This window comes from Schistocerca cancellata, chromosome 6 (genome assembly GCF_023864275.1).
Source record: "Schistocerca cancellata isolate TAMUIC-IGC-003103 chromosome 6, iqSchCanc2.1, whole genome shotgun sequence".
Lineage (NCBI taxonomy): Eukaryota > Metazoa > Arthropoda > Insecta > Orthoptera > Acrididae > Schistocerca > Schistocerca cancellata.
The window spans coordinates 717,437,400-717,509,488 of NC_064631.1; the positions used below are offsets into that span (position 1 = coordinate 717,437,400).

The following is a 72,089-nucleotide window of genomic DNA, read 5'->3' on the forward strand; positions in this document are numbered from 1 at the left end:
GTCGCTAATGCTGGAATTCAATATGGTGTTGGCCCACCCTTAGCCTTGATGACACCGTCCACTCTCGAAAGCATACGTTTAATCACGTGCTGGAAGGTTTCTTTGGGAATGGCAGCCCATTCTTCACGGAGTGCAGCACTGAGGAGAGGTATCGGTGTCCGTCGGTGAGGCCTGGCACGAAGTCGGCGTTCCAAATCATCCCAGAGGTGTTCTATAGGATCCAGGCCAGGACTCTGTGCAGGCCAGTCTATTACAGGGATGTTATTGTCGTGTAACCACTCCGCCACAGGCCGTGCAGTATGAACAGGTGCTCGATGGTGTTGAAAGATGCAATCGCCATCCCCGAATTGATCTTCTACAGTGGGAGGCAAGAAGGTGCTTAAGACATCAATGTAGGCCTGTGCTGTGATAGTGCCACGCAAAACAACAAGGGTGCAAGACTCCTCATGAAAAACACGACCACACCACAACACCACCGCCTTCAAATTTCACTGTTGGCACTACACACGCTGGCAGATGACGTTGTCCGGGCATTCGCCATACTCACACCCTGCCATCGCATCGCCACACTGTGTACCGTGATTCGTCACTCCACACAACGCTTTTCCACTTTTCAATCGTGCAATGTTTACGCTTCTTACACCAAGTGATGCTTCGTTTGGCATTTACCGGCGTGCTGTGTGTGGCTTATGATCAGCCGCTCGACCATGAAAACCAAGTTTTCTCACCTCCCGCCCATCTGTCATACTACTTGCAGTGGATCCTGATGCGGTTTGGAATTCCTGTGTGATTGTCTGGATAGATTTCTACCTGTTACACATTACGAACCTCTTCAACTGTCGGCGGTCTCTGTGAGTCAGCAGACGAGGTCGGCCTGTACGCTTTTGTGCTGTACGTGTCCCTTCACGTTTCCACTTCACTACCACATCGGAAACAGTGGACCTAATGGGTTTCCAGATACTTTTGATCACATAGTGTATGTTGTGGTGGCGGAGGGCACTCGTAGCAGAGAGTCGCTGGATGCATGGCTCAGCAGGCGTCTCCATTGGCTCCGCCGGATCCCACATAACCACTATCAGTGTCTAAGGGAAACTTGCTATTCTGTTACCAACCTTCCATTGTGGGGTGGTATGGATATGTGATACCGCAGGTAATAACTGGCTATAGAGAAACAGACACTAGAGATCATCTGGGAGTGATGGCATGCAGAAAACCAAAAACCAAGCGGCCAGGACAAAAAAAAGCTCGATAGCAGAAGTGGCAGTGCTGGCGATTTGTAATCAAAGTAGGATATGCAGGGTGTCCCAGGAGGAATGGTCAACATTCAGGTATATGACAGAAACCATCATTTGTAGCAAAACAATTCATATGGATTTATGCTCTATTCTGAGTGGTTTCTGTGGCATAATGCATTTAATGTACATTGTTATTTATTTTCCGTATTATTCAATACATTCTTAGGTTTACAGATGTACACATGTACGACAGTTAGTAAATATTACAACATGCATTTTACAAATTATCAATTGAAAATACGTATTCTTGACACATTCACCTCTAAGCATTTTCGTACATGTCACACTAAAGCGATGTACAGTTCACAATAAATGGTCGAATATCCTATGGACAACTTCAGTGCATTTGTGAAATCTTGGGAGAATATGTTGTGCTGCTTGTCTCATTGCCTTTGCAAGCTACCTAATGACGACAAAAGCGTCCGTAATGCGACCAGGCAATTCATCTCGCGTATTCACCTTCCGTCTGAAATCCTCAGAAGTTTTCCAACTCCACAAACAAAAATCTGATGGTGTAAGGTGTCGCGATTTTGTTGGCAAATTAATCGTACTACCACGACCATTCCAACAATTGCGATAAGTGCGACTGATACGTTCCCTTTCACGCGTCGTAAAATGTGGAGTAGCTCTGTTATGGTAGAAGAACATTGCTAGAAATGCATCCAGACATGTCTACGCTGCTCATCGACGCTCAATTCGAGCGGGACTCGCCACTGAAGGAAATGTACTCCAGTGAGTGTCATTACAGGCCGAAGACGTGACTAGTGAGGTGCCGGACAGCAGTGGGATACTTACGTTACTGTTGTCCCTCATGTACTTCTTTGGTTATCATATGCGACACCCTTACAGCACAGCAGTACGTTGATGATATTCTAGGACATGTTTTGTAGCCCTCCGTGGCAACTCATGCCGCGCTTACATTTCAGCAAGACAATGCCCGCCCGCACATAGCGGGAGTTTCTACTGCTTGTCTTCGCCATATCTCTCCACAACTGAGAAAATTTGGAGCACTATGCGCAGGTCCCTCCAACCACACCGCGATGCTAACGATCTAAGACGCCGGTAGGACAGAATTTGGCACGATATCCTTAGGAGGACGTCCGACATCTCTCTGAACCACTGAACAGCTGCTTGTGTAAAGGACAGGGTTGGACCAACGCGTTACTGTCCTGCTCAATTTAAAAAGCTCTTCTACATCTACATCTACATCTACATACACACGCCGCAATCCACCATACGGTTACGTGGCGGAGGGTACCTCGTACCACAACTAGCATCTTCTCTCCCTGTTCCACTCCCAAACAGAACGCGGGAAAAACGACTGCCTATATGCCTCTGTAGGAGCCCTAATCTCAATTATCTTATCTTTGTGGTCTTTCCGCGAAATGTAAGTTGGCGGCAGTAAAATTGTACTGCAGTCAGCCTCAAATGCTGGTTCTCTAAATTTCCTCAGTAGCGATTCACGAAAAGAACGCCTCCTTTCCTCTAGAGACTCCCACCCGAGTTCCCGAAACATTTCCGTAACACTCGCGTGATGATCAAACCTATCAGTAACAAATCTAGCAGCCCGCGTCTGAATTGTTTCTAGGTCCTCCCTCAATCCCACCTGATAGGGATCCCAAACGCTCAAGCAGTACTCAAGAATAGCTCGTATTAGTGTTTTATAAGCGGTCTCCTTTACAGATGAACCACATCTTCCCAAAATTCTACCACTGAACCGAAGACGACTATCCGCCTTCCCCACAACTGCCATTACGTGCTTGTCCCACTTCATATCGCTCTGCAATGTTACGCCCAAATATGTAATCTACGTCTTTGTGTCAAGCGCTACACTACTAATGGAGTATTCAAACATTACGGGATTCTTTTTCCTATTCATCTGCATTAATTTACATTTATCTATATTTAGAGTTAGCTGCCATTCTTTACGCCAATCACAAATCCTGTCCAAGTCATCTTGTATCCTCCTTTAGTCACTCAACGATCACACCTTCCCGTACACCACAGCATCATCAGCAAACAGCCGCACATTGCTGTTCACCCTATTCAAAAGATCATTTATGTAGATAGAAAACAACAGCGGACCTACCACACTTCCCTGGGGCAGTCCAGATGATACCCTCACCTCCGATGAACACTTTCTCTTGACTAAATTATCAAATTTTTCTGAGATTTAGCTGTTTCCAGAATGAGATTTTCACTCTGCAGCGGAGTGTGCGCTGATATGAAACTTCCTGGCAGATTAAAACTGTGTGCCCGACCGAGACTCGAACTCGGGACCTTTGCCTTTCGCGGGTAAGTGCTCTACCATCTGAGCTACCGAAGAACGACTCACGCCCGGTACTCACAGCTTCACTTCTGCCAGTATCTCGTCTCCTACCTTCCAGCGTGGGGATGTATCCAGAACGGACGGTGCGTGAGTTGTGCTTGGGTAGCTCAGATGGTAGAGCACTTACCCGCGAAAGGCAAAGGTCCCGAGTTCGAGTCTCGGTCGGGCACACAGTTTTAATCTGCCAGGAAGTTTCATATTTAGCTGTTTGTTTGTACATGTACATAATATTTACCAATTTCCGTCCCATTCAGATAATACCTTCATGTGCGTACATATGTGCATACGATAATTCCGCGATATTACAAACTTTCATGGATGATGAAGAAGTGTAAATACATCAATCTGAGGCAAGAGACCCTCGTCCGGAAATGATTGAGTCGAAAGTTTTAAGCGAAAACGTTCTGATACCTCTGTGAGTGGAAACAGACACACAAGCCAAATTCCTGCAACACATCCTATTTCTTATTCGTCAGCGCACGTTGTTCAAGCATAATGCAGCACCAGCTCAATTTTGGCTGAGGGTTCGCGAAGAACTGGATCAGAAATTCCCTGAAAAGTGGATAGGTAGAGGTGGTCCTGTTCAGTAGCCAGAACGTTCACCTGGTCGCACCCCACTTGATTTCTCCATGTGCAGCCATGTGAAAAGTCTTTCTGTACGAGACGTCTGACGACGCTGAACAGCATCTACTGGCAAGAATTCTCGTTGCGTGAGGCAGTGCTCACACGACACTGGGGATACTAGAACGGGTGTAACAGAGCTTTGTGCGACGATGCCACGCCTGAATTGACGCTGGGGCATACCATTATAGTCGACTGTCGTAAATTTAGTAGTTCGTGAAACTTGTCCAGATAAATGGATTTCATTATTACTGTGGAATTTTCGGTTTCCCTGGCACCGAATTACTTGCGCCGTTACCAACCCATCAACAGGGGAAATTGTCTCGGGTGTTGGGGAGTGTTCAGCGGGAATTCTGTACCTCATGAGCGGGATTCGGAAGTTGGGGACCTTAGTTTGAGTGCTGCGCGGGGTTAAGTCAGAACTTCTGTCGATTTTCGCTTATACGTATCTTTCGAGTCGGTCTTTTCCGGACTAGGGTCCCTTACCTCATAGTGATACGTTTATTTTTGAACCATCACCTCTCAAAAGTTTTTAACGCCATCGCGGAATTACACTGTATAGGCAAACAAACGCACTCACGCCAAATAACTTCAGTTTTCAGATGACGATGCCTTTACTGTATTCGATTAGAATGTAGGAAAACAGAATATACAATCTAGTTTGTAACTGACTTATGTGCTGCAATTCCACATCGAAGAACCTCAAAGCAAGCCAATAAAAATTTCCTGAATGGGAATAGAAGAATAGCGGGAACAGATAGCAGTTCTTAGGCTCGTTAAGGTCGGGTCGAATTTAAGGATGGGTGAAAGGATTGTTGCATCTAAGAAGCGTAAGAACACTACGTGCAGTAGTAGTGAAGTCATCAGAAGCAAATCAATGCAGGTAAAGAACACTTTCTCTACCGGTATCATTAATTATTAATGAATTAAGTTTATCAGCACAGAGGAAATTGTACGGGAGCGAAATATGGATATGGGACAGCTGGAGACGGAGGAATCGAAACGCGATGGTACAGAAACAGGAACAAAAATTAAGTGGAAAATGAAGTATCAAACGAAAAGTTGTAGAAAGAAGAAGTAGGGAAAGAAATTTGCAGAGAGGCTTCACAAGAAGGAAGAAAAGGTCAACTCGACTTCCATGACTATTTAATTGGAACCGGGAGTGATAGCTGAGACAAGAATCTGTACGGACACATATAAAATGTGAAACAGACATTGATCTAGGATACTGAGTGTAGCGGTAATATACACTACTGGCCATTAAAATTGCTACACCAAGAAGAAATGCAGATGATAAACGGGTACTCATTGGACAAATATATTATACCACAACTGACGTGCGATTACATTTTCACGCAGTATGGGTGCATAGATCCTGAGAAATCAGTACCCAGAACAACCACCTCTGGCCGTAATAACGGGCTTCATACGCCTGGGCATTGAGTCAAACAGAATTTGGATGGCGTGTACAGGTACAGCTACTCATGCAGCTTCAACACGATACCACAGTTCAGCAAGAGTAGTGACTGGCGTATTGTGACGAGCCAGTTGCTCGGCCACCATTGACCAGACGTTTTCAATTGGTGAGAGATCTGGAGAATGTGCTGGCCAGGACAGCAGTCGAACATTTTCCGTATCCTGCACAGGACATTCAACATGAGGTCGTGCGTTGTCCTGATGAAAAGTAGGGTTTCGCAGGGATCGAATGAAGGGTAGAGCCACGGGTCGTAACACAACTGAAATGAAACGTCCACTGTTCAAAGTGCCGTCAATGCGAACAAGAGGCGACCGAGACGTGTAACCAATGGCACCCCATAGCATCACGCCGGGTGGTACGCCAGTTTGGCGATGACGAATACACGCTTCCAATGTGCGTTCACCGCGATGTCGCCAAACACGGATGCGACCATCATGATGCTGTAAACAGACACTGGATTCATCCGAAAAAATGACGTTTTGCCATTGGTGGACCCAGGTTCGTCGTTGAGTACACCATCGAAGGCGCTCCTGTCTGCGATGCAGTGTCAACGGTAACCGCAGCCATGGTCTCCGAGGTGCTAGTCCACGCTGCTGCAAACGTCGTCGAACTGTTCGTGCAGATGGTTGTTGTCTTGCAAACGTCCCAATCTGCTGACTCAGGGATCGAGACGTGGCTGCACGATTCGTTACAGCCGTGCGGATAAGATGCCTGTCATCTCGACTGCTAGTGATACGAGGCCGTTGGGATCCAGCACGGCGTTCCGTATTATCCTCCTGAAACCACCGATTCCATATTCTGCTAACAGTCATTGGATCTCGACCAACGTTAGCAGCGATGTCGCGATACGATAAACCGCAATCGCGATACGCTACAATTCGACGTTTATCAAAGTCGGAAACGTGATGGTACGCATTTCTACTCCTTACACGAGGCATGACAACAACATTTTACCAGGCAACGCCGGCCAACTGCTGTTTGTGTATGAGAAATCAGTTGGAAGCTTTCCTCATATCAGCACGAAGCACGTTGTAGGTGTCGCCACCTGCGCCAACCTTGTGTGAATGCTCTGAAAAGCTAATCATTTGCATATCACAGCATCGTCTTCCCGTCGGTTAAATTTTGCGTCTGTAGCACGTCATCTTCGTTGTGTAGCAATTTTATTGGCCAGTAGTCTATAAAATGAGACTAAAAACACAATAGCGTGAGTGTAGTCTGTCTCTAGAAATCAGAGATACCGCAAAGTGAAAGGTGGCGGGCTAGCGACGCGAATGCAGACACGATGTGTTATTACCGGGAAGCCGCGCGTCTATAACAGGATAAGCCGCGCCGCAGAATTAGCACGCTGGCCGCGGTAATTCGCAATTTAATCTGCTATGTCATCGTCCGGAATAATTGCCGATTCCAGCACGGAATGCCGAGGATTACTTGGAATAATTGATTACGCACTGCGTGGAAACGGGAAATTGCTCAGTGACGTAATTCGGTTTCGGCACAAGGGAAATGAACGCAGTATTACGCTGCCAGCGGCCAGACACCGTGGCGAAAGTCGCCGCATCACAGCCGTACACGGGACGGATTCGGCGGAGCAGTTATTCCATCCTAAAATCTCAACATTGGCTGTTTAATAGAGCCAACAATATCAGTCTAAACTTGCATCAACATGTATATTCTGCAAACGGCCGTGAAGTACATGGGAAACGGTGCTTAGCACTGTATCAATTGCTAAGGATTCTTCTGGCTCGAATTGCGTTTGAACCGCATCAAGAATACATGCTCACATGCCTCCAGGCGAGCTAGACTGAAGAGCCACAGAAATTGGTATACCTGCCTAATATCGTCTAGGGGCCCCGCGAGCACGCAGAAGTGCCGCAACACGACGTGGCATGGACTCGTCTAATGTCTTAAGTAGTGCTGGCCCCCCTCCACCTCCACCTAAATGGAACCCAACTCCCCTGGCGCAGAACCGCCAAGTACCTTGGCGTAACCTTGGACTCTCGTCTTACGTGGAAACCCCACATAGACGAGGTCCACAGGAAGGTCTGCGCCAGAATGTCCATCCTATATCCTATCCTGAACACAACCAGCTCCCTTCCCTGTCCAGTAGCAGTAAATGTGTACCAGGCCCTGATCCGGCCAGTAATGGAGTATGCGTGCCCTGTCTGGGGATACGCGGCAAAGCAGCACCTGGACAAACTCCAGAGGCTGCAGAACCGCGCCCTCAGAAGGGCACTACATCTACCACTTGGATTCCCCACAGACGAACTGCACGCCGCAGCCGAAATCCCACTCCTGAGAGAGCGTTTCCAGGATCTGGCAAGGGCCTTCTATGAAGGTTCCTCCAGATCCGGAAACGCACTCATCCACTCCCTAGGTCGGTATGACATGTCCCGCGATAAGCACAAGCGCCCTATGACGATCTTCGACGATTAAGTCGAAGAGAAAATCCCAACACCCAATCCCTAATCCAGTTCCTTCCCATATAACACCAATCATCTCGCCTACCCCAGACAAGCACCAGACACATTCACAACAATTCATCACATATCACAGGCACCAAAAATATATAGAAAAAACACACACACACGTACACAGGGGAGTAAAAACCAAAAGGCTACAAACTCCCCCTCACACTTCCCCAAAGAGGGGAATGTATTAGATGAGAGCAGCAGCAAGTAGTGCTGGAGGGAACTGATACTATGGAACCCGTAGGGCTGTCCATAAATCCGAAAGGGGGCAGATCTTTTCTGAACAGTACGTTCATTATCAGACATATGCTCAATGATGTTCATGTCTGGGGAGTTTGGTGACCAGCGGAAGTGTTTAAACTCAGAACAGTGTTCCTGGAGCGACTCTGTAGCAATTCTGGGCGTGAGGGATGTCGCATTTTCCTGCAGGAATTGCCCAAATCTTTCGGAATGCACAAAGGACATGAATGGATGGATGCAGGTGATCAGACATGATGCTTACGCACGTGTCACCTGTCAGAGTCGTATCTAGACGTATCAGGGAACCTATATCACTCAGACTACACACTTTCCACAACATTACGAAGTCTCCAACTGCTTGAACAGTTCCCTGCTGACATGCAGGGCGGAGGATTATAACATACTGATATGTGACTCCAAAAGCTTCATCAACAGGTGTTATTTTTAGAAAATCTGATGAGTTTAAATTACCATTAAATTCATGGTCCCACTGTGATTTCATCATTACTTAATCAGTGATTAGCGGCAATAAGCTATTCTCTGGTTCTGTTTCAACTTTAAAATTTATAACTTCAACGCAACTTATAAGCTCACTAATGAACTGTAAATCAGTCAGGAAAACAGTTTTTTTCATTCACATCCTCAAATGACTAAATTTGATGATAAATGAAATTCTCCGATATTTGTCCTAATCCTTCTTCTTCTTCTTCTTCTTACGATTGTTATTGTTATTATTATTGTCGTATGGCGTTACAGAATATATACAGGGCTATTACAAATGATTGAAGCGATTTCATAAATTCACTGTAGCTCCATTCATTGACATATGGTCACGACACACTACAAATACGTAGAAAAACTCATAAAGTTTTGTTCGGCTGAAGCCGCACTTCAGGTTTCTGCCGCCAGAGCACTCGAGAGCGCAGTGAGACAAAATGGCGACAGGAGCCGAGAAAGCGTATGTCGTCCTTGAAATGCACTCACATCAGTTAGTCATAACAGTGCAACGACACTTCAGGACGAAGTTCAACAAAGATCCACCAACTGCTAACTCCATTCGGCGATCGTATCCGCAGTTTAAAGCTTCTGGATGGCTCTGTAAGGGCAAATCAACGGGTCGGCCTGCAGTGAGCGAAGAAACGGTTGAACGTGTGCGGGCAAGTTTCACGCGTAGCCCGCGGAAGTCGATGAATAAAACAAGCAGGGAGCTAAACGTACCACAGCCGACGGTTTGGAAAATCTTACGGAAAAGGCTAAAGCAGAAGCATTTCTTAAACAGGAGATTGGAAAACCACAATTCATGTCATGGCCTTCACGCTCTCCCGACTTAACCCCATGCGATTTCTTTCTGTGGGGTTATGTGAAAGATTCAGTGTTTAAACCTCCTCTACCAAGAAACGTGCCAGAACTGCGAGCTCGAATCAACGATGCTTTCGAACTCATTTATGCGGACATGCTACGCCGAGTGTGGGAGGAACTTGCTTATCGGCTTGATGTCTGCCGAATCACTAAAGGGGCACATATCGAACATTTGTGAATGCCTAAAAAAACTTTTTGAGTTTTTGTATGTGTGTGCAAAGCATTGTGAAAATATCTCAAATAATAAAGTTATTGTAGAGCTGTGAAATCGCTTCAATCATTTGTAATAACCCTGTACATATACATTCGCAATGAATTTACCGGTAAATGTACAGGATGGTTGGAAATTGCTGTTACAAACTTCTAGGATATGTAGAGGGTAGTGAGTACAGAACATTTTGAATAGGAACACATGTCCGGAATCGTATCGTTTCCGTTCTACGACAATTTCAGTTCAGATGTGTACCACGTCAACGTCTGCTTAGGGCAAGACAAACGTCTCAGAGTTCCCTGTCCTGGTATGCAACAGGGTAGACACGATGACGTGTACTACGTCAAACGATCCCCAGATGTCACTTATTGTCCGCTTTGCTGTGAGACCGAGTCAATACGTGTGCATCACCGATAAGGGAAACATGGTGCGGTACACGTTTGCGCAATACACAGACATGCTCCTTGAGTATGGCGAAGCTGGAGGTAACGGGAGAGCTGCTAGTTGGCTGTATCACGAACGTTTTCCACACCGGCACACTCCATCACACAAACTGTTTGCCTAAGGTACACAACGGCTACAAGAAACGGGTACCTTCAGCGTGAGGAGGTAGGACTGTTGTGCTCTACGGCGACGCCGCACTCCCGAATTTGAAGAAGGGGTACTGCGTCGCACTGAAGACAGCCCGTCAACGAGTTCGGGAACAATTGCGCGGGCAATATCTGTTAGTCACGCTACCGTCTTGGGCGTCCTGCATGAGCAACTATTACAAAAATGGTTCAAATGGTTCTGAGCACTATGGGACTTAACATCTATGGTCATCAGTCCCCTAGAACTTAGAACCACTTAAACCTAACTACCCTAAGGACAGCACACAACACCCAGTCATCACGAGGCAGACAACAATTACATCCGTACCACTTACAAAGTATACACTCTGCGGGTCCAGCAGACTTTCCACAACGCGTCGCCTTCTGCACGTGGTTCCTGCACCGCTGCATCGACGCGCCCCTGTTTCCACGTCGAGTTCTCTTCCCAGATGAATGTATGTCCACAAGGGATTGTGTTCTGAATGCTCGAAATAGCCACGTCTGGGCGGTCGAAAACCCTCATGCCATGCATGTTCAGGGATTTCAAGACAGGTTTGGAATTAACGTGTGGGCAGGTGTTCTGGACGGTCTCGTGATTGGACCATACCTCCTTCTATCAAAACTCAAGGGTCCCGCATACTTAGTCTTCCTACGACGCGTAATGGACCCATTCTTGGAAGCTGTGCTATTGAATGCCCGCCAGAAAATGTAGTTTCAGCATGATGGAGCACCACCTCCCTTTTCACTGGCTGTCCGGAGACATCGTAACAGATGGTATGATGAAAGATGGATAGGCCGTGGTGGTCCAACCGCGTGGCCGCCACGATCGCCAGATTTAACCCCTATGGACCACTTCGTGTGGGGTCGTATGAAGAGCCTAATTCATGAGACACCTGTAGAGACAGAGGAAGATATGCTGGCATGAGTTTTGGCCGCTGCGCAAGACACTGAAGAGATACCAGGTGGGATAGAGGGAGTGTACCAGAACATGCTTCGCAGGTACAATGTGTGTAACAACGTTTGTGGTCGCCACATCGAGCCACTGTTGTAATGCATCGGTACGTAGCGGCTGGTGCCGTAGATGCTGGGTTTTTGTTGTTGTCGACTAATGTAAACCATAAGGTGTACGTTGTAACGCAAATGCGTAAGTAATAACGAAACGAGTCATATTCTTTTCAAACAGATTGCAACCATTGTACTGGGTCACGCCTAAGTACATTCCTCACGTGGGTGTGGATGAGATAATCATCTACATTGAAACTGTCGTAGAACAGAAACGATACGTTTCCGGACATGGGTTCCTATTCAAATTGTTATGTACTCACCACTCTCTACATGTCCTAGAAGTTTGTAATGGGAATTTCCGACCACCCTGTATAAATCTGACAATCAGATCACGTCATTTGGTGTCAGTTTGTGCAAATCTTTCAGACCTCCTTTAATAGTACGGAGTGAGCAGTTCCTCACGATCGTCTGTTCTAATGTGATTATTACATTAAAGTCTATTAACTAGTAAAGGCGTAAACATACCTCGAGCTATAATAAAAAATTCTCTTAAGAAAGTTCATTATAAACTGTGAACTTAAATTAACTAGCTAAAGCTTGTGTATTAAAGTTCTCTTTTCTGTTTGGAATTTTAGCGCGGTTTTGATAAGCTGGAAGATTAATTCAGACACTCGGGTTGATTAAAATTTTTCTGGCGAAAGAATATTCGGAGTTCACTGGCGCCGTCTGTGAGTTAGAGATAATATTGCAGCACGGTTTAGCATTGCTGCCAGTTGATATAGTTTTATCCGCTACAGGGAGAACACTTACATGTAATCATCCTCTTTACGAAACGAGCCACGTCGACACATAATGGAATTGCTGAAAAGAAGGCAGCAATAGGACACATTGCTTTACACAGTGACAATGCGTAAGTAGACTTACTGCTGCGGCGGTGACTGTTTTATCTCTTAACATAGTACGCTTACAAAAAGCGTTTTTCCTGTGCTGTAGTAAATACTCTGAGTTTAGCATTTCGAGTTTCAGAGTTACGCACAGCTGCTTAGTGTGTAGTTCATATTCTCCTGCGTGATCAGTATTGAGAATGTTCCTGAGCAACTCAAAAGCGGAAGTTGAACGAAGTTTCGCATATGCAGTCCGTAACAAACAGCATTCGACAACGGGTGGCATATTTCTCCCTTCAGCGGTGTGTACACCGTTATTTAAACGTCCTACGTCCTGGGAGGTTAAAACTGAGTGCCGGAAAGGGTCGGGGACCAGAAACCGTGCCCTCGCAGCTTCAGTTCTGCCAGTGCCTTTCACCCGCTCTTCAAACTTCACAGAAGCTTTCCTACAAACTTTTACGGAAGAAAGGATTTCACGGAGAAATGGCTTACCTGACAAAGTGGGAGCGAGTCCGGTACTTGCTTCCACATAGCGAAGCTGTCGTTGCCACCTTTTGTAGAGATCGTTACTGCGCTGCAGAAAAGTTCTGTCGGTGTTACTGCGAACGACACTCCAGTGTCAATCGAGTCTGCCCCCTCCATATTTCGGGACGGCAGTGATTAGAAGCACAGCGGCACAGTGGCAGATATGATTCGTAAGAATAATGTTAATTTCTTTTGCTGTCCATCTCTAATCACACAGAAATTCTGTAACGGTAAAGTCTAACATCAGTTTCTTCCTTTCTTCAGTTTATACCCCCCTCCCTCCAACTTCGAAAATGTGATGACAATTTTTAGTGAAATTAAGCTGTTCCAGTGCATGTCTTAAGTCCCACCAAAGCGAGGTTTTGGACCGTAAGACGTGTGTAGTTAAATTTTTTGGAAGATGCCTAACTGGAAAGGCTTGAAATGATACTTGGAGTATTTTCATGTCAACGGTTGTGGTTAACAGAAATGCAGAATACAGTAATCAACTAGTCTGATATTAGAATTAGTAGACAAAGTCCGGTGAGAGGACCTCGCATATATACCGTAACAAAAATGGTGACTTAGGTGTATACACTGCACAGTACTTCTACTTTATGGGAAGCGACAACCCTGAAACTGACGCGCCCTTCTCTGATCACTAGTCGTGCAGTAACAAAATAAAAATGCTTTTACTGGGCTTATACTGAATAGGAACCAAAGTGTAATGAAGAGCAATGCATTTCTCAGTCAACTGATAAGCTGTACGCCCAAGAGCTGCTATTGGTAATACGAAAAAATTATCAATTGATTATCAATGGAGTGCCGTTGTAGTTAAAAGACCGCAAGGGAAATTAGAATAAAGAATCTGGTTTAGATCAAAGTGCATTCGTTACAAAATATCAGTGTCTAAGAAATATGATAAACTCCTTACATGCGTCTACGCGTAATTTCTCTAATCCCTGTAACTAAAGCAGACAAACACAAATATAATCAGCATTCAAATAAGGGTAACTGTTTCCTTTTGTTTGGTTTGTAGATAATTTCCTCAAGTTTTGCATCAGCTTATTATCATGTTCCATGATTCGTTATAAATTCAAGAATCTACCAAGGCTTAAAAATTGACTGTTCCAGAGGAGGTCCGCTACATATCTGAAAGGTTTTAATAGCAAACTTCTGTACTAGACCAGGACAAGAATCCGTCAGTTAGACGCATATGACAGCCATGAGCAGCAAAACCATTAACTTAATATGTGTAGTGCCTGTTGTTTCGACCTCTACAGGAACCATCGTGATGCTGCGAGGAATGTGGGTTATGGACAAGGGACGCTAGGTATGAAGTGTGTGACGAGATGGGAATTTGCGTTGAACGTAAAGCGTGCTTGACAGCTGAAGCGAAACAAGTGACAGAACCATACGGACCGATTCTTTGTGAAGATGTGCCCGGCCCCTATGGCAGGATAGAAGTTCATCTCGTGTAGCTAGCAGCGACGGGTGCAGTGCCTAATGTTGGTTCGGCAAGGACGGCAGTATTTACGATTTAATTTTGTTCTAATTGTTTAGATATTTTTTACTCTTAGACTGGCACAATTGTACGAATAAAGATGTCTTGGTTAACCTGCCTTTCAGCTCAAAAAGCAAAAAAAGCTGTAAGGCGACAGATTACGTAAAGCGGGAAATCCATGTTCGAGTACAGATCCGGCACAAATTTTCACTTGTCGCCACTGAATAAACAATGAATGTATTTCAGTGCCTGACTGAGGCTAATGTTGAAATTTCAGTTTCGTCACACAAACATAAACGTCCAAAGCTGGTACTGCTACCATATCAATAATGGAAAATGAGGCTGACATACAGAACAATAATCAAATATTCATGTATGTTGCACTTCAAACAGCGTTCACGTTATAATATGTACTTTTTTGTAGTAACTAAGCATATTATACGATACATCTCCTGATTTAACATGTGATGTCTTTCTGTTGGGATATTTCAAATTTCGTGTGTAAGCAGACAAACCACGACGGAGTCTAGGGTTCAAGCCCGACAATGAGTGTGCAGTTTCAGAAGTAGACGAGCAAGTGTGGCCAAAAGTTACGGAAAATTTCATCGAGAGAATGTGACAGTGATAGTTCTTATTTATATAAATGATATGCATTCTAGTATTACAGGTGATTCAAAACTATTTGTGTTTGCTGATGACACCAGCTTGGTAGTGAAGGATCTTGTGTGTAATACTGAAACAGTAGAAATTAATGTAGTTCATGAAATAAGTTCGTGGCTTGTGGAAAACAATTTGATGCTAAATCACAGTGAGACTCAGTTTTTACAGTTTCTAACTCACAATTCAACAAGAACCGATATTTTGATCAGACAGAATGGGCATATTATAAGCGAGACGGAACAGTTCAAGTTCGTAGGCGTTCGGCTAGATAGTAAGCTGTTGTGGAAAGCCCATGTTCAGGATCTTGTTCAGAAACTAAATGCTACTTTATTTACGATTAGAACAGTATCTGAAATAAGTGACAGTTCAACACGAAAAGTAGTCTACTTCGCATATTTTCATACGCTTATGTCGTATGGTATTATTTTTTGGGGTAATTCTTCTGATTCAAAAAGGGTATTTTTGGCTCAAAAACGGGCTGTTAGAGCTATGTGTGGTGTAAGTTCGAGAACCTCTTGTCTATTCAATAGTCTGGGAATTCTGACACTGCCCTCACAGTGTATATTTTCTTTAATGTCGTTTGTTGTTAGCAATATTAGCTTATTTCCAAGAGTTAGCAGCTTTCACTCAGTTAATACTAGGCAGAAATCAAATCTGCATGTGGAATGCACTTCCTTGACTCTTGTGCAGAAAGGAGAAGTGCAGTATTCTGCTGCATCCATTTTCAATAAGCTACCACAAGAACTCAAAAATCTTAGCAGTAGCCGAAACACTTTTAAGTCTAAACTGAAGAGTTTCCTCATGGCTCATTCCGTCTATTCTGTCGAGGAGCTCCTGGAAGAGCTGAAAAATTAAGCAAATTCCAGTGTTACATTGTCGATTTTCTTTATTTAAACTTACGAACTGTCGCCTGAATATGTTACTTATATTTCATTTTATCTGTTTCTACTATCGTGTTATAATTTCATGTATTGACTCGTTCCATGACCGTGGAGACTTCTCCTTAATTTCGTCCCACGGAACATAAATAAATAAAAAATAAAAGTGTGCCTGCAAAGTGGTAGAGGACTTTCGAGTAATATCGTATTTCATACGTCACCAGGTAGCATACACTCCAATAACGTGCACAATACTTAATTTCATCGATAAATTTGCTTGGTATTATGGACTCAGAAGCTTTGTTCTTTACGAGACACAGTGTAGTTTGAATAAAGGCCGGTTCCCACTAGAGCGCGGCAGCGCGGCGTGCGGCAACGGCAGCGGCAACCGTTTTCCGCGTTGACGCGGCGGCTCGCTGAATTGGCGTTCCCATCTGGAAGCGGCAGACGTTAGCGGTAGCCAATGACGGACATCCACTGAGGTACGGGGCAGGACCCACTGAAACGCGCGGTGCGTTTGATTAACTATATCTAGTTGGGTGAAGACATACCAATTTTTCATTTTCTGTACAATGTACTCTTTCACATATTCCATTATACATGTTTTCTCATTTCACCATAAACAGATTTCATGACTACCGTTCATCATTGTTCACTATCTAGCACATTGCTTAAGAATCATGAAAGAATAATACATATTTGGAACAAAGTTTTCGAAACCAGATTTTAAATTATAAGACATTTCCCGGTGCAGACGCAAACCTACAATACTTTATTAGATACGAGCTGCAGTTTACAACTAAAGAGACAGTAAACGGTAGCAAATTAAGGAAATGGAACTTGAATAAGTCAAGACCACAGTTTTTCGATAATCTTAAAGTTAGCGTAATGCAACGACTGACTGAAACAGAGGAAGGAATCCGCTAGAATACGAATGGATATCTTTGAGAGAAGAAGTGGTGAATGCAGCAGAGTATGAGAACGGGAAGAAGGTACAGTAGAAATCGTTAGATAAAACGTTAAATATTAAATCTGACAAGAGGGAAAAATATAAAAATGCAGCAAATAAAGTAGGCCATTGGAAATAGAACTGTCTAAACATGACGTTGACAGAAAGTCCTAAATTGCAACGTGATTTTGCACTTGGAAAACATAAGGGAATGAAAATGAGAAAGAACAAAGAAAACTTTGCTCAAAGGAGAAGCAACTGTCAAGAACTCATTTGGCAAGCCAGAACTAAGCAAATAAGAGAAGGCTACATAGTGGAAGGAATATGTAGACAGGAGAGGGGGAGGGGTTGTACAAACTAACATAAGTACAATGTTAGATTCCTGTGAGATGTCTGAACACGCAAGGCAATTCTGATCCTACCACTTAACTAAGTAGACACACTGAAGAACAGTGAAACTGTGTTTATAGCATTTGCATGTTTAGAGAAAGGTTTTGACAATCTTAATTAAAACATTCTTTGAAGCTCTGGAGATGTCATCGATAAAACACAGGGACACAAGATTATCTACAACTTGTACAGAAACCAAACTGCATTTCTAAGACTTCAATGACTTGAAGGAGAAGCAGTAATTGAGAAGGCAGAAGTAGAGAGGATATAAAATGAAGACTGTGATAACAAGAAAAGCGTTCTGAAAAAGAAAATTTGTTCACATGGAATATAAATTGTAATGATTGGGTACTATTTTACGAAGGTATTTGTGTGGAGTGCAGCCTTGTAAGTGAAACGTGGGCGATGAACAGTTCTGTCGAGAAGACAATGGACGCTTTCAAAACGTGGTGATCAATAAGAATGCTGAAGATTAGATATGACGATCGTGTAACTAAAGAAGAGGTACGGAATTAAATAGAGTAGGAAGAGGAAATTACGGCACAACTTTGACTACAAGAGGGGTAAGTTGACAGGACATATTATGAGGCGTCAAAGAGTGAGGACAAAGGGGTTGGGTGATAGTATTCTGATAATAATCATTTGTTCAAATGCTATTCTACTATTTTATCTGTTAATGTAAGCAGTGAATTTAGTCTTCCATGCACTCCTCCACAAAACATTTAAACCAAAACTGAAATCAGCTGAACACCAAACCTTTCAACCACTGTCTGACAACTACTGGATTCACTTTCAACTTTCTATAACTATCACTGGCTAGCCCCACACATACACAACTATAAGGAGAACAGAAATAAACAAACAAACTATATCTAGTTGGGTGAAGACATACCAATTTTTCATTTTCTGTACGATGTATTCTTTCACATATTCATACCGCAGCACGACGACGGCAGCGGGGCGCGCCGGCGACCTACCTTGCCCGTCGTCTGCGTCGCTGTCGGAGTCCTCGACGGGCGACTCGAGCAGGCTGACGTTCTCGAAGCTGTCCCAGCGCGTCACCGGGTCCTCCGAGTTGTCGACGGGCACTGCGGGGGTGGGCGCCGGCGACGGCAGGCGCACCTCGGGCGTCGCAGAGAAGTGCAGCTCCACCGCGCCGTCCAGCGGAAACCTCAGGTCTGCCGGAAAAACAGGGGTCAGCCAGTTAAACGGCTGCATCGCTAGCGTCTACATCTACATGTGTACTCTGCGAATCACAGTTAGGTGCCTGGCAGAGGGTTCGTCGAAACACCTTTACAATAAAACTCTGTGCCCGACCGAGGCTCGAAATCGGGACCTTTGCCTTTCGCGGGCAAGTGCTCTACCATCTGAGCTACCCAAGCACGACTCACGCCCCGTCCTCACAGCTTTACTTCTACCAGTACCTCGTCTCCTACCTGCCAAACTTTACAGAAGCTCTCCTGCGAACCTTGCAGAACTAGCACTCCTGGAAGAAAGGATATTGCGGAGACATGGCTTAGCCACAGCCTGAGGGATGTTTCCAGAATGAGATTTTCACTCTGCAGCGGACGGGGCGTGAGTCGTGCTTCGGTAGCTCAGTTGGTAGAGCACTTGCCCGCGAAAGGCAAAGGTCCCGAGTTCGAGTCTCGGTCCGGCACACAGTTTTAATCTGCCAGGAAGTTTCATATCAGCGCACACTCCGCTGCAGAGTGAAAATCTCGTTCTTGAAAAACGCCTTTGTTTTAATGGTGTCCATCCCACCTCCTGTATCATGTAAGTGACACTCTTTCCCCTATTAGTAATGCGCGTTAGAAATGTAATCTGTGACAAATATAAAATGCCCAATGATATAAATTTACTTGTGCAACGATGAGAATGTTTTGGAAACTACGATCAACATTTGTTGGACGAAAACTATGAAAACAAATACTCCAGACCTACATTTCACGGAACTCACATCGCAGTGAAATCTGTAACGGAACCATCTCTGCGTCGTCTTTATAATAATTATATATTATTTATATTTCTAGGACAACTAATCAATATTCTAATGAAACCATGAAAGCCGTATGACGGTGAATTGTTCAAAAATGTCCAAATGTGTGTGAGTTCTTAAGGGACCAAACTGTTGAGCTCATCGGTCCCTAGACTTACACACTACATAAAGTAACTTACAGTAAGGACAACACACACACACACACACACACACACACACACATGGCCGAGGGAGGACTCAAACCTCCAGCGGGAGGGGCCGACGATGAATTGTAATGATTGGAAGCAGGTAATGGTATCTTTTGAATAAAGGAACTTAAAGTATATTTGTGGCTGGTTGCAGTCTCAACACCATCAACATCTGTATCACTGACAGTCCCAAGATCTAATGGTGAACTCGGTTACTCGAAGAAAATTAAAGTAAGTTCCTCTTCGAGCTACGAAGTGCATTCAAGTTCTAAGGCCTCCGAATTTTTTTCTCCGGACTGGAAAGAGATAGAAACATGCGCATTGTTTTAAAATGAGGCCGCGTTCGTTGTCAATACGTCCCAGAGATGGCAGCACCGTACGGAAGATGGAATTTTACCGCCAGCGGCGAGAATGAGAACTGTTTTAAATACTTAAAATGGCGACGTTTTCCTTACTTGAACAGCGTGCAATCATTCGTTTTCTAAATTTGCGTGGTGTGAAACCAATTGAAGTTCATCGACAGTTGAAGGAGACATGTGGTGATGGCGTTATGGATGCGTCGAAAGTGCGTTCGTGGGTGCGACAGTTTAATGAAGGCAGAACATCGTGTCACAACAAACCGAAACAACCTCAGGCTCGCACAAGCCGGTCTGACGACATGATCGAGAAAGTGGAGAGAATTGTTTTGGGGGATCGCCGAATGACTGTTGAACAGATCGCCTCCAGAGTTGTCAATTCTGTGGGTTCTGTGCGCACAATCGTGCATGACGACCTGAAAATGCGAAAAGTGTCATCCAGGTGGGTGCCACGAATGCTGACGGACGACCACATGGCTGCCCATGTGGCATGTTGCCAAGCAATGTTGACGCGCAATGACAGCATGAATGGGACTTTCTTTTCGTCGGTTGTGACAATGGATGAGACGTGGATGCCATTTTTCAATCGAGAAACAAAGCGCCAGTCAGCTCAATGGAAGCACACAGATTCACCGCCACCAAAAAAATTTCGGGTAACCGCCAGTGCTGAAAAAATGATGGTGTCCATGTTCTGGGACAGCGAGGGCGTAATCCTCACCCATTGCGTTCCAAAGGGCACTACGGTAACAGGTGCATCCTACGAAAATGTTTAGAACAACAAATTCCTTCCTGCACTGCAACAAAAACGTCCGGGAAGGGCTGCGCGTGTGATGTTTCACCAAGACAACGCACCCGCACATCGAGCTAACGTTATGCAACAGTTTCTTCGTGATAACAACTTTGAAGTGATTCCTCATGCTCCCTACTCACCTGACCTGGCTCCTAGTGACTTTTGGCTTTTTCCAACAATGAAAGACACTCTCCGTGGCCGCACATTCACCAGCCGTGCTGCAATTGCCTCAGCGATTTTCCAGTGGTCAAAACAAACACCTAAAGAAGCCTTCGCCGCTGCCATGGAATCATGGCGTCAGCGTTGTGGAAAATGTGTACGTCTGCAGGGCAATTACGTCGAGAAGTAACGCCAGTTTCATCGATTTCAGGTAAGTAGTTAATTAGAAAAAATATCGGAGGCCTTAGAACTTGAATGCACCTCGTACAACGACCAGAGACTCGTTACAAAGCACTCACGGCCAATAGGAAAAGACGGCTCAATAAAAAAACGGCCGGGGGCGTTGCAAACAGTAACAGGATGCTGCACTTATACGAAAAACGTCAGTAATATTTTCGTCAATGAGCTCTCTAAGCACAAAAATGAATGGCATGCATCCCGCTACACCACAAACCAGGGTGCATAAAGTGCCTGGAAGCTGCAGAGAGATGGAGATTCATCCCGGATGGAGTCATCCTTGTTTCTCCGATGAGTCTTGGTTTAACGCTGGGCGTCATGTCTTTACTTCGGGAGGGGAGGCACGTGAGGTATTTGTCATTCCTGTGTGCTAAACATTGCACTGCCTTACTGACGGACTTTTGGTATGGGAAAGCTGAGCTCTGCCGAACATTTGAGTCATTGGCGATCCTTGCCTTCTTTTAAACAGCGATCCCCGTTCTAAGAAATCTCAACTGAGGATTTCGTACGATGGTAGTGGGGAAGATGGCTCGTTCTTAGGGGCGGATTACCCATATGATCTATCTCTGAGAATTATCAAACTTTAATTGAAGGGAGAAAAGAGAGAAGAATGTGTTATGAGATGAGTCACTAAAAGTTCTAATCCTCTCTTAGACTTCAAGTCGAAAACAGAAAGGTGTTGTATCCGTCTACCGTGACGGATGGTCCCGTTAAGATATGTTCAAAAATGTTCAGATGTGTCTGAAATCCTATGGGACTTAATTGCTAAGGTCATCAGTTCCTAAGCTTACACACTACTTGACCTAAATTATCCTAAGAACAAACACACACACCCATGCCCGAGGAAGGACTCTAACCTCCGCCGGGATCAGCCGCACAGTCCATGACTGCAGCGCCTAAGACCGCTCGGCTAATCCCGCGCGGCGTTAAGATCTGTGCAAGCATCTCAATGTAATCTTAGATATAATTCTGATACATCAAAAGCATGCAAATAAAACAGCGAGAAACATAGTAATTCAGTTTTAACGTTGTCAAAAGGGATACGAAAACCGTACGGGGAAGAAACATATCTGTATCGAGAGGGACGTTTTGGTTTTACTGCACTTCGCATAATGTCAGGCAGTAAACATACAGACAAGACTGAGTTTCTAGAAAAAATAACTGAGAAATTTACCGGCATCAACAGTTTTTCGTTACGGCTCTGCAAAAAAAACTGCCCTTACGCGTATGCAACTGAAATTTGTCGTTGATGAACCACTTCCATCCCTGCTAATGTAGGCTATGTTATATATGCGGCTGAATGAAACTAGAAAAGGAAAATATTTATGGATATTTCCGTCGGTTCTTGGAGGAACATGGACATACTAATAACTTGAATACAATGTATTAATGTTCCACAGTAATATTTATTAGTTCATTATGAAAGATGACAGTATATGGAGAATCAGAATGCTGGCTTCAAGAGGGGTTCAAACACCATTTCAAAACGAGAGAGAGGCATTCCTGGTAGGAAATCAATCCGTGAACTAATATACTACGCTACGAAACACCTTGATGCCAAGGGAAATCTGAAAAAGAAATCGCATCTGTACAGAAATCTTATGACAAATGATTAAAAATAACCATCGTTAAGACGACAGAGCGCTGACATCAGAGTTCTTTGCTGAAAAGAATCTACGTGAAGTAGGAGAACAAACGGTTCACTAGACTGAGATATCTGAAGTGACATCCTAAGACAGTTAAATATGTTATTTCCTGGCTATTACGCATCTTTCTTGTACTTTAATGTTTCCTTTCACAATTGTGTACTAGCAATTACGGGTACTAAATTGTGAGCGGAACTGCCCTCTCTCCAAGGGAGCTCCATACTACGAATGGAACAACGCAAGGCAAGCGGTTTCAGGCATACTTCCAAGTAGAAAGACTGGTGGACGGCGCTCTTTCAGAGCCAGTTAATTATCACAGCAATTAAAGGTAATTGCTTTATGTTCTTTCTGAGGGCGCGGTCGAAAGTGCCAGGTAAAGGGAAACGCTGGAAGTTGGCACGCAAACACGTTGATCTTTATCGGCAGCACGAGCAGTAGTAATAAACAGTCCCGACCGTAGAAAACGAAATAACTCCTATCACGCGACATTTTCATTCGTCGGTGGTGCGAATAAAAGTATGAAACGAAGGCTAAAAAAAAACGGAGGTATCATTACCTTACATTGCTGTCGATGGCAGTGGATAGCCCTAAGTAGGCATTTGTTTCACGCTGCCGTGTTTGCACGCAGTAGCGAGCGTTACATGCTCACAAAGGAGACAAGAGCTATTCGCGATAAATGACGCAGAGAGATGATGTCACACTTCATCAAGCACGACAGTGGCGCCCCTAGCTCGCGTTATGCAACTGCAGTTCCAGCCTTCTTCATCAAGCTGCACAACGCCCATTCACACAAGATAGTGGCCGTATTCGATACAGTGTCAGTGGCCGCACATCAACTTTATTGATACAACAACATTAACTCAATTGAAACAAGTGTTATGATACAAATGATTCATAAAACAACGAAAACACTGTGTGATACATACTAACCCACGACCTTATATAATTAGTGGGTCCAATTTTATATATATATATATATATATATATATATATATATATATATATATATATATATATATATATACTCCTGGAAATTGAAATAAGAACACCGTGAATTCATTGTCCCAGGAAGGGGAAACTTTATTGACACATTCCTGGGGTCAGATACATCACATGATCACACTGACAGACCCACAGGCACATAGACACAGGCAACAGAGCATGCACAATGTCGGCACTAGTACAGTGTATATCCACCTTTCGCAGCAATGCAAGCTGCTATTCTCCCATGGAGACGATCGTAGAGATACTGGATGTAGTCCTGTGGAACGGCTTGCCATGCCATTTCCACCTGGCGCCTCAGTTGGACCAGCGTTCGTGCTGGACGTGCAGACCGCGTGAGACGACGCTTCATCCAGTCCCAAACATGCTCAATGGGGGACAGATCCGGAGATCTTGCTGGCCAGGGTAGTTGACTTACACCTTCTAGAGCACGTTGGGTGGCACGGGATACATGCGGACGTGCATTGTCCTGTTGGAACAGCAAGTTCCCTTGCCGGTCTAGGAATGGTAGAACGATGGGTTCGATGACGGTTTGGATGTACCGTGCACTATTCAGTGTCCCCTCGACGATCACCAGTGGTGTACGGCCAGTGTAGGAGATCGCTCCCCACACCATGATGCCGGGTGTTGGCCCTGTGTGCCTCGGTCGTATGCAGTCCTGATTGTGGCGCTCACCTGCACGGCGCCAAACACGCATACGACCATCATTGGCACCAAGGCAGAAGCGACTCTCATCGCTGAAGACGACACGTCTCCATTCGTCCCTCCATTCACGCCTGTCGCGACACCACTGGAGGCGGGCTGCACGATGTTGGGGCGTGAGCGGAAGACAGCCTAACGGTGTGCGGGACCGTAGCCCAGATTCATGGAGACGGTTGCAAATGGTCCTCGCCGATACCCCAGGAGCAACAGTGTCCCTAATTTGCTGGGAAGTGGCGGTGCGGTCCCCTACGGCACTGCGTAGGATCCTACGGTCTTGGCGTGCATCCGTTCGTCGCTGCGGTCCGGCCCAGGTCGACGGGCACGTGCACCTTCCGCCGACCACTAGCGACAACATCGATGTACTGTGGAGACCTGACGCCCCACGTGTTGAGCAATTCGGCGGTACGTCCACCCGGCCTCCCGCATGCCCACTATACGCCCTCGCTCAAAGTCCGTCAACTGCACATACGGTTCACGTCCACGCTGTCGCGGCATGCTACCAGTGTTAAAGACTGCGATGGAGCTCCGTATGCCACGGCAAACTGGCTGACACTGACGGCGGCGGTGCACAAATGCTGCGCAGCTAGCGCCATTCGACGGCCAACACCGCGGTTCCTGGTGTGTCCGCTGTGCCGTGCGTGTGATCATTGCTTGTACAGCCCTCTCGCAGTGTCCGGAGCAAGTATGGTGGGTCTGACACACCGGTGTCAATGTGTTCTTTTTTCCATTTCCAGGACTGTATTATTGATTGGTGGCACTAGCTACGGACAGGGTTAATCTGACTACTTGACTACTCTGGTTATTCTACGACTAGCTACTCTGCAGCGTTACAGGTGTGCCAGATGATATATATAAACCTACTGTAAGGCCTGCTCACTGAGCTAATCCCAGCGAGCGTGCCCCTGGCACTAGGCTGGCCAATAACTTTTAATTTCGCTGCAGTCATTTAGTGAACACAATACCAGCTGAGCCGGCCGAAGTGGCCGATCGGTTAAAGGCGCTACAGTCTGGAACCGCGCGACCGCTACGGTCGCAGGTTCGAATCGTGCCTCGGGCATGGATGTGTGTGCTGTCTTTAGGTTAGTTAGGTTTAAGTAGTTCTAAGTTCTAGGGGACTTATGACCACAGCAGTTGAGTCTCATAGTGCTCAGAGCCATTTGATTTGAACAATACCAGCTTAACGATTATCAGACCACCTCTGTGACTGGCTTCAGACTTCCTAGAAACTAAAAACAAACGAACAACCCTCCGAAGTGGCCATGAAGGCCCAAAGGTACCGACCGGCCGCCGTGTCATCCTCACCTCTTAGGCGTCGCCGGATGCGGATGCGGAGGGGCATGTGGTCAGCACACTGCTCTCCCGGCCGTTGTCAGTTTTCGTCACCGGTGTCATTAGTTCTCCCTCAACTAGCTCCTCAATTGACCTCACAAGACTTGAGTGCATCCATCCTCCTTACCGACATAAATCGGCAGGCTGGGACGGTCGCCCATCCGAGTGCTAGCCAAACGCGACAGCGCATAACTTCGGTGATACGACGGGACCCGGCGTTACCACAGCGGCATTGCCGTTGAACTTCGTAGCAGCTAGGACTAACAAAATCTACAGATGAAATCGTCATTTTGGGAGTAACCCAACCTAGTATTATAGGCTGGTTACAGTTTACAAAATACGTAAATGATAAGATCAATCACGTAGGAGGATAGATGACGATGTTCGCGGGCGATGCAACTCTCGTAAATAAATATCACATATAGTATAAAAGTAGGTGAATAGATCCAGTACCTCCCCATTATGTCACTGACGACAAATTAATGGGAACAATAACTATAAAAAAGCGTCTGGAATGTCTCCTTAAAATTCAGATGCCAGGCTGAGAATTATATGATGAATCTCAAGGAAATGTAATTCTTGAGCCGGCCGGTGTGGCTGAGCGGTTCTGGGCGCTTCAGTCTGGATCCGCGCGACCGCTACGGTCGCAGGTTCGAATCCTGCCTCGGGCATGGATGTGTGTGATGTCCTTAGGTTAGTTAGGTTTAAGTAGTTCTAAATTCTAGGGGACTGATGACCTCTGCTGTTAAGTCCCATAGTGCTCGGAGCCATTCGAACCATTTGTAATTCTTGCACGAAGGAAGTGGCTTACAGATCGGTAGTTCGAGCGTTTCTTGAATTTTGCTCTTCAACAGAGATGGCCCTAGCCTGTCTGTATGAGCACTACCTTGGCGACCCTGTCTAATACTGAAGCTAGGTTGAGTGGCTAAAAAATGTTCAAATGTGTGTGAATTCCTAAGGGACCAAACTGCTTAGGTCATCGGTCCCTAGGCTTACACACTGCTTAAACTAACTTAGGCTAAGAACAACACACACACTCATGCCCGAGGGAGAACTCGAACCTTCGACGGGAGGCGCCACGCAGTCCGTGACATAACGCCTCAAACCGCGCGGTTGCAGCTCTAAGATATTAATACGTTTCGGGACGTGCACAAAATCACATTTTGTTGAAGCCTTATTTAAAATGGTTCAAATGGCTCTGAGCACTATGGGACTTAACATCTATGGTCATCAGTTCCCTAGAACTTAGAACTACGTAAACCTAACTAACCTAAGGACATCACACAACACCCAGTCATCACGAAAGCCTTATTTATTATCACACTTGCAACACTGAGACAGACACAAAACTACTCATTCAGTTTTAGAAGTTTTAGAAATCCAATCCCCCCCCCCCCCCCCCACACACACATTATATATATATATATATATATATATATATATATATATATATATATATATATATATGTGTGTGTGTGTGTGTGTGTGTGTGTGTGTGTGTGTGTGTGTTTCCACATCTTCTCCTAAACCACTGGACCAGTTTCAACCAAACTTGGTACACATGTACCTTACTTACTGTGAGCCAACAAGCGCTGTGGGGGTAAAAACCAACTACCTATCAAAGGGGTCGGGAGTGTGGGTAGAAAAGGACGACGAGTGAATTCCCAGATTTTATTCACCCGTAATTTAAAAGTGACACAACTTAGTGGCTTGCAACACACTATACACGTAATTTCAAACCTTTACGAATTTCCTTCTCATTGACAATGCCCACAAAATGATGAAAGGAAAAAGGTTTATCGTCACTACTTTTCCGCTGTTCGTGCAGTAAAATTACGGCTTGAGGCGCGACGTTATAATTTATCAAGTCTTTACTGCTAACAGTATTCGCGAAGCGTTTTGCATACAGTATACGCATACAACACTGCATCTAACTGCGAAATTATGTGATTGCATGACACTTAGTTCAGGAAATATGACGTCATAAACAACTAGACGCGTGAAAAACTGCCGCATCAGGCTTGACGTTTAAATTTATTACTTGTTTGCTACTGACTATATGCACAATAAATTTCGCAACAAAATCCAAATTAGTTGCTGAATGTACCTACAAAATTATATCATTTTAAGACACATAATTCAGGAGATATGACGTTAGGAACATTAAGCACAAGGCCAGAAGGTGCGTGTTGCGGGTGTGGTCGCACAGCTGTCAATAAACGCCTGGGCAAGGCCGGGTTCCTCTGCGAGTAACAAAATATTTACAGAAAGCCTAACTTTCGTATCCATTAAATCCTTGGCAATGTTGCTCTTTTCAGTATCATGTCCATACTATTCAAAGCTAAATTGGTTAGTCTCCATTACAAAACGTCGCTTTGAGTTAATTTCATTTTTACTTGTAATTTCAAAACCATATTTTTGGCTGTGAGAATACCATTATTTCCAGCACCAGAGTTACTAGGAAAATGGCCCAATTAAGAAAAAAAATTAAAAAAGAATTAAAAAATGAGTCACTAGCGTTTAGAAGAAAAGGGATCGGCTTCAAATGTATATATGTAAAATAAAACTAGGAATTCGGTATCTTTGAGTAAAAGTCGACAATTAGCTTAGTGGTTGCAAGCTCCGTCTGTGTATTTTAAAACAATAATGACTTGCGTTTGCGACAGTCGGACGAGTGGAAGCATTTCAATCACGTCATATACACAGGTGGTTATTTAAAGGAAACGTGTGCCTCAACCACCCTGTGCATTGAATTCTGTACATACAGGATACTTTATTTAACGACTGTTCTGAAATGATAATAGTTATTTATTTTCACATACACCAAGTTTATGGGCCCTGATCAGTCTCTCTGAGATTAACATCCTGCTTAGCTACATCAGACAGATACTTTCATCTACACTCACTGACAGGAAAGTGAAGCCCCCAGGAGAGGCAGAGGAAATGAAACGATACTTTACGATTAGAAAGGGTCAGTGGTGATGTTTCGGTGATTGCAAAATCGAGTCAAATTTATAAGTAACTTGGTTGTATGAGCCTCTTGTCTCCCCCTCCATCTGCTGTAGCTGGCCCTTGGAACCCGGACAGTGCCACTGCGACCGAGTTGACGTCTGAGCTGGTTCCACAGATGTTTTGTTGTGGACAGATCTGGGGATCTTGCTGGCCACAGGTGTATCTTTATCTCGCAGACAGTTCATAGAGACACGTGAAATATGTGGACGAACGTTTTCCTGTTAACTAATGGCACCACGACTCTAAGGCTATTCGCAGATATTGCGATTGTCTATAACAGAGTAGCTACGCCAGAAGATAGTAACGATTTTTACTATGACCACTAGAGAACTGATGAATTATACGTGCTGTGGCAGTTGACCCTGAACGTAAATGAGGTAGTACATAGGAAGAGAAATCGACTGCTGTTTAGCTACACTGCTGATGACAAACTGCTGGAAACGGTATCTGTCGCAAAATATCTGGGAGTAACAATCCAGAGCGACCTTAATGTTATTCGCAGATAATGCGATTGTCTATAACAAAGTAGCTACGCCAGAAGGTAGTAACGATTTTTAGTATGACCTCTAGAGAACTGATGAATTATACGTGCTGTGGCAAGTGACCCTGAACGTAAATGGCGTAGTACATAGGAAAAGAAATCGACTACTGTTTAGCTACACTGCTGATGACAAACTGCTGAAAACAGTATCTGTCGCAAAATATCTGGGAGTAACAATCCAGAGCGACCTTAAGTGGAGTGACCACATAAAGCAAATAGTGGAAAAACAAGATGCCAGGTTCAGATGCATAAGGAGAATCTTAAGGAAATGGAACTCATCCACGAAGGAAGTGTCTTATAAGGCGTTTGTTCGACCGATTGTTGAGTATTGTTCCTGTATCTGGGATCCCTGCCAGAAAGCGCTGATAGAAAAGAGAGAGAAGATCCAACGAAGAGCTGCGCGTTTCGTCACGGGATCGTTTAGTAGGCAAGAGAGCGTTACGGAGACGCTAAAGAAACGCCGTTGGTAGACGTTATAAGTGGATCGCCAGTGGAACAGGGTTGGAGGACTCAGTTAGTGGTACAAAACGTACCCTCCGCCACACAGCATAAAGTGACTTGCGGAGTATGATGCAGATGTAAAAGTAACACATGAGGACGCAGGAAGTCCTGACGTGCCGTCAGAGTTCCGTCAGTCACTACCAGTCATGACCTGAAGTCATACCCCATGTCTCCTCAGACCGTAACGTCAGGAGTAACACCGCTGTGCCTCTCCAAAACGTTGAAAGGCCGCCACCGTACTTGCTCACAATGGTTATCCGCAGTAGTGAAGAATCGCGATCCCTCGCCTTACAGGCCCCCGTAAACGATCAAACGTGTTTGACAAAATCGCTCTTGTCTATCCACGGATTTGACACGTAAGCCCGTACACGTTCAAACAACAATTTGTCAGTTTAACCTCACTTTGAAACATACGCTGCTTTTCCGTTCGTGTGTATTTTGACAGTGACAACGGCCACAAACGCAGACAAAGCACTGCTGGCATTGACTTGGACTCTGTGTTTAGGAGAAGAAGAAGGAATCAAGACTCTGGTCCTGGAAATAGCTTATAATGAGAGATTTAACCATGAAAATCTGATAAGGAAACATTACTCTCGGAATCCGATGATTACAATAACTTTATAACAATGGACAACGAAACTTTTTAAAACTTGTTGAGGCTCTCCCAAAAGAGCAAATTTGCCCGTCAAGTTCGCTCTTATGTAGCATCAGAGTCGTCAAACAAGCCTGTACACGCACCAAGAATGCTCGTCAGTTTAACCTGAAACCTCCCCATGAAACGCGAACGTTTCATAGGCAGCGATGGCGAGCCATGACAATCTCTGACCAGAGAGCATGTAGTCAGCTCAGTTGCGAGAGAGTAATAGCGCGCGAGAGTACAGTGCAGTTGCATGTAGGGAGTCGGTAGTTGCAGTTGCGAGTTAGCAGTTGTGTGTGACGAGTCGGCGGCCGTCGACATGGCATTCTCGTCGAGATTCAGGACGAGGCATATTGTTAAATAAGGTAATGAAGCAGCTTTGCGCTCATCTGATAATGTAATGGATCTTAAGTGCAATTAATTTGTTCAAGAATCGCCCCAATAATAATTTTGTTTTTAAACCAACCATTTTAACAAACAATCCTTTTTGAAGTAATATTTCCCTTGCATTTCCTTAAAGTAAAGTTTCCCTTAAATTAAAAAAAAATATATTTGCGATGCATTTCCTCCAAGCTATGTCGGAAAATAAGAGCAGAGAGAAAAAAGACAATAGTGTAACCTCCCAGAGAAATTTTCTTATAATGACAATAATTTGAAATGACAATTATAATCGTGCTAAGTGTAACCTCCCCAAAAAAATGAAAGTCAATTTAATAAGAAATGAAATCTATTTGACAATGAAAACGCAAATAGACCGAAATGTCGATCTTTAGGCCCTGATTAAACTCAAATTCTTACCTCAATAATACTGCATCTGCTCTTATTTTTCGCCATAGCTTGGAGGAAATGCATCGCAAATATATATTTTTTTAATTTAAGGGAAACTTTACTTTAAGGAAATGCAAGGGAAATATTACTTCAAAAAGGATTGTTTGTTAAAATGGTTGGTTTAAAAACAAAATTATTATTGGGGCGATTCTTGAACAAATTAATTGCACTTAAGATCCATTACATTATCAGATGAGCGCAAAGCTGCTTCATTACCTTACTTGACAATATACCTCGTCCTGAATCTCGACCAGAGTGCCATGTCGACGGCCGCCGACTCGTCACACACAACTGCTAACTCGCAACTGCAACTACCGACTCCCTACATGCAACTGCACTGTACTCTCGCGCGCTATTACTCTCTCGCAACTGAACTGACTACATGCTCTCTGGTCAGAGATTGTCATGGCTCGCCATCGCTGCCTATGAAACGTACGCGTTTCAAACCTTACTTTGAAAACAGACGCTTTTCGTGTATGCTGTATTTTGCCACTAGTGGAAATGGCTAGAAATGCAGATAAATCATTTATAATTGCCTCTGGCACTGTGTTTAAAGAATAAGAAAACAAGGCGCTAGTCCAGAGAAGGGTTTAAAATGAGCAGTATACAACTGAAAACCCAATGATGGAAATGTTACAGTCAGAACCCGATGATTACATCGACTTTCTGCCGATGGACAGTGAAACGTTTAGTAACTTGTTTGGCGTTACTTCACCCTCACACTCAAAAAGAAGATACAAGTACGCGAAAATATATTCTCGTCTACTTGGCGTCAATTGACAGTTCATTAAAATACCACTACGTGGGAACGTATAGCCCACATCGTCCGTCGAAGAACCACAGAACTTCGATTCCTTTTATTTCATTTCACTCCGCTTGTACGTTACTGCATGCGTAAAATACTGATTGTATTCACAACCTCTTCACGCGTAATATATGGCTGGGAACGACGTGATACCTCTACCATGTTAGTAACTGTAAGTGCTATCTTGCTTTTTGATTGACTATGGTTTTCATAGTTGTGGAAACTCTCGATATAGTGAGGTAAATAGTAATAAAACACTTTTTCACTAAACCAATGTGGCGACACTTCGACGCAAGCAACGTCCGCCATGTTGTGGAACTTCCCATCAACCAAAATTTCTTACAAACTTGTCAGACACGATCTATGCTTGGCAAACACGTCAAAGAGCACCGTACACTATCAAATATTTGGCAAGCATAGTTCGTTTGACGAAATGTTTGATCGTTTACAAGGGCCTTAATGCGGCGTCAATCGTCAGCAGTCTATGTTTCGCGGCCACGGCACCACCCAAACTCCGTTTCCGTTGTGGTGCATTACGCATGGGACAGTGAGTCCCCAGTCCAGCTGCTCCAAGTCTCCGGTCAATGGTGCGGGATGCCACGGAGTGTCGCACAGAATGCATTACTTGTTCTCGGATGACAGGCGCGGATGTGAAGACGTCACGATGTGCCGGGTGCTCAGTACTGCGATCCCCTCTTCTGATGGTTAGACATAGTCGACCGGATCCTGGACGATGAGTATGGCTGCCCTTAAGTTCTCATGCAGTCCAGCATCGCGCCACCAGATGCATACTAGAGCTCCTCAAACCTGTATAATGCCCGATTCGACGAGCCATCGAAACAGTGACCCACAATGAGCACCCTTTCTGTCACGTGATGACAGCACTGTCGATATGTTCGGAGAATATCTTTGACTTACTGCGCATTCAGCTCTTAAGCGTTGTTTTAGTCAGTAGTGTCCTAAATGTTCTATCACAGAGAGAGTGGAGGTGAGATGTCTACCCAACATGGCTAGTCCGATATGAACATTTTCGTAATGTTGGTGTGATATTTGCTATTTGCGGTGCGAGTCGTAAACAATGAATAACTCGAGTGGGAATCAAAATAAGGACGTGATTATCCATTGCCAAGCCGAGTGCAGAGTGAATGACGAGCAGTGAATTAATATTGGAGTCAACGGCCTTTCTGCAGTGGTAACGCCGATTCCCGTCAGGTCACCGAAGTTAAATGCTGTCAGGCTTGGCTAAGACTTGTATGAAGATGGAATCTGTTCTTTCGGACTTGTCCGAAAGAACAGGTGCCATTCGTGACCGTACAGCTATCTAGAATGAAATGACAACTAAATCAATACCATTAGCGCTGACGGGCGTTGATATACAACTATGGGGACAGTTGAAAATGTGTGCCCGAACCGGGACGCGAACGCGGGATCTCCTGCTTACATGGCAGACGCTCTATCCATTTGAGCCATCGAGGGCACAGAGGACAGTGCGACTGCAGGGATTTATCGCCGGCACGCTCCCCGTGAGACCCACATGCTCAACTTATAGTCCACACACTACACTATAATGGCAGGGGCACTACGAATGTAGTGTGTAGTGTGTGGACTATAAGTTGTGCATGTGGGTCTCACGGGGAGCGTGTCGGCGATATATCCCTGCAATCGCACTATCCTCTGTGCCCTCGGTGGCTCAGATGGATAGAGCGTCTGCCATGTAAGCAGGAGATCCCGGGTTCGAGTGCCGGTCGGGGCACACATTTTCAGCTGTCCCCGTTGATAAAAATCAACGCCCGTTAGCAGCTAACGGTATTGATTTAATTGTAATTTCGCTAACACTTGGATGAGTGACCGTTCGGGTCTACCGGGTGCTGATGGCAAAGGGGGTGCACTCAGCCCTTCTGAGGACAATTAAGGAGCTACGTGTTGAGAAGCAGCAGTCCCGTTGACGAAAACTGACAAAGAAAACTGGAGATCCGACGCGCGGGATTAGCCGAGCGGTCTGAAGACGCTTCATTCATGGACTTTGCGGCTGGTCCCGGCGGAGGTTCGAGTCCTCCCTCGGGCATGGGTGTGTGTGTTTGTCCTTAGGATAATTTAGGTTAAGTAGTGTGTAATCTTAGGGACTGATGACCTTAGCAATTTAGTCCCATAAGATGTCACACACATTTGAACACTTTTTCTTGGAGATCCGTCCATCGGATGGGGACGTTAAGGTTGGCGGCCTGCTTGGTGCTATTCGCAAGGTGTAGGCCCTGTGCCGGCACGGAGTTTGACGCATCCTTTCTCTCGTCGTCGTCGTCATCATCATCATACAACACAAAATTTACCATCACCCCACACACATAACACATATATGATACATGAAGTATTACAAACAATGTAATGGAGCATGTTGCAGGTAACAAAAATGAAAGAAAACATGACGGTGTGTAACCTACCCATGTCGGTGCGAGAGAGACAGCTTTCTGTAATCAAGTTTATAACAGTATAAATGGTGTCTCTGCCTGAAATCCATAGGAGAATGAAAGCTGTGTACAGTCATTAATTGTTCGTGCTTTTAATGAACGAAACAGTGGGTCTAACTTCAACGTGTGTGACAGAGATCGGAGTGTTTTCAAAACTTAAAGAGAACCTTCGAGGGCTTCATATTAATTAGTGACGAAGCAGTACAGACAGAGGTGAGGTTGTTGCTCCGTCAAAAAAGTCAAGCACTGTCGAATGACGGTATCAACAAAGTTGCCACTCGTTGGGGGATACGTATCAGTCCCCAGCGCCCTATGTTTAGAGTTAATTACGAAGACATGAAGAATAAAGATGAAACTTCCTGACATTAAAACTGTGTGTCGGACCGAGACTCGAACTCGAAACCTTTGCCATTCGCGGGCAAGTGCTCTACCAGCTGAGCTACCCAAGCACGACTCACGACCCGTCCTTCAATTCTGCCAGTACCTCGTCCCCCTACCTTCCAAACTTCACAGAAGCTCTTTCTTCCAGGCGTGCTAGTTCTGCAAGGTTCGCAGAACAGCTTCTGTGAAGTTTGGAAGGTAGGAGACGAGGTACTGGCAGAATTGAAGCTGTGAGGACGGGTCGTGAGTCGTGCTCGGGTAGCTGAGTTGGTAGAGCACTTTCTCGCGAATGGCATAGGTACCGGGTTCGAGCCCCTGGCCTTCACACAGTTTAAATCTGCCAGGAAGATCGATGTCAGTGCATACTTCACTGCAGAGTGAAAATTAATTCTAGGTGATTGGTGAGAGGGCGTACGCACCGTTGCAGGCGTGGTCCAGCTGGTGCCTGGTGAAGGAGAGCGTGTAGTCGGCGACGGCGCAGGTGTGGAACTGGCAGGCGAAGATGAGCTCCCGGGAGGCGGCGGGGGCGGGCTGCCGGTGGTAGCAGCGCAGCAGCACGTCGCCCCGGAGCGGCAGGCCGCGGCCCGCCAGCCCCACCGTGAACTGGCGCGCCGTCGGGCTGACCGCGTGCACGCCGCTCGTGTACACCGGCACCAGGCCCTCGTACACCTGCGCACAGCGGAGGCGCGCGCTGCACCGGCAACGGCAGACAGACAGACGAACAGCGCGCTAGCACAGCAGTCAACACTGAGCTCACTGGTCGAAACATTACTAACCTCCTTAAGGGGCTCCGGAAAGGCTCAAAATCATGAAAAGTTCAATTTTTACTTTTTTGCGTTTTCTGAATCTGCAGACTATTACCTTTTAATAGATATATAATTTATTCAATTCCCAAGACTACAACTATTTTTAATTTTTTTTTGAAATGTGTTCTACAAGGGCGTGACCCACTGTGGCGCTGTTAAACTGCTGTCAAATGGTGTTATTATTAACGTCCGTGTTCATCAGGTACATTTTAGTGATGTGAGATAAAGTATGTGTTGTGGCTAACCTATTTTCAGAGACTTAGCAGCACCTGAACTGTTGAAAAAGTGTATTCACGGAAAAACTTAAAACCCCAATGAAAGTGTAAATAGTGTTATATGGTCGAGAATCCCCAAGACTGTATTTGTTGGAATAGAAACACTTCACTTTGGTGTGTATGATGCTGTTGCGACTTTCAATGATGGCAACATTGTAAGGTGCAAGGTATTTAGAAATATGGGAATTAAGATAGGTTCTAACATGGTACGAGCGATGCTTGCTTTAGACAAGGAACGCCTTCGGGCTGCAGACAGGGCTGTAAAGAGTCTAGAAATACAAGCAAGAGTAAACAGGAGGAGGAACAAGAGGAAGCTGGAGGAGGAGTTTGCAGAGCATGAAGATAATCCATCCTATGGACCTAGAATGCAGTAAAAAGTTAATCCAATCTTTGTCGCTCGATTCCCAAAACTTTTATTTTCTCATACTAATTACATGTTTTCTAAGGATCTTCCAAACATATTTGTTTCAAACTTTCAGTAAATGTTACACAGTACCTTCTGCATAATTTAACACGGCCTTTTTTCCAAAAAACTGTATATTTTTGAATATATAAATAAAAAATTGCAAAAAAATGTTGTGAATTTTCATTACAATTGAAAAAAAATCATCTTTAATAACTGAACTAAAATTTTGTAAAATCCCTGTGTTAAGTTGTAGCCCATATTCCAATAAATAATCTGTAAAAAGTTCAACTTCCTACCTCAAATACTTTGTGTGGAAAGAAGTAATTTATAAGCGTTATTTTAACATTGCAAGTATAGGGCGTTCCGGAGCCCCTTAAAGAAGTCACAGTAGAGCTCTGGAGATGGTGGAGGAACAGGTACCGAACAGTCATGTTATTTGTCGACAAGAATCAGAGCAGTCAAGTGGTGTGTATAGGGTGACAATTCTTGAACTATATGAAACAAAATCGTCATAATTTCTGAACTGTTTCCCTTAGGATGCTCAAACTGTACGGTTGGCCGCGGGGCATGATGGGACTTAGTATGCGCAAGCGTGGTTTCGTTTAGTCTCGAAGCCTACGTTCATTTGGAAGTCTCTTCATCCTCAACGAGTGACTGTGTGGTGTGCAGAGTCCAGTCACGGAAGAATCGGTGCGATTTTACTTGTTGCCACGGTGACTACCGAACGGTACGTGGAGGTTTTGGAAGATGGTTTCATCCCCATTATCCAAAGTGACCCTGATCTCAACAAGATGTGGTTCATGTAACACAGATTTCGATCACATCGAAGCAGGAGAGTGTTTGATGGCCTTCAGGATCACTTTGGGGACCGCATTCGGGCTCTGGGGTACCCAGAGGCCACTGGCATGGGCCGCCATATTCTCCGGATCTGAACACATGCGACTCCTTTTTCTGGGGCTTTATTAAAGACTAGGCAACGGGACTGCCGCAGTGGATACACCGGTTCCCTGAGATCACCGAAGTTAAGCGCTGTCAGGCGTGTTCGGCACATGGATGGGTGACCATCCAGGCCGCCATGCGGTGTTGCCATTTTTCGGGGTGCACTCAGCCTCGTGATGCCAACTGAGGAGCTACTCCACCGAATAGTAGCGGCTTCGGTCAAAGAAAACCACCATAACGACCGGGAGTGCGGTGTGCTGACCCCACGCCCCTCCTATCCGCATCCTCCTCGGAGGATGACACGGCAGTCGGATGGTCCCGATGGGCCACTTGTGGCCTGTAGACGGAGTGGTGGTGGTGGATATTAAAGACAAGGAGTACGGCAATAACCCAAAACCATTGATGAGCTGTAAACAACCATTCAGGGGGTCATCGACAGAATCGACGTTCCGACACTTCAGCGGGTCATGCAGAATGTCGCTATTCCCCTCCGCCACATCATCGCCAATGATGGCAGGCATATCGAACTTGTCCTAACCTAAATCTGAATATCTGTAGTGATAGTGACGTTTACATGTTGAATAAAGTGGTTGCACGCTGTAGTTTGTAAGCACTTTTTTTTTCATACAGTTGAATATGTGCCAATGGGTTATGGGATCAGTGCAGTAGACCGAAAGGCTGAAAGGTGTTGTCGTGTTTAGGCACGCCCGTGACCACACTTTGAGTGGACTTACATTACTTATTCACATATTAAGGCGGACTGTCCAATGTGTGTACATGGAATGGTGTATCACTCGCAGCCATATCACACCGTCTAAGATCAGTAGTCTTACGACAGGGACCAGAGACGAATTTTCGGCGTTGTCCATGACAATCGGTTTCAAATCCTGCTATCTGTGAATGCAGGTCCACTTCAACTAGTTTCCGAGCGAACATTACGAAAGAAGCTACATGCAATGGTGATTTGGAGTCGGCTACACCGCAAAAGGCAACTGCTCACAATGGCACATAAAGCAGAGCGGCATCAATGAGCCAAGCGGCAAAGAAACTGAACAACAGTTGACAAGAGGCTTGTGGTGTAGTCGGAAGAGTCGCGATTCGCCGTTTTTTTTTCACGGGGCAATACGTCGAGATTACCGACACCTCAAGTTGTTACATTCGTAGTGTTTCGATAGTATAGTTCTTGCTAGAGGTATCGTGTGATGATTTAGCTTCGTTTTCCATACTTTGACTTTACTGTAATATATTGCTAAGCGATGTTGTTTAGTTTTCTGTGACTCTTTCGCGGTAATTTTATTGAGAGTACCGGAAATGTGGTCTTGGGAGGAAGGTTTTACGTTTTTCGCGCAAGGAAGCTGCTCTCCAGGTGGTGTCTCAAGGTCCCGTTGTAAGCAGAGGGCAATCAGTGAATCTCATTAACAGAGACCAGCCTTCTCAGAGAGACAGGAAGTTCTCGCTGAAGTGAAGATTTGGACTGCTTTTTTGGTCAGAGATGGCGCCTGGCCTAGCTGAGGGCAGCCTTCGCCAGAGAATAACTGAGTACCACATTTTTTGCCTTATCTGCACGAACATCTACATCTACATCTACATTTATACTCCGCAAGCCACCCAACGGTGTGTGGCGGAGGGCACTTTACGTGCCACTGTCATTATCTCCCTTTCCTGTTCCAGTCGCGTATGGTTCGCGGGAAGAACGACTGTCTGAAAGCCTCTGTGCGCGCTCTAATCTCTCTAATTGTACATTCGTGATCTCCTCGGGAGGTATAAGTAGGGGGAAGCAATATATTCGATACCTCATCCAGAAACGCACCCTCTCGAAACCTGGCGAGCAAGCTACACCGCGATGCACAGCGCCCCTCTTGCAGAGTCTGCCACTTGAGTTTGTTAAACATCTCCGTAACGCTATCACGGTTACCAAATAACCCTGTGACGAAACGCGCCGCTCTTCTTTGGATCTTCTCTATCTCCTCCGTCAACCCGATCTGGTACGGATCCCACACTGATGAGCAATACTCAAGTATAGGTCGAACGAGTGTTTTGTAAGCCACCTCCTTTGTTGATGGACTACATTTTCTAAGGACTCTCCCAATGAATCTCAACCTGGTACCCGCCTTACCAACAATTAATTTTATATGATCATTCCACTTCAAATCGTTCCGCACGCATACTCCCAGATATTTTACAGAAGTAACTGCTACCAGTGTTTGTTCTGCTATCATATAATCATACAATAAAGGATCCTTCTTTCTATGTATTCGCAATACATTACATTTGTCTATGTTAAGGGTCAGTTGCCACTCCCTGCACCAAGTGCCTATCCGCTGCATATCTTCCTGCATTTCGCTACAATTTTCTAATGCTGCAACTTCTCTGTATACTACAGCATCATCCGCGAAAAGCCGCATGGAACTTCCGACACTATCTACTAGGGCCTTCAGACATCGAGACACCATGTCACCACTCTGCTGGCTTGAGGAAGATGGTCATCCAATCGAACTGCGTCACCCCGCCACCACGCTTGGTGCGAAGAAGGTGATCAGTCGAGGAGACACTATTACAGCCCGCCACCAACCTTTTGTTTGTTAAGGTGCGTTATCTTCCCAAAGAATGACAATTTTCTACTGCGATCCTCTTTTTTTATGAAATAAGGCATATTCTATTCCGTCACATTGGCAATAATATTGAGTTTTCCCCTCCATGTTGCTTTTAAGTAGAGGGCTAGGGACAGTGAACAAACTTTCGTCGTCATTCATCTCCCAGATGACTTATGGTGGTGGTGGGTGCACACATTGTTGATTTTGGGCAAAGGTTAGGTCTCGCAACCTGCGGTAGTGTGACCCACACTCTGAGCAGCTGGCTACTTACTCGTTCTGTCACACAGTTTGAGTTGCCCATTTGATTATAATCCGTGATTTTGTCTCATTAACGTTGAATTCGCGAGCTGCTCAAATAAGCACAACTTGTAGCCCTTTCCTCATGTAGTCTTTCATACAATTTGGTGTACCCACTGTGTCAGCCTCCTTTTTTGTGAATTCGGTCCTGCTTTGTAGAAAATATTGCTCTCTGTTAACTAATTGTGAATTGTGTCGAATAATTAGAGCAAAAAGTTGTTTTATTCAGATTTGATTTAAATTACAAGATCCTCTAAGTTCTCCTGTAACTTTTTCACGGTTAGGTGAGCAACTAATAATAAACACTCGTATAACTTTTAACACACTTAAGCCTGTTATTCTGACTGTGGCACTGTTATCATTGTAAACAATGGACAGAGTCAACGATCAGTCCTTATTATTTACTGGAGCTAACGAGCATTGCACTCGCTTGTCTTGATTGCTGTGTATTGTTTCATGCTATTTGGTAACGATCTTGCAGTACTCAGACGCAATATGCAGCAACATTTTACAGCAAAATCGTAGTACAATGAAGAACAAGAGGTAAGCGTCCACACAGAGAGCATAAAACTATCACTACCATGACGTGGGACCACTCATTCAGGTTAGTGTGAACATGACCCATAATTTTTATTGAAATCTACATCTGCATCTACATCTACATCCATACTCGGCAAGCCACCTGACGGTGTGTGTCGGAGGGTACCTTGAGTAACTCTATCGGTTCTCCCTTCTATTCCAGTCTCGTATTGTTCGTGGAAAGAAAGATTGTCGGTATGCCTCGGTGTGGGCTCTAATCTCTCTGCTTTTATCCTCATGGTCTCTTCGCGAGATATGCGTAGGAGGGAGCAATATACTGCTTGACTCCTCGGTGAAGGTATGTTCTCGAAACTTCAACAAAAGCCCGTACCGAGCTTGTGAGCGTCTCTCTTGCAGAGTCTTCCACTGGAGTTTATCTATCATCTCCGTAACGTAAATCATGCGTGCCCCTTCTTCTACGTCATCGTAATGAGTATGATATGGACACACCTATCTTCCAAGATGATAACAACTACGTTTACAGGCATTGATTTAATACGTTGTTGGTTCGATGAAAATTCAGGTACCCTATGGCAACTTGACTGACGCGCTGTATCATCCGATCTTAATCCCATAGAAAATATCTGGGAATACTTCAGAAGGCGGATTGAGACAAAGCAGTCAACAACCCCACGTTTTGGTATCCCTTCAGCACCTGATTCCCAGTGAGAATCTTCAGACGAATACGGCATACCTAAAGGAATTTGTGGACTCTCTTCCTCGCCGAAACGAGAACATAATCAGAGCTAGATGTCGTGTTAGTCGGTATTAGGGCAATGTCTTTTGGGAGTCACCAATTAATTACCTAGTTGTTGTTGCAGTCTTCAGTTCGAAGACTGGTTTGATGTAACTTCCCATGCTTGTTTAACCTGCAGCTTCCATCCTAAGTAACCTTAACTTTATGGGATGCTGGTCGGGATATTCTGACAATATTTTTAAGTCCAGTTCCTCAGAATTGGCCGGCCGTTGGGGCCGAGCGTTTCTTAGGCGCTTCAGTCTGGAACCGCGCTGCTGCAACGGTCGCAGGTTCGAAACCTGCCTCGGGCGTGGATGTGTGTGATGTCCTTAGGTTAGTTAGGTTTAAGTAGTTCTAAGTCTAGAGGACTGATGACCTCAGACGTTAAGACCCATAGTGCTCAGAGCCATTCGAACCATTTTTTGAAGAACGTTCAAGAAACTTCCATTCCGGACAAAAATGCGCTCCGAACACTGCTCGATGAGCTCTTCGCCTCAGAACCACGTGATTTCTGCGGTAACGAAAATTAAAAGTTACCCCAGCGTTAGCAGACTGTTGTAAGTAGCCAAGAGTATATATTACTGATGACTAAAGTCAACGTCGTGTGTATCTGTTGTTTTAAGGGGGGGGGGGGGGGGGGGGGTAGGACGTCAAACGAGCCGACTTGTAGCAGGAGAGGCATCACAGGACATTGTAATTTCCAGTGTCTATACTTTTAGAAATAAATTCATAAAACTTTGTCAGCATCTCCAGGAAGCATTCAGGATTCACACTCATTGCAGTGGAAGTTCGAAAACATAACAAAATAATTTTTTTACGTGTGAAATTTCATCATTTTTTTCACTTACTAATGGCTGCATTTGTTGCTATAGGTACACTTTTCTTCGGAAGTTAGAGAGACTCTTCGATGAATTTTGCACGGCATACATACCATACATACAGGTGTATGAAACTCTAGAATTTATCTAATTTATGAAAAAACGAATGATCTGTTGTACTTTAAACTTCATGTTTAGAAAAAACACAAATTTTGTAGTTAATTACCTCAATTTTTACCACAATTTTTAATAGATTTGGAAAATTCTAGAGTTTCATACACGTTCAAGTACGGTTTGTATGCTGTGCAAAATTCATCGAACCATCTCTCTTACTTATGAAGAAAAGTGTACCTACAACAACAACTGCTGGCATTAGTAAGTGAAAAAAATGATGAAATTTCACATGTAAAAAAAATTACTTCGTTATGTTTTCGAACTTCCACTGCTATGAGTGTGAATTCTGAATCCTTCCTGGTCATGCTGACAAAGTTTTATGAATTTATTTGTAAAAGTATAGACAGTGGAACTTAAAATGTGCTGTGGTGCCTCTCCTGCTCCAAGTCTGCCCGTCTGACGTCCTAGCCCCCTTAAGAAGATACGGCAGAACGCCACGAACTTGTGCACCAACCGAATACTTTCCTTACCGCGTTACGTGCTCTCACCTCCACTAGGCGGCATTCCGTCTCGAATTGTCAGTGATCATAATATTTTGAATCATCATCGTATCGAGTACGTGGTGTGAATCAGGACAGACCGTTAGAACACGCGTAAATTTATTCTAGGATGCCTCTGATAAATACAAACTGCGTAGAACTGCTCTTACTGGTTTATCGTACCTTATAAAAGTCTAATGTGCACAGCTCATACACCACAGACCAAGAAGAGTATGTTCTTTAACTAAAATGATCCTCTACCCCTGATGCATTCTGTTTCGGTACGGACCAGAGACAGCCTGTGCAAGCGATACCGGCGCGCCGCGGCCCGTTAAGGGGCTCCGGAAAGGCTCAAAATCATGAAAAGTTCAATTTTTACTTTTTTGCGTTTTCTGAATCTGCAGACTATTACCTTTTAATAGATATATAATTTATTCAATTCCGAAGACTACAACTATTTTTAAATTTTTTTTGAAATGTGTTCTACATGGGCGTGACCCACTGTGGCGCTGTTAAACTGCTGTCAAATGGTGTTATTATTAACGTCCGTATTCATCAGGTACATTTTAGTGATGTGAGATAAAGTATGTGTTGTGGCTAAACCTATTTTCAGAGACTTAGCAGCACCTGAACTGTTGAAAAATTGTATTCACGTAAAAACTCAAAACCCCAATGAAAGTGTAAATAGTGTTTTATGGTCGAGAATCCACAAGACTGTATTTGTTGGAATAGAAACACTTCACTTTGGTGTGTATGATGCTGTTGCGACTTTAAATGATGGCAACATTGTAAGGTGCAAGGTATTTAGAAATATGGGAATGGAGATAGGTTCTAACATGGTACGAGCGATGCTTGCTTTAGACAAGGAACGCCTTCGGGCTGCAGACAGGGCTGTAAAGAGTCTAGAAATACAAGCAAGAGTAAACAGGAGGAGGAACAAGAGGAAGCTGGAGGAGGAGTTTGCCGAGGATGAAGATAATCCATCCTATGGACCTGGAATGAACTAAAAAGTTAATCCAATCTTTGTCGCTCGATTCCCAAAACTTTTATTTTCTCATACTAATTACATGTTTTCTAAGGATCTTCCAAACATATTTGTTTCAAACTTTCAGTAAATGTTACACAGTACCTTCTGCATGATTTAACACAGCCTTTTTCCTAAAAACTGTATATTTTTGAATATATAAATAAAAAATTGCAAAAAAATGATGCGAATTTTCATTACAATTGAAAAAAAAAATCATCTTTAATAACTGAACTAAAATTTTGTAAAATCCCTGTGTTCAGTTGTAGCCCATATTCCAATAAATAATCTGTAAGAAGTTCAACTTCCTACCTCAAATACTTTGTGAGGAAAGATGTAATTTATAAGCGTTATTTTAACATTGCAAGTATAGGGCGTTCCGGAGCCCCTTAAGAAGATACGGCAGAACGCTACGAACTTGTGCACCAACCGAATACTTTCCTTACCGCGTTACGTGCTCTCACCTCCACTAGGCGGCATTCCCTCTCGAATTGTCAGTGATCACAATATTTTGAATCATCGTCGTATCGAGCACGTGGTGTGAATCAGGACAGACCGTTTGAACACGCGTAAATTTATTCTAGGATGCCTCTGATAAGTACAAACTGCGTGCAATTGCTGTCACTGGTTTATCGTACCTTATAAAAGTCTAATGTGCACAGTTCATACACCACAGACCAAGAAGAGTATGTTCTTTAACAAAAATGATCCTCTACCCCTGATCCATTCTGTTTCGGTACGGACCACGGACAGCCTGTGCAAGCGATACCGGCGCGTCGCGGCCCGTTAATTAGACTGTAGCCCCTCTTAAATCGCGCGTGGTCAGTCTGCAGTCCCTGGCGGCGTGGAGAGCGCCTTGCTAATTGGGCAGTCCAGCTCGCCGCTGCTGGCCAATAGAGGCCGGCCGGTGACCCCATTACGCACAGTATGTGCATTGCTAATACGGACGGCGCTCGCCGCCCCAGAGTAATGGCTCGTCTCGCTGCCCTGCCCTGCCCTGCACAGTGGATTGCTTCTCTGCAGCTTCAGTGCAGGGCGAGGCAGAGACTGCGGCGCATTGCGCGATATGGGCGCAGACCAGGCGACAGCTCCCTTACCACTGTGGCAGCGTAGCCGTGACACAGGTCTGCCTCGTGTTAAAAGAACAGAATCCATACCAAAACATCATTCCGCCGACTTCCCACGTTTTATTTCGGTTGCTACGAGGGTCACTCCAAAAAAAAAATGCACGCTATTTTTTGAAAAATCCATCTTTTATTCTACGTGTTGGAGGTTTTACAGTGTGTAGATACAGGGTGTTTAAAAAATGACCGGTATATTTGAAACGGCAATACAAACTAAACGAGCAGCGATAGAAATACACCGTTTGTTGCAATTGCAATATGCTTGGGACAACAGTACATTTTCAGGCAGACAAACTTTCGAAATTACAGTAGTTACAATTTTCAACAACAGATGGCGCTGCGGTCTGGGAAACTCTATAGTACGACATTTTCCACATATCCACCATGCGTAGCAATAATATGGCGTAGTCTCTGAATGAAATTACCCGAAACCTTTGATAACGTGTCTGGCGGAATGGCTTCACATGCAGATGAGATGTACTGCTTCAGCTGTTCAATTGTTTCTTGATTCTGGCGGTACACCTGGTCTTTCAAGTGTCCCCACAGAAAGAAGTCACAGGGGTTCATGTCTGGCGAATAGGGAGGCCAATCCACGCCGCCTCATCTGTGTTTCGGATAGCCCAAAGCAATCACACGATCATCGAAATATTCATTCAGGAAATTAAAGACGTCGGCCGTGCGATGTGGCCGGGCACCATCTTGCATAAACCACGAGGTGTTCGCAGTGTCGTCTAAGGCAGTTTGTACCGCCACAAATTCACGAAGAATGTCCAGATAGCGTCATGCAGCAATCGTTTCGGATCTGAAAAATGGGCCAATGATTCCTTCGGAAGAAATGGCGGCCCAGACCAGTACTTTTTGATGATGCAGGGACGATGGGACTGCAACATGGGGCTTTTCGGTTCCCCATATGCGCCAGTTCTGTTTATTGACGAAGCCGTCCAGGTAAAAATAAGCTTCGTCAGTAAACCAAATGCTGCCCACATGCATATCGCCGTCATCAATCCTGTGCACTATATCGTTAGCGAATGTCTCTCGTGCAGCAATGGTAGCGGCGCTGAGGGGTTGCCGCGTTTGAATTTTGTACGGATAGAGGTGTAAACTCTGTCGCATGAGACGATACGTGGACGTTGGCGTCATTTGTACCGCAGCTGCAACACGGCGAACGGAAACCCGAGGCCGCTGTCGGATCACCTGCTGCACTAGCTGCGCGTTGCCCTCTGTGGTTGCCGTATGCGGTCGCCCTACCTTTCCAGCACGTTCCTCCGTCACGTTCCCAATCCGTTGAAATTTTTCAAACAGATCCTTTATTGTATCGCTTTTCGGTCCTTTGGTTACATTAAACCTCCGTTGAAAACTTCGTCTTGTTGCAACAACACTGTGTTCTAGGCGGTGGAATTCCAACACCAGAAAAATCCTCTGTTCTAAGGAATAAACCATGTTGTCTACAGCACACTTGCACGTTGTGAACAGCACACGCTTACAGCAGAAAGACGACGTACAGAATGGCGCACCCACAGACTGCGTTGTCTTCTATATCTTTCACATCACTTGCAGCGCCATCTGTTGTTGAAAATTGTAACTACCGTAATTTCGAAAGTTTCTCCTCCTGAAAATGTACTGTTGTCCCAAGCATATTGCAACAAACGGTGTATTTCTATCGCTGCTCGTTTAGTTTTTATTGCCGTTTCAAATATACCGGTCATTTTTGAAACACCCTGTACATCCTTTAGGAACAATATTTTCATTTCTCCACATAATTTCCATCCCTCTCAACTGCCTTACGCATTCTTGGAACCAGCGCCTGCACACCCGCACGGTAAAATTCTGGACCAACCTGTTGGAGCCACTGTTTGGCGGCGTGCACAAGGCAGTCATCATATTCAAACCTTGTCCCACGAAGAGAGTCTTTCAGTTTCCCAAAGAGATGATAGTCACATGGAGCCAGGTCAGGACTGTAAGGCGGGTGTTACAGTGTTGTCCATCCGAGTTTTGTGATCGCTTGCATGGTTTTTTGACTGACATGTGGCCAACATCCTGCTTTTGCCGATGCGGGCGAACACGACTCAGTCGAGCTTGAAGTATATTCAGTGTCGTCACATATGCATCAGAATTTATGGTGGTTCCACTTGGCACGATGTCCACAAGCAAGAGTCCTTCGGAATCGAAAAACAACTTAGCCATTACTATTCCAGCAGCAGGTGTGGTTTTGAATTTTTTTTTCTTGGGTGAATTTGCATGATGCCACTGCATTGATTTCTTCTTCGTCTCTGGTGAAAAATGATGGGGCCATGTTTCATCACCTGTCACAGTGCTTCCAAAAAATTCATCTCAACCATTCCCGTACTGTTCCAAAAGTTCACTGCATACTGTTTTTCTTGTTTCTTAGTGAACCACTGTCAACATCCTGGGAACCAACCTGGCAAAAACCTTTTTTAACGCCAACACTTTCAGTATTCTGCAAACACTTCCTTCACCTATCCAACGTAGCGTGACAATTCGTTCACTGTGATGCGTCTGTCAGCAGTCACCAATTCGTTAACTCTCTGCACATTGTCTGAAGTGTGTGCAGTACGAGGCCTGCCGCTGCGAGGACAATCCTCAATATTGCCGTGCCCGCTTTCATCACGTAACCTGCTTGCCCACCGACTAACTGTACTGCGATCGACAGCAGCATCTCCGTACACCTTTTTCAACCTCTTGTGGATGTTTCCCACTGTCTCGTTTTCACAGCACAGGAATGTTATGACAGCACGTTGCTTCTGACGAACGTCAAGTGTAGCAGCCATCTTGAAGACATGTTGTGACGGCGCCACTCACGGGAACAGGTTGAAATAAGTTTGAAAACAAGCGGGAAGGATGTAACTACACACTGTAAAACTTTCACACATGCAGAATGAAAACTGTATTTTTACAAAAGTAGTGTGCATTTCGTTTGGAGTGACCCTCGTACATAGTAATTGTAGCGAGAACCTTGAGAGGGAGAGAGCTGTAACTGACAAACTATTAAGTTTCCTACAGATTTCTTACAGTCTTACTGCACAATTTTAATTACTGCAAAATATACTGCCAGAAAAAATCACTCAAAATTTATTGTTGTAACAGTGCATATGTTATGTTGTTATGGTCTTCAGTCCTGAGACTGGTTTGATGCAGCTCTCCATGCTACTCTATCTTGTACAAGCTTCTTCATCTCCCAGTACCTACTGCAACCTACATCCTTCTGAATCTGCTTGGTGTATTCATCTCTTGGTTTCCCCCTACGATTTTTACCCTCCACGCTGCCCTCCAATACTAAATTGGTGATCCCTTGATGCCTCAGAACATGTCCTACCAACCGATCCCTTCTTCTGGTCAAGTTGTGCCACAAACTTCTCTTCTCCCCAATCCTATTCAATACTTCCTCATTAGTTATGTGATCTACCCATCTAATCTTCAGCATTCTTCTGTAGCACCACATTTCGAAAGCTTCTATTCTCTTCTTGTCCAAACTATTTACCGTCCATGTTTCACTTCCATACATGGCTACACTCCATACAAATACTTTCAGAAATGACTTCCTGGCACTTAAATCTATATTCGATGTTAACAAATTTCTCTTCTTCAGAAACGCTTTCCTTGCCATTGCCAGTCTACATTTTATATCCTCTCTACTTCGACCATCATCAGTTATTTTGCTCCCCAAATAGCTAAACTCCTTTACTACTTTAAGTGTCTCATTTCCTAATCTAATACCCTCAACATCACCCGACTTAATTCGACTACATTCCATTATCCTCGTTTTGCTTTTGTTGATGTTCATCTTATATCCTCCCTTCAAGACACTGTTCATTCCATTCAACTGCTCTTCCAAGTCCTTTGCTGTCTCTGACAGAATTACAATGTCATCAGCGAACCTCAACGTTTTTATTTCTTCTCCATGGATTTTAATACCTACTCCAAATTTTTCTTTTCTTTCCTTTACTGCTTGCTCAATATACAGATTGAATAACATCGGGGAGAGGCTACAACCCTGTCTTACTCCCTTCTTAACCACTGCTTCCCTTTCATGTCCCTCGACTCTTATAACTGCCATCTGGTTTCTGTACAAATTGTAAATAGCCTTTCGCTCCCTGTATTTTACCCCTGCCACCTTTAGAATTTGAAAGAGAGTATTCCAATCAACATTGTCAAAAGCTTTCTCTAAGTCTACAAAGAAACGTAGGTTTGCCTTTCCTTAATCTTTCTTCTAAGTCTTAAGGTCAGTATTGCCTCACGTGTTCCAACATTTCTACGGAATCCAAACTGATCTTCCCCGAGGTCGGCTTCTACCAGTTTTTCCATTCGTCTGTAAAGAATTCGTGTTAGTATTTTGCAGCTGTGGCTTATTAAACTGATTGTTCGGTAATTTTCACATCTGTCAACACCTGCTTTCTTTGGGATTGGAGTTATTATATTCTTCTTGAAGTCTGAGGGTATTTCGCCTGTTTCATACATCTTTCTCACCAGATGGTAGAGTTTTGTCAGGACTGGCTCTCCCAAGGCCGTCAGTAGTTCCAATGGAATGTTGTCTACTCCGGGGGCCTTGTTTCGACTCAGGTCTTTCAGTGCTCTGTCAAACTCTTCACAACAGTGCATATGGAGTACATGAAATGGTTACGTTTACAGACGAATAGCACAAGCGTTTATGAGGTGCCAGGCATCGACCCATGCTGAAACAACCAAATTAGTACATGGTGTAACCTCCCCGGGTAGCAAAGCAGGCGTGCAGATAGCGAATACTGTGCCGAGACGATACTGTACACCACGCTTGCTGGGCCCGTTCAAGTAGTTCCGCAAGAGTTGTTGGTAGGCGAGTCACAGGGATCACACGCACTCGATTGGAGGAAAATCCGGAGGTCGTGCTGGCCAGAGAAGTTTCTGCGCGTCTTTCGGAGCACGTTGAGTTTCACGTGCGGTGTGTGGGCGAACATTATCCCGCTGGCACAACACATCACTTTCCTGCTGCAACAACGGCAAAAGAACATTCCGTACGTACCGAGCGCTGGTTAAGATACACCAAAGGTGATCGAGAGTCGTAGCTTATCGTTTCCGAGACCATAAGGCCTGGGGTACGGACATTGTGTCATGGACGAATGTACTCTACTAGACAGCGCGTTTCTGGTCTCAAAACGTCTGATTTCTTCAATTTGTTTCCTTGTTTTGTACGTGTGTACAGAAAATGAGCAATTTCAGTAATACTAGCCAAAAACGCTTACGGCTTATATTTATTCAGAGTATTGGAAGAATTGGCAAAGGATCTATTCGCTTCAACAGACTGCTCCAGTTGCACAGAAACAGGTAATGGTAACTCTGATTGGTTGCAAGTTCGACAAGGCAGTGAGGGCCCTTTCCACATTACTTTTTATCATTGTCATGGGTGAAAATGAAGAAGAACGACAATAAGAACATCAATGAATCTGCACTTGCAGGTGATACAGTAATATGAAGTAATAAAGACAAAAAGTTAAGGCATTTCGACATAAACTGCAGGCTGTAGAAATTAAATTCCTACAAACTACAGTCGGAAAAACTGGTAAGGATAGATTAAGGCATGAAAATAATAAAGGAAGAAGTTGGAGTGCATATATCCTAGAAAGAAAAAAGTAACTAGCGCCTGCTTGACATGGAATGACCATGTCAAAAGAATGGACGAGGGACCGATAGCAAAACAACAGCTACGCACGGATGTGATTGGTAGAAGACCAGTGAGAAGACCAAGGAAGACGTCGCTGGATGAAACAAAGGAGGATAGAAGAACAGGAGGAGTCAACTGGATACAATCATGAGAGGAATGGCACACGCACAGAAAAATGTGGAGACCGCTAGTAAACCACATCTGGGCAACTGGAGTGGAAAAATAATGATGGATGGAACGAACAGCTGACATCTAGCTACAAGTAAACTCTGAAATATGTAAGGGACCGCAACAGGTGACACCGATAACCTAATTTATGAAAATAACGAAATTAAGCGACCAGTAGCGATTATTTACCGTACCTCGTTTAGCTGTTATCGTTCACAAACGATGTCATGACTGTAACAGATGAGAAACGGGATTGTAAATTACGGTGGTGGTGATTTTGGTTTGTGGTGTGCTCAACGGCGTGGTTAGAAGCTCCCTTACAAATTCCCAATCTTTACACAGTCCAGTGTTGCCATTTTCCCGAATGATGAGGACAACACAGACACACAATCCCCGGACGAAGATAATCCTCTACACGGCTGGGAATCGAACCCGGGATTCCGTAATGCAGAGGCAGCAACGCTAACCACTAGACCAAGAGCTGCGGACTGTTATTTATGGGACTCTTTAATTAAAGTATTTCATAGTCAACCGTAGAAAGAAAAACTGTGGGATTCTGAATTTCAGACTACGGTTATGAAAGATCATCATTTGAAGATATTGATAAAGGTTCTTTGGCCTGTGGGTGCTGCACTTGTAAATTTGACTCCCGATGACTGACAGGATGTGTTTGCTCAAACATAGTCACTGCAACAGGGCGCAGTAAGAAAAGAACTGACTTGCAGATCTGACTAGGATACAGATATGCTATTAGCTAACCTGTGAGGAGTTTTTGTAGTCGTCTATAGGCCTACGAAATACAATTTGTGTTTAACACTGAAGCGTAGAATTCGAAGTTCCTACAATTACTATCTGAGAAGCAGACGAAAAAATACAGTCGTGTTATAGACGTACTTTAAAAAGAGAAGTTACATAGGGTGATTTCACATTGATGATTCTCTTCGAGATGTTTCACGTTTCGCGACGCAGCTTCGTAAACAGCTACTAAATACCTACGCTTGTGTTATGCCACGACAACTGGTGAAACGTGAACATTTTGATTTCTAACTAAGGCATCGCATAACATCATTACTGTCAAACTGGTATAATCCATTTACCTTTTAGGACAACACTTTGAATGCGTTGAATGACATAAAAAGATCTACGACGTAAAGTTGTTTGTTTTAACACCTTTGTCGCTCTTTGGTTACGTATCGAGACTTAAAACAATCTTCCAACGCCCCACACCCTCCTCACCTCACACACAAAATCCAGTGAATAAAGTGCAGTTATTTTTATGTAGTAGGGCACTGCGATTAAAGCGTTACATGTCAAAACTAGTAAAAAATATATTCATGTCTAATCAGACGCGGAGTTCAGTGACAAATACGTAATCTCTCAGAGTCCGATTGGAGCTAGACTTTTTTATCACATGTAAATGTATAGATGTACTCTACAGAACATGCTAAAAACTGCTTAAATCTGATTCTCCAGCTACTGAAAGTCTGCCTTTCGTTGGACACGTTGTGGTGTACTAAGGCATCGCATTAAACGAGAAATGATTTTAGGTAATATGCGAAGCGGGACCAACAACACTTCACAGTCTGTATGGAGTCTAACACAGCATAACTACCAGCAATTGAATAAATCGCCTGGATCGCTTGTTGAACTACTGTGCGTAAACTGCAAAGGCCAACTCGACTGTATACTGGCAAAGACATCATTTATGTGCATAATTTCGACACTGTCACTTCAGATTTGTGTACGCTGTTTGTAGCGTTACAGTATACAACCGCATTACCATATAATAACAAAATAACACACAATTTTAACACATCACGCCTTTGCACCACATTAAACTACAGTTACAATATTCTTAGAATTGGTTCAAATGGCTCTGAGCACTATGGGACTTAACTTCTGAGGTCATCAGTCCCCTAGACTTAGAACTACTTAAACCTAACTAACCTAAGGACACCACACACACCCATGCCCGAGGCAGGATTCGAACCTGCGACCGTAGCAGCAGCGCGCTTTCAGACTGTAGCGCCTACAACGTTTCGGCCACCCCGACCGGCTTCTTAGAAATGCCTACTTATCATAACGCAGCACAAAACAATTACTAGTTTTGTAAGTAAAAATAAGAAATAATTTAATGAAAAAACGAAAACGTTATTGTTAGTTTTAATGATTTTAACTTTTAAGGAGTTGTTAAAAACTAGTTGCCATTTGCTTGAATGCACGCGCTGCATGGTCTAATCATCATTGCAGATATGTTTTCAAAAATCTTGTAGATGGAAAATATATCGATCTTGAGGGCCAGAAAAACATAATGCATTATGTGCTGTGTATTGTGAGTGAGAAGGTTCCAAGATGTGCTTCGCTCGTCGCGTAAATGTAAACATTGGCATAAACGTTTACTAGCACTCTATATTGTGGATTTTAACAAATGAGAGGCATCAAACGAATGCTACATATGTAGACATGCCAAGTTGGACAAGGTGCATTTTAGCTGTGTATGTTTTTACCTGTGAGAAACCTGTTTGTAACTTAATTTTTGACCAATCTGTTTGGAGTGTACAATATACTCTCCGCTGGAATATTAACATGGCATGAGTAATGAACGCGCAATGGAACGTGACATACAGCCAAAAAAGTTCTTAATGATCTGAAGAAAACGGTGAGGAGAAAACAGTTTCGAGCGCGATATTGGCTATAAAAATTTCTTTAAGGTACATACATATCGCTCATTCTCATTTGTCATTATGAGAAACTTCATTCATATTACATTGTGGCCTCAACACTTAGTGCTGTGCTTTGAAAACATAAATTGTGCTTTAGTTGTGAACTAAAACCAGCACTTTGTCGACTATTGTATTACTTATTTATTTAGCGACATGTTTCGAGGTAATACCTCATCTTCAGGCTAAATGGCATTACAAAAGCAACATTAAAATAAGGCCATACCGCTGTTACATAGTATTTTCGTAAATGCTGTGGTCATCTTTTTTCCTCTGGCGTGGCAGTCTCGTAGTGATGCGCTGGGGTGCCTCCATTTCCATGGCTCTCCTGGTCACTGTTCACAAATTGTCACTAACACAGCAGTAACTTGGAAACACGATCACAAACAGTTCTGTAGCGCAGTGCACGAGATGGCGGTCGAAATACGGCTGGTTTCACTTGACTATCGATTTGTGGATCTACGTGGTTTCAGATGTTTACATGTCTTCTGCACGGCTTGACATCGCATTACAGATGTAGGTTGTAGAATACTTTACAATTTGAGCATCCGTTACAATATTATTGAACACATTATGATATAAAGTAATTTAAGTAATACGATAACAAGACGTGCAGAAGACAGATAAACGTCTGACACCACTTAGATGGAAGAGCCATGGAAATGGAGGCAACCCAGCGCATCACTACGAGACTGCCACGCCAGAAGAAAAAAGATGACCACAGCATTAACGAAAAGACTTTGGAACATCTGTATGGCCATATTTTAAAGTTGTTTTTGTAATGCCATTTAGCCTGAAGATGAGGTATTACCTCGAAACATGTCACTAAATAAATAAGTAATACAATAGTTGACAAAGTTTGTAGCGGTAATTTAAAAAAAAAACCTTTATATATTTCTTGAGACAGTTACGGTCGAAAAATAGTCAAAATGGCTTCAAATTCTTAAAAACAGCAGCAGGTAAAATCCAAAATGATGTTATTTAAAGAGTATAAGAGTGCTTCCGTGTCCGGTGGGGGTCACGCTTCATACTGAAGTTGACGATGGACATCAGTTCCACTCAATCATTTAATATCATTTATGTGATGAGCATTTCCTCAAAATTTGATAAATTTCGGACTTGTGCTTCATGGAACGACACTTTGCATTTCCGTCAGTGTGTTACGGTTCAATTTACCTATATTCAATCAGTGAGATTTGTCTCTAAGTTTACAGACAAAGAGATAGAAGAAGTGGACAGTGTTAAATACTTGGGGTTACAGCTTGATAATAAATTCATCTGGGAAAAGCACAACACAGAATTGCTGAAGCGTCTTAACAAATCTCTATTTGCAATGCGAATTGTGTCAGACATAGGGGATATAATTATGAAAAAGCTGGCATACTATGCTTACTTTCATTCCATAATGTCATATGGGATTATTTTTTGGGATAATTCATCAAGCCAAGCTAAAGTTTTCCGGGCACAAAAACATGCAGTAAGAGTTATATGTGGTGTGAACTCAATAACATCCTGCAGAAGCCTGTTTAGGGAACTAGGGATACTAACTACAGCTTCCCAATATATTTATTCCTTAATGAAATTTGTCATTAAAAATATATCACTTTTTCAAACCAACAGCTCAATTCATGGAATCAATACTAGAAATAAGAATAATCTTCACAAGGATTTAAAGTCACTTACTCTTGTACAAAAAGGTGTGCATTATTCAGGAACACACATTTTCAATAACTTGCCAGCAGCCATAAAAAGTTTAACTACCAATGAAATTCTGTTTATGAGAAGCCTAAAGGATTTATTGGTGGCCAATTCCTTCTACTCCGTTGATGAATTTCTCAGTAGAACCAACTGATTTGTGTGTGTGTGTGTATACAGGGTGTTACAAAAAGGTACGGCCAAACTTTCAGGAAACATTCCTCACGCACAAATAAAGAAAAGATGTTATGTGGACATGTGTCCGGAAACGCTTAATTTCCATGTTAAAGCTCATTTTAGTTTCGTCGGTATGTACTGTACTTCCTCGATTCACCGCCAGTTGGCCCAATTGAAGGAAGGTAATGTTGACTTCGGTGCTTGTGTTGACATGCAATTCATTGCTCTACAGTACTAGCATCAAGCACATCAGTATGTAGCATCAACAGGTCAGTGTTCATCACGAACGTGGTTTTGCAGTCAGTGCAATGTTTACAAATGAGGAGTTGGCAGATTCCCATTTCGTGTATGGATTAGCACGGGGCAATAGCCGTGGCGCGGTACGTTTGTATCGAGACAGATTTCCAGAACGAAGGTGTCCCGACAGGAAGACGTTCGAAGCAATTGATTGGCGTCTTAGGGAGCACGGAACATTCCAGCCTATGACTCGCGACTGAGGAAGACCTAGAACGACGAGGACACCTGCAATGGACGAGGCAATTCCTCGTGTAGTTGACGATAACCCTAATGTCAGCGTCAGAGAAGTTGCTGCTGTACGAGGTAACATTGACCAAGTCACTGTATGGAGAGTGCTACGGGAGAAACAGTTGTTTCCGTACCATGTACAGCGTGTGCAGGCACTATCAGTAGCTGATTGGCCTCCACGGGTACACTTCTGCGAATGGTTCATCCGACAATGTGTCAATCCTCACTTCAGTGCAAATGTTCTCTTTACGGATGAGGCTTCATTCCAACGTGATCAAATTGTAAATTTTCACAATCGACATGTGTGGGATGACGAGAATCCGCACGCAATTGTGCAATCACGTCATCGACACAGATTTTCTGTGAATGTTTGGGCAGACATTGTTGGTGATGTCTTGATTGGGCCCCATGTTCTTCCACCTACGCTCAGTGGAGCACGTTGATTTAATACGAGATACTCTACCTGTGCTGCTAGAACATATGGCTTTACAAGTACGACACAAAATGTGGTTGATGCACGATGGAGCTCCTGCACATTTCAGTCGAAGTGTTCGTACGCTTCTCAACAACAGATTCTGTGACCGATGGATTGGTAGAGGCGGACCAATTCCAAGGGCTCCACGCTCTCCTGACCTCAACCCTCTTGATTTGTATTTATGGGGGATTTGAAAGCTCTTATCTACGCAAGCCCGGTACCAAATGTAGAGACTCTTCGTGCTCGTATTGTGGACGGCTGTGATACAATACGCCAATCTCCAGGGCTGCATCAGCGCATCAGGGATTCCATGCGACGGAGGCTGGATGCATGTATCCTCGCTAACGGAGGACATTTTGAACATTTCCTGTAACAAAGTGTTTGAAGTCACGCCGGTACGTTCCATGATTAATGTGATTTGAAGGGAAGTAATAAAATGAGCTGTAACATGGAAAGTAAGCGTTTCCGGACACATGTCCACATAACACATTTTCTTTCTTTGTGTGTGAGGAATGTTTCCTGAAAGTTTGGCCGTACCTTTTTTGTAACACCCTGTATATAAGTACAATATAACTTCTGCACAATTTCAGTGCAGTAATGTGTTCATTGTAAATAAATGTGTGTGTGTGGGTGGGTGTGTAAGTACAATCTAACTTATGCACAAATCCAATGCAGTAATGTGTTCATTGTAAATAAGTACTATAGTAGTTGTATTACACGTTTATTACCTTATAAATAAATAAAAAATACTATTTTATTTTTAAATTCAGTGCATTAGTATTTGTAAAACGATTCTTCCATATAGTGTTCATTAACAAATGACGATCATTCCACTTGGGACCTGTGGAATGGTACATTAGCTTATTTGTTTGAGTTGTAAATATTTGACTTGTATTTTTGTTTTTCTGACATGTTCTACATCCTGAAGGATCTCCTCACTGCGGATGAATTGGAATGAAAGTAAATCTAGCCTAATGTAATGGCACTGACCTTGAGGAAGGCCCTGCAGCCGCCGTCCGGCAGGAAGGAGGGCGCCCCCAGCACGGTGACGTGCGTCAGGTAGAGCGGCGCGGCGTTGATCCTGATGCTGGCAGACAGCAGCCCCGAGAAGTACTCCACGTACCTGCGCACACACAAGCGCCGACCCCTGTTAGCACAGCGGCAGACCGCCAGCTTGTGTAGCGCCACGCGAGGCGTGCGCCCGTGGACTGGCGTAATCACGCCGCATCAATGACTACTTTCCTCGTACACCGTTCAGCTTGAGTGTAAGCTTTACAGTTCTCCATTTACACTACTGGCCATTAAAACTGCTACACCAAGAAGAAATGCAGACCGTAAACGGGTATTCATTGGACATACATATTGCACTAGAACTGACATGTGATTACATTTTCACGCAATTTAGGTGCCTAGATCCTGAGAAATCAGTACCCAGAAGAACCACCTCTGGCCGTAATAACGGCCTTGATACGCCTGGGCGTTGAGGCAAACAGAGCTCGGATGGAGTGTACAGGTACAGCTGCCCGTGCAGCTTCAACACGATACCACAGTTCATCTAGAGTAGTGACTGGCGTATTGTGACGAGCCAGTTGCTCGGTCACCATTCGCCACACGTTTTCAATTGGTGTGAGATCTGGAGAATGTGCAGGCCAGGGCAGCAGTAGAACATTTTCTGTATCCAGAAAGGCCCGTACATGACCTACAACATGCGGTCGTGCATTATCATGCTGAAATGTAGGGTTTCGCAGGGATCGAATCAAGGGTAGAGTCACGGGTCGTAACACATCTGAAATGTAACGTCCGCTGTTCAAAGTGCCGTCAGTCCGAACAAGAGGTGACTCAGACGTGTAACCAATGGCACCCCATACCAGCACGCCGGGTGATACGCCAGTATGACGATGACGAATACACCACGATGTCGCCAAACACGGATGCGACCATCATGATGCTGTAAACAGAACCTGGATTCGTCAAAAAAAAAAAAATGACGTTTTGCCATTCGTGCACCCAGGTTCGTCGTTGAGTACACCATCGCAGGCGCTCCTGTCTGTGATGCAGCGTCAAGGGTAACCGCAGCCATGGTCTCCGAGCTGGTAGTCCATGCTGCTGCAAACGTCGTCGAATTGTTCGTGCAGATGGTTGTTGTCTTGTAAACGTCCCCATCTGTTGACTCAGGGATCGAGACGTGGCTGCACGATCCGTTACAGCCATGCGGATAACATGCCTGTCATCTTGACTGCTAGTGATACGAGGCCATTGGGATCCAGCACGGCGTTCCGTATTACCCTCCTGAACCCACCGATTCCATGTTCTGTTAACAGTCATTGGATCTCTACCAACGCGAGCAGCAATGTCTCGATACGATAAACCGCAATCGCGATAGGCTACAATACGACCTTTATCAAAGTCGGAAACGTGATGGTACATATTTCTCCTCCTTACACGAGGCATCACAACAACGTTTCACCAGGCAACGCCGGTCAACTGCTGTTTGTGTATGAGAAATCGGTTGGAAACTTTCCTCATGTCAGCACGTTGTAGGTGTCGCCACCAGCGCCAATCTGAAAAGCTAATCATTTGCATATCATAGCATCTTATTCCTGGCGGTTAAATTTCGCATCTGTAGCACGTCATCTTCGTGGTGTAGCAATTTTAATGGCCAGTAGTGTATTTGTTTGGGTGCCTGACGGTATGCTGTCTCGCTTGTGTCTCGGAGATGACTGTCACATGCTTGATCTTTGACTGGTAGAAATAGTTGTCCGGGACTGTAAGAGGGTCAGTTGTAAAGTTCCTCTTGGTAGTGTCCTATCCACAACTGTTGTATGTGTTATCCATGATTGTTAACATTCGCATTTGATAGCGTCTGTAGAAGAAAGACCTGGGAAGCACTAGAAAGGAAGGGAGTGGGTGAAGAGACAACAACCCGAGTGGAGGAGATGTAGTGTGGAAGGCTGAGTTGTGTGAAAGTGGGAAATGAAGGGACGGGTTGGTCACAGCAAACAACTGAGGTGGAACAGGGCAGTGCTTGGTCACCTCTCCTTTTCTTTATGGTCTTGAATGAGATAATCTTCGTTGATCCATTATGGACCATGGGACAACGGCTGGCATGTATTTCTTGATGCAATAATTTACCAAAAGCGGTATGTATTGTACAAATTTATTTTATGAACTTTTAATGTGCTAGCAGTTTCGGCATTACATTGATGCCATCTTCAGGCCCCTGTACAATGGATAGAACAAATGTACTATTATAAAAAATTGCCCTAATGTTACATATAGTTTTAATCATATACAATGTTTTTTGAGCCACGTACGTTGTTAACATGATACCTGTCAATTTTTAACGTATGTTCCATATTTTTTATAATAGTACATTTGTTCTACCCATTGTACAGTGGCCTGAAGATGGCATCAATGTAATGCCGAAACTGGTAGCACATAAGAAGTTGATAAAATAAATTTCTACAGTACATACGACTGTTGGTAAATTATTGCATCACGAAAAAGAAATGAATGAGATAATGACTAAGATGGCAGCAAAAACTGGAGAATACAAGATGAAAGCAGTGGTGTTTTCGGATGACTTGATGACCTGGGGAAACAGGGAGAAGGAGATTCGGGGACGGCTGGGTGCTGGGGAAGGAACTTAGAGGCAGAATGGAATGAAATTTAATGCAAACAAATGTGAAATCCACATTACATCTAGAAAGAAAGATAGACCAACTAGCGGAATAAGGATTCGAGGTGAACAGTTTGAGAAGCTGGAAGTGTCAAGTACTTGGGAAGTGTGACAAAGAAAAATGGAAGAAATGAGAAAGAGGTCTGTGAAAGTGGCAGAGAGGCAGAAGCATTCCTGCAAAGTGTTAGGAGCCTGGTTTGGAACAAAGATGTATCACAAAAAAGCAAAGAAGTAATACATCGAAGTTACTATATCCCAGCATTGATTTATGCATCTAAAACATAGGTAATGAAGTAAAGAGATATAAGCAGATTACAGGCATGTGAATTGAAGTCCCTCAGAAGCAAGATAGAATTGACAAGGAGAGATAGGATGAGAAATTGAAGGCTACGGTAAATAATGAAAGAGGAACCCTTTCGGATCAGTATGGATACATTAAGGCTAAGGTGGTATGGGCACTTAAACATGATGAAAAAAACGAGAGGATTCCCAAGATGATAATGAAATGGAGATGCTAAGCAAACGACGAAGAAGAAGACCAAGGGATACCTGAAAGATGTGGAGAAGTGTGCTGAAGAAAAGTGGCGAGGACCCGACCAGAGTGAACATAGAACGATGGTGGGGAAACAGGAGTAGACGTCCAGGCTTATGTTCCAAACAGACCAAACCTGAGGCTGGAAAGTGTTCATGATGATGATGATGATGTTGACAATAACAACATCCGCTACTCTAGTATAAAATTCATTTTCCAATAAAAGGGGAGAACACCCTGGTCCCTGGACAACAGGCCCATCTCCAGGTGCAACTACATTAACGTTCACTGATTTAAGACGTAAATAAAAATATCCATAGTATGTCCTCACGTCCTTTCTAGGCGTCATTTGATACATGTTTCTCTTGATGAGACATCCGTATCTATTGTATACTTTATTCATGACTGATAACATCCGCTACAGTTGTATACATTTTAAGATGGGACTGTTGTCTTGAAACCTGATTGTCCTCTTCTTTTATATCATATGTTCGTTTTCTCCTGTACTCTACTACTAAAAAAATAAATTTTACCTTCATTGCTAAGTGATTTTTCGTGACATTATCCGGTCTTTTAACAGTATTTATCCCTCACTTTATTGTTTGGCGAAGTTGAAAGGGAAGTCACGGCTGCGGTAACAGAAAATGCTTTTCCACAATGCCGACTGTCATTTGTATCCATTGTCATAGTCAAATTCGACATATTGATGTCTGTTGGCCAGCCCTATACGCCATATTTCGCAAAAAACGAATATTAAGCAGGGCAGAACGTCATGGATGTAATACAGAAATGCTGAATGTTATTGTTTGAGCCCGGTAATGATCTCATGAAACTGAAACAGGTTGGCAATAACGTATTTGACACAGCAGCTTTCTATGGTAATACGACCAATAATATGAAAAAGCGATGTTCATCATATACAATACATTTCGGTGATCACTTCCCATACCATTCTAAAACTACTGACAAGCAACCTGAAGTGACTGACCTCGTGGTTACGACGTAAAAGTATTTTTCTTTGTTGCAGCAATTAGCACATATTTTCTTTGGACAATGCTGAGCACTACATCCATTTTAATCGTTCATACGTGATATGTCGGTTAACTCTATATAGCTCTATACGAAAACTATTGCTTAGCGTAAATGCACATTTCTTTAATTATGAACTGTTATTTCCTGACACCGAAACCTAAGCTCGGTTTAAGCATGTATCTCGTAGCAATTTTCGTACTTACCACGAGATTAAAGAAAATGCCCTTGAATTTTTTTTTTGTTTCTAGCTCTTACGAGTGCTTCTTAAGCAGTGAGTCAGTAGGTCACACTAAAAGGCGGAAAGACATTTAACTTTTCCACTGGCGTAGACGTAGGAAAAAAATTGAGCCGATTTGTGTACAGCAGCTTGATGGAGTCATCGCTTACGTCACAGGAAATTAGGAGTGTTTCACGAGATAAATGCAGTAAACAAGACTCGCAGGAAAATTATGTTGTTAGCCTCCAGACAAGTAAAAGAAGCGCGGCGGGAAATAAGCTTGCTGGGGCCCCGTTGCCGACGACGCTTTATTAAGGCAAAGTTTGCTTCCGGGTCTGGAGTGACGGCAAAAAAGAAACGCTCAAGAGGGGCCAGCCCCATCAATAGTGGCATAAACGTGTAATCGGATTTCATTGAGCTGGTTGTACCAGACAACAGCCCAGAAGCTTACTCCCGAAGCGGTAGTGGCAACTTTCCGGGTACCGCTGGGCAGAAAAGAGGGAAAGGTGATTGGGTGGGGAGGGGGGAGACCGACTTTATTCGTGGTGCGTGCAGATGGTAAATTCAGCCACAGCGATAGAGCACATACGCCGTACACTTTTCGATCAGAGGTCTGCGTGGTACGTTGCGTATTGTTTTCTATATAAAAATAACAAAGGAAAGGCAAGTGGAAGTGGGAAACAGAGAGGATGAAGGGAGAAGAAGGGTGGAAGAAGGGTGGGGGAGAGGGGTAGAGAGAGAGAGAGAGAGAGAGAGAGAGAGAGAGAGAGAGAGAGAGAGAGATTGGGGGGGGGGGGGCGGGAAGAAGGGAAGGGTAACGAGCGACAGAAGGCGCTGTTTTATATTCTACATACAGCAAGTGAAGCGAGGAGAAAGGAACATAGACGCCAGAAAAAAAAAAGAGATTGACAGACAATTGCGCAGAAGTAGCGACAGGTGTCGAAGATGAGTGACTATAGGATGGTACAAGATGACTTAGACAAAATTTCTAGTTTGGTTTGATGAATGGCAGCCAGCTGTAAATGTTGAAAAATGTAAGTTAATGCGGATGGGTAGGAATAACAAACCTTCAATGTACGGATACAACATCAGTAGTGTCCTGCAAAGCCATATGAAATGGAACGAGCACTTGAGGATTGTGGTAGGGAAGGTACAGGGTGTTTCAAAAATGACCGGTATATTTGAAACGGCAATACAAACTAAACGAGCAGCGACAGAAATACACCGTTTGTTGCAATATGCTTGGCACAACAGTACATTTTCAGGCAGACAAACTGTCGAAATTACAGTAGTTACAATTGTCAACAACAGATGGCGCTGCGGTCTGGGAAACTCTATAGTACGATATTTTCCACATATCCACCATGCGTAGCAATAATATGGCGTAGTCTCTGATGAATGAAATTACCCGAAACCTTTGACAACGTGTCTGGCGGAATGGCTTCACATGCAGATGAGATATACTGCTTCAGCTGTTCAATTGTTTCTGGATTCTGGCGGTACACCTGGTCTTTCAAGTGTCCCCACAGAAAGAAGTCACAGGGGTTTATGTCTGGCGAATAGGGAGGCCAATCCACGCCGCCTCCTGTATGTTTCGGATAGCCCAAAGCAATCACACGATCATCGAAATATTCATTCTGGAAATTAAAGACGTCGGCCGTGCGATGTGGCCGGGCACCATCTTGCATAAACCACGAGGTGTTCGCAGTGTCGTCTAAGGCAGTTTGTACCGCCACAAATTCACGAAGAATGTCCAGATAGCGAGATGCAGTAATCGTTTCGGATCTGAAAAATGGGCCAATGATTCCTTTGGAAGAAATGGCGGCGCAGACCAGTACTTTTTGAGGATGCAGGGACGATGGGACTGCAACATGGAGCTTTTCGGTTCCCCATATGCGCCAGTTCTCTTTATTGACGAAGCCGTCCAGGTAAAATAAGCTTCGTCAGTAAACCAAATGCTGCCCACATGCATATGGCCGTCATCAATCCTGTGCACTATATCGTTAGCGAATGTCTCTCGTGCAGCAATGGTAGCGGCGCTGAGGGGTTGCCGCGTTTGAATTTTGTACGGATAGAGGTGTAAACTCTGGCGCGTGAGACGATACGTGGGCGTTGGCGTTGGCGTCATTTGGACCGCAGCTGCAACACGGCGAACGGAAACCCGAGGCCGCTGTCGGATCACCTGCTGCACTAGCTGCGCGTTGCCCTCTGCGGTTGCCGTATGCGGTCGCCCTACCTTTCCAGCACGTTCATCCGTCACGTTCCCAGTCCTTTGAAATTTTTCAAACAGATCCTTTATTGTATCGCTTTTCGGTCCTTTGGTTACATTAAACCTCCGTTGAAAACTTCGTCTTGTTGCAACAACACTGTGTTCTAGGCGGTGGAATTCCAACATCAGAAAAATCCTCTGTTCTAAGGAATAAACCATGTTGTCTACAGCACACTTGCACGTTGTGAACAGCACACGCTTACAGCAGAAAGACGACGTACAGAATGGCGCACCCACAGACTGCGTTGTCTTCTATATCTTTCACATCACTTGCAGCGCCATCTGTTGTTGAAAATTGTAACTACTGTAATTTCGAAAGATTGTCCGCCTGAAAATGTACTGTTGTCCCAAGCATATTGCAACAAACGGTGTATTTCTATCGCTGCTCGTTTAGTTTGTATTGCCGTTTCAAATATACCGGTCATTTTTGAAACACCCTGTAAATGGTCGACTTCCGTTTATTGGGACAATTCAAGGAAAGTGTGATTCATCTGTAAAGAAGACCGCATTTAGGACGGTAGAGCGATTTATTCTTGAGTACTGCTCGAGTGTTTGAGGTCCGCACCAGGTCAGGTTAAGGCAATACATCGAAGCAATTTAGAGACGGGCTGCTAGATTTGTTAGCGGTGGATTCGAACAACAAGCAAGTGTTACAGAAATGCTACGGGAACTCAGATCTGAGTACCTGGAGCGAAGGTGGCTTTCTTTTCGAGGAACCTTAGTGAGAAAATTGAGAGAAACGGCATTTGAAGCTGACTATAGAGCGATCCTACTGCCGCCGGCATACATTTCGCGTAAGGAGCACAAAGATAAGATACGAGAAATATGGGCCCAAATGGAGGGGTACAGGCAGTCGTGTTTCCCTCGCTCTGTCTGCGAGTGGAACAGGGAAGGAAACGACTAGTACTGGTACACAGTACCTGTTGTGACTCGGCAAGACAGCCAAGCCACTATGACCGGTAGCCGAAAGGCACGCGTTTAAGCCCACGCAGGCTGGCGTGAGGTCTCGAACGGGACAATGTAATTAATATAGCCAATAAGGTACGTTGCTGCTGGAATACTTAACTTTAATCCATAATTGGTGAACATCGGTCTGACGGTACAGGCATCACAAGATAAATAGCAAATGATAATGGCGCCTTGCTAGGTCGTAGCAAATGACGTAGCTGAAGGCTATGCTAACTATCGTCTCGGCAAATGAGAGCGTAATTTGTCAGTGAACCATCTCTAGCAAAGTCGGCTGTACAACTGGGGCGAGTGCTAGGACGTGTCTCTAGACCTGCCGTGTGGCGGCGCTCGGTCTGCAATCACTGACAGTGGCGACACGCGGGTCCGACGTATACTAGCGGACCGCGGCCGATTTAAAGGCTACCACCTAGCAAGTGTGGTGTCTGGCGGTGACGCCACAGTACCCTCCACCATGCACCGTACAGTGGACGGCGGAGTATACAAGTAGATGTAGATGTAAATCAACCCGATAAGATCGACCATAGTTGTTGTTAATGACAGCCGCAGAAAATATTAATGAGTATGGTCGGTCTCATATTGACTAGAAATCCGAAAACTATTGTCTTCGAGAACTGGCTCAGAGAGTAAGTACAATTTAAAAGTATCTAAGGGTACCATCTGCCGGAATTAGAAAGCCGTAAATGTAAGACGGCATTTCCTGAGAAAATATCACAGTTAAAGGAAAGAAAAAAAAACAAATTGTGAAAATAGATCGACAGTTGCAGTCAGTCAACAACGAAAGCATAAATGTCCCACCTGAGCCGTCAGTTGTCCGTTGGATGCGTTATATCTTCTCCAGGGAGGAAATTCATGACGTTCGCTGTTGGTAGCGGCTCGTCCCATTCATGGGCTGCTTTTATTATTTCACGGAACCAGCGAGACGGGAAAAAAAGAGGCGGGTTTACGACTACTGTGAAGGGGGACTTCTAAGTAACATAAAGAGCTTCATGTTGGAGAAAATGTATACTTTCCAAGTTTTATACTCTTGAAACGAGCGAGTATTCTTTGCGTTTTGCACCCTTTACAGCTCCTCTCCATAAAGGGCAACAGAAACTACTATTTTTTTTATTAATTAATGAGGTACCTAACGATCATGAATTACCTAGCATATGAACCTTTTCACTTTATATCAGTGCTTTTGCGTCGCCTAACGTTCAACATTACCATCGCTTCAAGTTCTCGTTTCAAACAGTTTCAGACTTTGAAGAAACTTTACTTCACAGGAAGAACTTTCTAATGCCATTATTTTATAAATGACATGCCTTCTAGCGTTAAAGGTGATTCTAAAATATTTCTGTTTGTTGATGAGACTTGGTAGTAAAGTATGTTACGTGTACGTTGACACTGTTTCAAATAGTGCAGTACAAGACATAAATTCAAGGCTTGTTGAAAATGAACTAACGATAAATCACAAGACTCAGTTTTCACCGTTTATGACACATAATTCAACCAAACCTAAGGTTTTAATTACACGAATTAGTATATATTTAGTAAGACTGAACAGTTCAAATTTCTAGGTATTCAGATAGACAATAAACTGCCGTGAAAAGCCCATGTTCAGGATCTTGTTCAAAGACTTAATGGTGCCACTTTTACTCTTAGAACAGTATCTGAAGTAAGTGATACTTCGACACGAAAAGTAGTCTAATTTGCTTATTTTCATTCGTTTATGACGTTTGGTATTGTATTTTGGGGTAACTCTACCCATTCTCAACGGGTATTTTTGATTCCGAAACGAGCGGTTCGGCGTAAGTTCGGGAACCTCTTGTCGACCACTGTTAATTACTCTGGGTATTCTGACATTGGCCTCTCAATGGATATATATTATTTACTATGGTTTCTCGTTAAAAATGTCAGTTTATTCCCAAGAATTAACAGCTTTCACTCAATACTAGACATAAATTTAATCTGCATGTGGATGGCATTTCCTTGACTCTTGTGCAGAAAGGTGTGCAGTATCCTAGTGCACCCATTTACAATAAGCTACCACAAGAATTCAAAGATCTCATCAATAATCTGCACGCTTTCAAATCTAAACTGGAAAGTTTCCTCATGGATCATTCCTTCTATTCTGTCGAGGAGTTCCTTTGAAAATTAAACTTGGTTCTGTGTTATATTGTTGACTGCGTTTACATAAATTTATAGCTTGACGTACTTTCGGGATTCACAAACATTTTATTGTATCTGTTATTACTTTTCTGTTGTAATACCATGTACTGACACGTTCGATGACAATGGATGTTTGCTCTTCAATTTCGTCCTACGGATCTAGACGTGCGAAATAAAAAATAAATAAAATAGCAAATCCACTTAGTGCCCAAAAGTGAGCCCTATAAGCGGATCCCCAAGAATTCCACGCGGAGCTTCAGCCTGTGCTACCAAGTACGAGGAGCTCCGAAAAGTGATTTACTCATTATTATGGCAAACTAAATAACTTTTGTGTTTCTTCAGTTTCTCCCGTCGTATTTGTTGATCGATCAGTCCACGGGCGTACTGCCGGTCCATAGCGTCCAGCGGGCACAATATTTCGGCCATCAAACATGCCCCCATCCTCAGTTGCGCTGATGAACTCAGCTCCTGATACGGCGCACTCGACTAATATCCCCTGACCCTGCGGGTCGCTCCGTCTGCGGTCCACGCTAATTTTTCCAAAATTTTGTGATGGCAGATTCGATTGAAAGTTTGCAAAGTAATATTTCAGAGCTAGATCAGAAATGTAAGGACTTTGGTATGAAGATTAGCATCTCCAAAACGAAAGTAATGTCAGTTGGAAAGAAATATAAACGGATTGAGTGCCAAATAGGAGGAACAAAATTGGAACAGGTGGACGGTTTCAAGTACTTAGGATGCATATTCTCACAGGATGGCAACATAGTGAAAGAACTGGAAGTGAGGTGTAGCAAAGCTAATGCAGTGAGCGCTCAGCTACGATCTACTCTCTTCTGCAAGAAGGAAGTCAGTACCAAGACTAAGTTATCTGTGCACCGTTCAATCTTTCGACCAACTTTGTTGTATGGGAGCGAAAGCTGGGTGGATTCAGGTTACCTTATCAACAAGGTTGAGGTTACGGATATGAAAGTAGCTAGGATGATTGCAGGTACTAGTAGATGGGAACAATGGCAGGAGGGTGTCCACAATGAGGAAATCAAAGAAAAACTGGGAATGAACTCTATAGATGTAGCAGTCAGGGCGAACAGGCTTAGATGGTGGGGTCATGTTACACGCATGGGAGAAGCAAGGTTACCCAAGAGACTCATGGATTCAGCAGTAGAGGGTAGGAGGAGTCGGGGCAGACCGAGGAGAAGGTACCTGGATTCGGTTAAGAATGATTTTGAAGTAATAGGTTTAACATCAGAAGAGGCACCAATGTTAGCACTGAATAGGGGATCATGGAGGAACTGTATAAGGGGGGCTATGCTCCAGACTGAACGCTGAAAGGCATAATCAGTCTTAAATGATGATGATGATGATGATGATGATGATGAAATACAGTATAAAACACGTACAGTCGTATGTTAAAATACGAGTAACATGAAACTTAATAAGTACCGAAAAAACAATTGGTTCAAACATTCAGAGCATAAAACTTCCAGGCAGATCGAAAGTGTGTGCCGGACCGAGACTCGAACTGGGGACCTTTGCCTATCGCGGACAAGTGCTCCATCGACTGAGCTACCCAAGCACGACTCACGACGCTTCCTCACAGCTTTAATTCTGCCAGTGCTTCGTCTTCTACCTTCCAAACTTCACAGAAGCTCTCATTGCTTTCACATCAGTGCACGCTCCGCTGCAGAATGTAAATTTCATTCTGGAGACATCCTCAAGGCTGTGGCTAAGCCGTATCTCTGCAATATCCTTTCTTCGACGAGTGCTAGATCTGCAAGGTTCTCAGGAGAGTTTCTGTGAAGTCTGGAAGGTAGGAGACGAGGTACTGGCAGAATTAGAGGTGTGAGGACGGATCCTGAGTCGTGCTTTGGTATCTCAGTCATAGAGCAATTGCCAGTGAAAGACAAAGGTCCCGAGTTCGAGTCTGCCAGGAAGTTTCATATCAGCGCACACGCCGCTGCAGAGCGAAAGTTTCGTTTTGGATTCAGAGCATAGTTAGATTCACACCGAATAAGTAAAACCTATTCTAGGTTTTCCAGAGTAAAACTGTGGCTTGTGCCTGTGGGTATCAATTTATATGCCAAAGAAGAACGTTGTACATCAGTGCTACTGAACCTGGTTAATACCGTACCGCTCTCTGGTGGGCGTTCCAGCTTTGATGGTATGCTGTAGCTGTTTTAAAAATATTTTCACAATGAAACTTGAAACTTCCTGGCAGATTAAAACTGTGTGCACGACCGAGACTCGATCTCGGGACCTTTGCCTTTCGCGGGCAAGTGCTCTACCATCTGAGCTACCGAAGCACGACTCACGCCCGGTACTCACAGCTTTACTTCTGCCAGTACCTCGTCTCCTACCTTCCAAACTTTACAGTGCAGATTTTCACAATGTTTTACATAAAAATGAGACAAAGTGTTTGTTAAGTAACACCTGTTATATGCTTCAATTTGCTTTGACTCTGATTTACAATTTTTATAGAGTTACGTTCCTATTTTATAAATCACCATTATTGTGCAATCGGTGTGCGGTTAGGGAATTCTAGTTCTAGCAGAGGTACAGCAGTGGGAGGTAGGTAAAAAGAGTTGACTTCTCGTGTTCTACATCAGTGGGTGTGACAGGGGCATACTTCACTTTCGGCACATGCTGAACAGGAATGCTACTATCAGAGGAGCTGGAATTTCCAAGTATGTATGCTGCTGCGCACGATTCCTCTTTTCGGCATTTTCTTCCGTTGAAACACTGAATAGCTATTAAACAATGAACGAGTTACACTTTTTACGTTCATCAGTAGTCCGGCGGGTGGATATCAAAAATTCGATAATTGCCTCGCCTTCCTATAATGAGTTCATGAATAACCAAGGAGAGGGATGAGGTTTTTTTTACTGCAATGACTAGACAGATTTAACTCTGTCCTTGTTTTTGATTTCTTTTTCATCTGTGCTCATTTCAAGAACTACGAATATTTTTGTGGAAACACGCAGTTGGTCAGGATTCTGGGAGCTATAGTTTACTTCCAAATATCGGTTTCAGACTTCCCACCTTCGTTTCTCGCAGGCAATTCTAATCTTTTGAAAATAAAAGAATTTATGTTTGATTAAAGAAGTAGGTACTTTTTAGGATTTTAAAGCCAAAATAGACGTTAACGTTGAAATATACTGTTTTAGGTGCTATAAAATTAACGCTTACTAGTTCAATTAGTCATGTGACACATAAATACAAATTTATTTGCAACTAGGAACTCAGGCAAGAATAGTTTTTAACCAAAAGGTCCGCGGTCTCGTAATGACCCTCCCCCCCCCCCCCCCCCATCATAAAAAACGCATCCACTGTACTAACCACCAACGTAAACGAATCGTTTACATATTAAAATATTTTACATATTTCAGTGTTGTTATTAGCAGAGGAGTGGTAGAGAAAAACTGTGAACCCTGCTTCTCTCACTCTCCTAGAACCGAACCCTGGACCTGTGCCTGGTTTGAAGCACGGTGCAACTTGCCGTTTTCCACATTAAAACAACATTTTCAGGATGTTAAAGGAGGATGGATGGGATTCATAAAATTGAAAGCATATCGAACCTCAGATCTTTGGATCTGCAGTCTGGCACTTCATCACCGAGCCACCGGCACGCACGTTTAAACGCAGCCAAAACCTCTCAGACAAACAGAAGCTAAACGATGTCAAAGTTAGCGTAAGGAGGGCTATGCGTGAAGCGTTCAGTGAATTAGAAAGTAAAATTCTATGTACCGACTTGACACAAAATCCTAGGAAGTTCTGGTCTTACGTTAAATCAGTAAGTGGATCGGAACAGCATATCCAGACACTCCGGGATGATGAAGGCATTGAAACAGAGGATGACACGCGTAAAGCTGAAATACTAAACACCTTTTTCCAAAGATGTTTCACAGAGGAAGACCGCACTGCAGTTCCTTCTCTAAATCCTCGCACAAACGAAAAAATGGCTGACATCGAAATAAGTGTCCAAGGAATAGAAAAGCAACTGGAATCACTCAACAGAGGAAAGTCCACTGGGCCTGACGGGATACCAATTCGATTCTACACAGAGTACGCGAAAGAACTTGCCCCCCTTCTAGCAGCCGTGTACCGCAAGTCTCTAGAGGAACGGAAGGTTCCAAATGATTGGAAAAGAGCGCAGGTAGTCCCAGTCTTCAAGAACGGTCGTCGAGCAGATGCGCAAAACTATAGGCGTCTCTGACGTCGATCTGTTGTAGAATTTTAGAACATGTTTTTTTGCTCCAGTATCATGTCGTTTTTGGAAACCCAGAATCTACTATGTAGGAATCAACATGGATTCCGGAAACAGCGATCCTGTGAGACCCAACTCGCTTTATTTGTTCATGAGACCCAGAAAATATTAGATACAGGCTCCCAGGTAGATGCTATTTTCCTTGACTTCCGGAAGGCGTTCGATACAGTTCCGCACTGTCGCCTGATAAACAAAGTAAGAGCCTACGGAATATCAGACCAGCTGTGTGGCTGGATTGAAGAGTTTTTAGCAAACAGAACACAGCATGTTGTTATCAATGGAGAGACGTCTACAGACGTTAAAGTAACTTCTGGCGTGCCACAGGGGAGTGTTATGGGACCATTGCTTTTCACAATATACACTCCTGGAAATGGAA

The 72,089-nt window shown here is 44.0% G+C and overlaps 1 non-coding gene across 1 annotated transcript; it reads left to right on the top strand.

Annotated features, from left to right (window-relative positions):
- Nucleotides 1-33,771: 33,771 nt before the first annotated feature.
- Nucleotides 33,772-33,846, top strand: Trnat-ugu (transfer RNA threonine (anticodon UGU)). Its single transcript has one exon. It is a non-coding gene; the product is annotated as a tRNA-Thr (tRNA).
- Nucleotides 33,847-72,089: the final 38,243 nt, after the last annotated feature.